The sequence below is a fragment of the Zootoca vivipara genome, chromosome Z2, assembly GCF_965207765.1.
Source record: "Zootoca vivipara chromosome Z2, rZooViv2.hap1.1, whole genome shotgun sequence".
Lineage (NCBI taxonomy): Eukaryota > Metazoa > Chordata > Lepidosauria > Squamata > Lacertidae > Zootoca > Zootoca vivipara.
The window spans coordinates 7,331,923-7,404,011 of NC_142585.1; the positions used below are offsets into that span (position 1 = coordinate 7,331,923).

The following is a 72,089-nucleotide window of genomic DNA, read 5'->3' on the forward strand; positions in this document are numbered from 1 at the left end:
CCAGCACTTAAAGAGAGAAGGGGTTGAAATATGACCCTCTGGACTTCTTTGTCTTGCCTCTGGAACTCCTTCCATGTCCTAACCCCTCCCAAGCTACACTATTCAGCATCCCTGCTTTAAGTGGCAGAGGAAGGGTTGGCGGAGGGATGCGGGCTGCCCCGGGTGACATCACTGAGGGTGTGTGTGTGACAAAATGGAAAAAAATGAGTTAATAATAATAATATACAAAATTGGGCTCATGAAACTTTTTAGTTTAGTCAACGTAAAGTAACGTGACTGGCACTCTGTGCCACACTTCGGGGGCTGGCACTTACCACAGGGTCTGAGCCACGCGTCTCTCCTGGGAGTGACGTGGTGACTTGGGCGCCTGCAGGCTCCATGCTGCCTGAAACAGCAGCATGGGGTTTGTGTATGCCCACCGCCTCTCCCTCAACCGCCCTACAGCTGAGGGAGAGGTGGCAGAGAGGCTCCACGCAGCACGCCCCACCCCCATGGGTGGCTCGCCCCACCCCCGGCTGCAGGATGCGCATGTCGCACTGGGCACCCAAGCAGCTAGATATGCCGCTGCCTGCTTTGCATGGTGTGTTGGGATGATTGCTTTGCTGTAACACTTTTATCACTTGTCCAAGACCCTGGAGACCCACTGCTGGTCAATGTATATCAGGAGTGGGATACCTGTGAGCTTCTAGCTGCAAAACGTAGTAAAAAGACCAATGTACTCCATTGTCCATCTGCTTCAGTTCCTGGAACTGGGCCTCAGGCAATATGGTTTAAAGAAGTGACAGCCAATATGGGGCCTTCCATATGTTGCTGACTTACAACCCCCATCTTCCCTTTCCATTGCCCATGCTGACTAAGGCTTATGGGAGCTGAAGTTGGACAACATCTGGAGGTCCAGAGACTCCCTATCCCTGCTACAAAGCATCATGCCTATTGATGATGGCACTATACTTAATTAAGAAGTAAGCACAGAAGCAAATGGTTTCATTTGCTCCATCAAATCATGACACAGTACTCATACTCTCTCCTATTTGTATGGGGATGAGCGTACGATAATTGTTTTTAATTTATTTGGAGGTATAACTGAGTTTGCTCAGATCATCATGTACTTTCTGCACTGCCATGGATTTATGCCTTTGTTTATTCCATTCCCATTGCTAAGCAAAATTATAGCAATTCGGAGCAAAGGTCTCTTCTAATCCATTATCTCAGAAGCCTAAAGAGGGGTGGGAATATGGGGCACACATTTACTGAAGTGCAATCAGAAATTCTAGTGCATAGTCTCTTCAGTAGCTCAGCTACTGTCATCTTCCCACCATTTCCCATGATTTTCTGTTGGCTTCTGATTGCCTCTCAAGTAAGCTCTCCACCATGCTGGAATTCCTTATGCACCATCACTCAGTGTTGCTCCAGCACTATTTGGTCTTCAGCTTTCTGCAGAATGCAGACAGGAATCTGTTATCATAGTTATTAGAAGAAAGGTGACATGATGGGAATGACACTCCTTTTCATGAACTCAGGGCCCATCCAATGAAACTGAACATTAGACGATTCAGGACAGATAGATGAAAGTACTTATTCACACAATGCTTAGTTAAATTGTGGAATTATACTCCCACAAGAATCTTGCATAGTTAGCATTGCTTCTTCATATCAAGGGTATAAAAAGAAGCATTTAATTCTATCATATCCATTTGTCCAATTATATTTTTTTCCAACAATTTGTATATCACATAAACACCATCCTCTCTAAACAGTGTACAAAGGACCCAGTAGAGTGAGCCTTAAAATGACTTAAAACAATAGAATCAGAATTCAGTGGAAAAGCTTGCTGGAATCGTCATCACCAACACATCAAGCACCAGAGGTTCAGCAAGGAGGGGGCCTATCTGAACACAGCTGAAAGGGAGCTCCAAAAAACTGTATTTTTGAACACATGGCCCCTTGTGAATCTGACTCATGCATCTGAAATATGGGGGGTTACTAACAGTGACTCCCCCAACTTCATCAGTGATCATGTAGGAATATAAGGGATCTTGTGGTCCCTGAGGTATCCTGAACCCAAATTGTGAAGGACCTTGTGGAATTAATACAAGAGCCTTGAACCTGGCCTGGTTCAAGTGTAATGTGCATCCAGTGCAAGCTCTTGAGCACTGAAGTTCCATCAACTGCCTACCGGTAGCTCCAGCATGTTGCACCAGCTGGAGCTTCTAGGTGAGGCCCAAGGTTAGCCCTGCAGAGACCATATTGCAATAATTGAGTCTTGAGGTTACCAGTGCATGAATCTTCATAGCCAGACTTTACCTGTCCAAGAACAGCCATAGTTGGTGTACGGTGTAACAGACATAGCTGAGCCTCCAGCAACAAGGAAGGACTCCAAACTCCATAACTCCAAAACCTGCTATTTCAGATGGTGTGCAACCTAATCCAGAACAGGCAACTTGCCATGTTCTAATCTAGTGCTACCTCATGAGAAGGCTTTGTAAGGGTGCCCAGATTTTAGAGTCCGCCACACGTGTGTAGCCATTACTCATTCTAGGAGAGATATTGACTTCAGCAGCTATTTCCATGAATAATATTTGAAGAAGTATGCCCTTCAAGAATTGATGGCCATCAGTTTTTAAGCATTCATCTGGTTGTGTTGTGCTGCCTAGTTATTTATTTTGATAAGAGAGCTGTTTTGCCACCATTAGTTATCTGCATGACCAGGTGAAAATCAATGCTTCCTCTGATTGGAAATGGGATAGCGGCAGAGGTGGGAAGAATGCGACAGAGGTTTAAATACAAATGAAAACTTTCTCACGTATTTCCAGGATTCGAATCTTTCTGACTTGCGTGTCTTCCCCCTCCCCACCTGAGCCTAATTCAAAGAGAGAAGAGGCAAAGGAAACATTCAATGGATTTCTATTCTCCTGTTTAAGTGTGCACAAAAAATACATATTCATATTTAAATGAAAGCCACATATCCATGTTAACAATGGGAAATTTATTAGAAAGTGGTGGTGGGTCCACACTAAGGTGCAGCTTTGTTCAGGTGATGACAACTAAAGGAAGCACTTTAGAAGGTCTAGAATGGCTCAGTGCATCAACAGAAAGCTAAAGAACACCGGACATGTTTTTCACAGTAAAGGATGGAGAAGGTCTCAGAGTCTAGGTGCCAAATTATCCTTCAGGTGATGGAGTAAAACCTGAAGGGTGAAGGGGATGCACAGACAGCCCCAAAGATGCTACTAGCTGACATGTCAGTGGGGCAGTATATTTTGAAATGATACAATGGATAAATGCTGAGATGGAATTATAAAATTTATTTTATTACACACACACAAGAGAGGGAGAGACGGTAAGGGAGAATGTGTCTTCATGAGTACAGTTTGACAAGGTATGATATCTATTTAACAAATGGCTTTGGCAAACAGACTGGTGTTCCAAATATGTTTATCACCCCACTTCAGACCTGAGCACAATGCATTTGTTCCAAAACCTAGTCAACTTAACTTTGGAATATTTCTTTATTTTTTTTCTGCTTTGCAAGGTCTCATCCCTAGTCATGTTTCCTTGTGGGCATGAGATTTTGTTAGCTGCAATTGAAATGAAATTTTCCAGGCTACAGGAACATTGAACTGTCTCATGCAATAACTGTTTCCAGTTTATTCTTGGAGAATAAAATTGTCTTTGGAGATTCATTACAACTTCGCTCTCCTCTGTCTACGAATTCAAAACATTAGATGGAAATTATACCCAGCTATGGCATGTTACTGTTTAGCTTCAAGGGCTGGGGAGAATTGAAAAGAGGCATCAGAACCTGCTGAAGAGTCCTTAGTAATGCCTAAGGGGCATAACATTTTAATAGAATGTGATGCCTGTAGATGAAAGATGCAATAAACACCAATTGTTATTGCTTCCCCTTTGCCTTAGAAGTAGGCTTAGGAGTGCAAACAAGCAGAATCAGAGGCAATATTTCTATTTTAAAAAATATTTCTATTTTTAACAGCTTCTCCTTTTGAGAGCAAGTTAATCATGATACATTTGTGGGCTGGTCTCATGTCCTTTCTAAAATGAAGATACACAATATCACAGTCAAAACACCTTATTTTCATAGACTATGTAAAGAAGTGTGCATACATCTGAACCCAACTTGTGGGTGTATTTCTCACATTCATTCTTAGACCCCTTCACATTCTGCAGATAAAAACAGAGATAAGCTTTGCCTAATTACACATTGTTGAAAGCTCTAGTTCACTGGTTGTGGACTGACCAGATCTGAACCACCAGAAAAAAAGGTGCAGATTGGAACCAAAGTTATCCATTGGCTTTCATATTTCCCAAATGCTGTAACACAGTCCTTGACTCAATGAATCTACTGGGGGAGAAAAATATGTTTAGAAAGGTTGTAGAAATATGTTTTTGAAAGGAGAGACATTTTAAAAATACATATTGAAATGAAAAATTTCTCTCTCTCTCTCTCTCTTCTGATCACTCTGCTTGCCAACTCCCACAACTCTTTAACCTCCTAGACCTGTCCCTTCACACCTCCTGCAACTACTAACACCCTTTTCACCTTTCCCAACCCTATTTTTCAAACAATTTATCCCTTCTATTCTGAAGTCCTACTTTGCAGACACACACTGTGATGATATATGTTACTGGATATTTAATAAAAATAAAATCTTAAAAGAAAGTCTGTCACCTAGATTGCTCAGTTACAAAAGATGAAGTTCAGCTAGTGGGTTTTGTAGATATACAATTGTCTGCCTGTTCTAAATTACGGATTTAAATCTGGAACTTCATGTTGAAGAAAACACAAGGCGCCAGGAGTGAAATACATGATCCTGGGAAAGTACTATGGAATATTTGAGGGCTCCACAACCCTTATCTCATAGATATAAGGCAGCTGAGGAATGAAATAGGGAGATGTTTGAGAAAACTGAGAAAAGGAGGACACCAACACATTCCCCATAGCTCCACTTGCACCACCACAGCAGCACAAATTACCCCTTTAACCTCATTCACTCCCATCTGCCCCCTCCCTAATACATTGTCCTCTCCAACTTTCTTCCTCCATCACCAGAGCCTCAAAATTGTCCTTCTTTCCTCCAAATGGCTCATTTGCCTTTACTCAGTTCAACTCCACTCACAGAGAATTTTTTCTCCCTGCCCCCCAAAGCCTTCCATTAAGACCTTCCCCTTATCATTTACTACAAACATGCAGTGGCAGAGAGCAGGTGGGGGCAGGGCTGGTGCGTGTTCTGGGGCGTGGTGTGCCCGTAGGGGCGTGGCGTGCATTCTGGGGGCATGGTGCACCGTCCATAGGGGCATGGCACACGTTCTGGGGGCAGGGACTGCTGCCTGCAGGGGTGGGGCACCCAGCACGGGCAGGGGGGCAGCCACGATGGCGCCCTCAGGATCATGCTGCCCGGGGCGGAGCACCCCTATCACCCCCGCCTTCCTACGCCCCTGCAAACATGTGTACCCTCCTTGTTCTTCCTGCCCTCTCCTCCTTTCCCCACCTTTAGAACCTTCAGAAACAGACAATGAAAACAGTTTGATGATAGCATACTCTTCAACATTTTTCCAATGAAAATAGGGATTTCTTATTCAACAACAACAACATTCATACCCTGCCCATCTGTTGCCCCAGCTGCTCTGGGCAGATTTCAACATATATTAAAAACAAAACAACACATTCCCTATACAGGGCTGCCTTCAGAGGTCTTCTAAAGGTTGTATGATTACATAACTCCATACCCTGCAACATTTCTCCATTGAAAATCGGGGCGTCCTAAGGAAAAGTGGGACATTCCAGGATCAAATCAGAAACCAGGACAGCTTCTCTAAATCAGGGATGTCCCCAGAAAATAGGGACACTTGGAGGGTTTGTGACGGCCTAGGGAAAATACTAAATATATATAGTTAGAATTGGTCACCCCCACTTTTACCACACCCACATTGACATTTCACCTTTTTTGGGGGGGCAAACCTTTCTGAATCAAAGCTGCCCTTTGTCCCCCCCCCCAAGGTGAGCCAAACTTGAATTACACCAATCTCCATTATCAACCTGCACAACGTGGACAAAGAGAAGGGGCCAATACTGCCAAGAATGAACAATGGTACTGAGGTGGAAAAAGAGCACATCCATATGTGTCCCAGGCATTAGGGAGACATTTTGCTAGAATAATATTTACTTGATTCCCCCTAACCCCTTATTAGTGTATCAATCATACAGTGCTATACAGTACAGTCTTGGGGAAAGAGGGGGGTAGAAATGCATTAAATTTCAGATGCTTCGGTACATTCCAGCACATTCTTTCTAACCATTTGCTATGATAATGCTCATTCATATTTCTCCCCCAAACTTCCACTGATCTTCATGGCAATTTCCGCTGACAGGTGTATGCAAGGAATAGAGGACAGAAGAGTCAAACAATGTTATCACGGATCCCCTCTGTTACACCTCACAAGAATCCACCTCGGGCATTTGCTGGATGTCAGAAAGAAACATTACATGCTGAAACTTAATCTTCTTAGAGTCAATCCACCATCCTGAGTCCTATCTTGAAGACTGGAGCTATTTCAGAAATGAATAAGCTCCCCCTTCTGTGTGCTAAGCAAAAATAAAATAAAATGTAAAAGCACAATGCCATCAACTCCAAAAGAGAGAGATGTGTTTACACAAATACAGAATTCCAGGAAGTTTAATCCACATCCACTTGCTGAATCTCTTTTGGGTCATTCACAGGTCACTGTATTTCTCGGTGGAATTGTGAACTCTTACCCATTAGTGGCTTGTGGTTACTGATCATTTATCCCAGGATAAAAGAGAAGCAAAGTGAGAAACCTTCATCTTTCCAGGGGTCACTGCCTCTCTTTCAAGCTCTGGTTCACCCATGAACAAAATGGCAGCTAAAATGAGTGTGGGGATCATTATCCTAAGATATGGATATGTTAACAGAGCCAAATCAGATCGTTATCTCCCTTGATTACTCCCTCTTAGCTTTGACAACAACAACAAAATCCCTATTTCACCTTCAGGGGTGGGGGATAAATTCACTTCATACTTAATGGTGAATTTACTTAATTCCCATGTTTTGAAACATAATGTGAACTGAAACAGCCATTTTTAAAGAGTCACACTTGGTTAAAATGCTGTGCTTTGGTTCACATACTGTTTCAAAATTTTGCAGTACACTTCTCCAGTGCACTAATATGTACAAAAATGCATATAATATAGCGTGCATATAAATGCATATATTTGTGATTTTTTTGTACAAAAATGCATTACATTGAGAAAATTATCTAGCAAAAAGTGCATATTGGGGGAAATTGCATACAAAAATGTGAATACTGGGAGAAATCCGTCCTAAAATTCTGCAGAATTTTCATTACCTTTTTTTAAAAAAAGAAGATGCAAAGTGATGTGGAGATGTGGAGAATGACTAGGGGAAAAGAGGAAAAACTAAAACCGAATATTCATCCCTTCTTAATCACTTTAGAAGACTAACAAATTTAGGACAGTATTAGGTTTTCTTCAACTAAAAGCCACTTCATTGGATGTGTGTGCACATTAATGGCTTAAAAGAAGTATTTTATTCCATTAGATATAGAATCTACATTTACAACTGGAATAATATTCATACGGATTGATCCTGTGCAACTTTACTTAGAAACTTCTGCTACTTAATTCAATGGGGCTTGTTTCCCAGTAAGTGCATGAAGGGTAAGAGTTGATCAGAACATTCCTACAAGACAGGGGACAGACATGTAGTGACTCTCTCATGAGGATTGTTGATTGTGTAACATTGGAAATATGTCTATCCAGCATTCATTTATTAAGACAATCACAAATTACCTTCACCCCACAAGCTCTGCCGCCCCTACTTGCTTGGTGAGTAAATTTCTGTTTAATTCTAGCACGTAAATGATGTCAGAAAATAATACATTTGATACTGGGAGTGCCGCTCACCATTCTGTACAAGGATGCCAAGTTAGAGCATAATCTCTGGGAATTTCCATGCTGTGAATTAGAGTGGCACAGCTTCTGAATGAGTGTGTGTGTGTCTGTTTGCCTCTGTGTATCTGTGTGTCAGTGCATGCACACACATTTGTGAATGAAGTATATGATAATTGCTGCTAGGGATGGGAATGAGCAGAATCGATTTGACATAACCCCATGTGACGGATGTACCAAAACATTAAGCAAGTTATGTAAATGTCAGGCTAGGAAAGATTAAAATGTCTCTTAAAAGTTGAGCTCCTTTTAATTAGGATCCTCACTCGTCTACTGGACCATGTAGTTAATAAAACTTCTTCCTTCCCCAAAGCCATTTTCAAAGAAGGAGAAGGAGAAAGGTAAACCATTTGTGAAACAAATGATGGGAGGTTTTGGGTGTCCACCTCCTGGTCTGCTCCCAAAAGAGCTCAGAGATGTACCAGGGTAGTTTTAAAGTATGTAAGGGGCATCAATGAGGAATCAGAAAGAGCCTGCACCTCAGTGCTAGAGCTTTATTTCTTCCCTTAATTTTATTTCTTTTGTGTGCCCCAATTTTTCTAGCTGATTTTTGTTTGTTCTGGGGACTTTTTGAGCCAAATATTATTATTCTTTTGCCTTTTCTTCTAGGGAGTCAGGAATTTATTCCTTTATGTATGCTCCTCCTTCAGCTTTTGGAGCTGCTACTGGCCAGCTCCAGGCTGCTACTGATCTGCCTTTGGGGGCCTAGATACTTGCCTCATGAACAGATCCAAATAAATGCAGGGTGTTTTTGTTTTGTTTTGTTTTGTTTTGTTTGTTTTTTAAAAAAAGGTTCACCCCCCCTCCAAAAAAATTCTTTTGGCTTTTATTTTATTTTCTGTTCAATCCCTTAAGAGGGCACAGGCTATACTGTTTCAATTTCCCCTCTGTTTTCTACCAGAACTGATTTCCCATTTGGACTATCATGTATTCTATGTACTGGAATTGTTTTTCTCACCCCCATCCTCCCAAGACAACAGGAACCAGCTCCTTCAAACCATGCTTCTCCTTAATATTTAGGATAAACTGCTCTTTAGCTGGAACTTTTAACTAGTTTAAGCTTTCGACTTGTTTGGACTGGTGGACATTTTAGGAGAATTCAAGTTAAGTCAAAGTCAAGTTATAGGAAGCTTTTACTTGAAAATCCATTATTTTACATTTTTGTTTTCATTTAGATATTCTTTTTATGCTTAAATGTCAGATATTGCTGCATCTCTATATATTTTCATAATGCCTCTCCTTTGATTCATATAAATACTTTCAACTTTAATCTACTATAGATCTGACGCATGTACAACTAGCTAGTTTAAGCTTTTGACTAGTTTGAACTGGTGGAATATATTTCCACCTCCCAAGTCTGTGACTCTTTGTGACTATAGTCTTGTTCAGACAGGTGTAACAAGAGCAAGCTGTCTCTATATACACCGTACACAGGTGCAAAGTGTCTCTACACACATGCAAGCATTTGTATGAAAGACAGCACACTTACAGATTTGTACAGCTCAAGTACATTATGCACAGATATGCAGACGGCACACATTGAAACTTACCTGTGAATAACTAGATGTACATTGTACAGCTCAACTATTTGCTGTTCTTTGGGAGGGAGGGAGGGAGGGAGGGAGGGAGGGAGGGAAATTCAATAAATAAACAATAGTAAATGGGTGAACTTGCAAAAGATTAGCTTTTCTACTTAACAACAGTTAAAGGCAAATGGTTTTAAAAGAAAACCTTACGAGTGATAGCAAAGCAGAGATGTGAAAGCATCCAGACCTCACTATCTCTGTTGGATTGTACATTAAAATTGAAAATAACTTTGTATGCATGTTTATTGCTAGAAGGAACATAGAAAATTCCATTGAAGCTAAGTGCCTAACAGGTTGATAATTACGGTAAAGTATCTCTGCTGCTCTCTCCAATGGTGTTTAACTTAGATCACATGGGAGGGGTATTCAGTTGCAAACAGGGCAGTCTCAAGCAGGTCAGGCGCCCTGGCACTGAGGGGCGGAGAACGCTCCAGCGCCCCCGCCCTTGCAGGGTGCAGCATGGCTTCTGCGCGGCTTTGCCGCGCAGCACCCCACCTACCAGCCCAGCACCCTGGTGCCCCGTGCCACCGGGACTCTACCTAGAGCCAGCCATGGTTGCAAATCTCCATTTTGTGTGCGCTAGTCTTTGTTCTTGGGCTACTGAAGACAAAGGGTGTGCTAATGATATCTCTCCTGTCTCTAGGGCTGTAATGGAGACTGTGGAGAACTTTTTTTATTTTTGTTCTGTTGAAGTAATTTCGTATTTTTGAGATACTGAACTTGTGTTTAGAGAAGCACATGTTTTTTATGCAACTATTGGGATGTATCATTATTGTAAATCTGTTTCGGAACAAGTTCTGTTAGTCAAGCTTTGAAACCATATTTTTGGTCTGGACAATTTTTATTCCAAGAGGGATCAGATTTTATTAATCCTATTGCTTCCATATGACTGGTAGACTTTTATCTGCTTCAGTCTTCAGCGTCCCTCACAGCCATTGTAACATACAACTTGTTATCTTCTGCTCTGCCAGGCTCATTGGATCATTCTTTGTCTAGCTCCTCCCCCTTGACCTTACTACCTTGGGTGACCCTACTGGGAGTCCAAGACTCCCAATGGATCATAGGAATATTCAAGCCCACTTACCACAACAAGATGATGATCCAGCGAGTGAGATAACCACAATAATCTCATCAGCCCAAGCTCCTTTCCCATGTCACACTTCTCACTGGCCCTGCCATGCACTCTCCTTGAGAGTGTATTTGCCTAGATGAAATATGTCCTTCAACTCTGAAAATGCCCTTTGCTTGCCTGGGTGGAGGACAGAGATGGGTGTGTGAGCACGTGTAGAAATTAGCTCACTGTAGAAAGGTAAAATTCACATCTATTGCCCCACCTACTTTTGTGTCTAGCGCTGCCTATTTGACCCCTGTAAAGTTGCCCAGAAGGAAGTGTGACCCTTGATCTGAAAAGCTTCCCTATGCCTTCTGGGAGAGGAATTCCCCTCTGCCTCTCTTGTGTCTATGATTCTGGATTGCTGCCAGTGGCCTTGATTCACCTCTTGCCGGTCACAGCACTAGTCAATGTGTTTGGATTAAAACGTGCTTCCTTCTGTAACAAAAGTTTGGTAAATATTGATCTCCTGGAATATGCAATGCACGTCTTTGAGAATAAAGGGAAGTGACATTTGGAATTGCCAGGGCTGCTGCTTGTATAAGTATAGGAGATTCTAAGCTGGGTGCTGTAAAATAAAGCAAATTGATTTTTTTCAAAAAAAAAACCACACATCAGGTTTCTCACTGAGATTGTAGAAATGAGCACATTCCAACCAGTTTATGAGCTACTTTGTGAGTATCAGAACTTCTGTAGATTCTTTTTTCTCTGAGTTTGGGAATGGGCCATAGCTCAGTAGTAGACCATCTACTCTGCATGCAGAAGGCCCCAAGTTCAAACCTCAGGATCTCCAGGGATGGCAGGGAGAGATTATAGGCAGCAGTTTTCATTCAGGGTAGACAGCTATATGGATCAATGGTCTGATTTGGTATAAGGCAGTTTCCAATGTACCTAAGAGCAGGACTACCAATTTGCTAGCTGTACTGGTGAAGATGCAGTTCACACAACTGCATGTGTCATGACCCAATGGAGACATCCCTGAGAGGCTGTTCTGATGAAGAAGAAAGGTTGGGGGAACTTGAGCTGGAATCAGGTGATCCTGGGACCTAATTGACAGGGATGGGCCTAATTGGGTCCATGGGAAGTCTCAGAATTGTATGGGGAGGAAGCTGTGAATACTGAGTCAGACCCTATAGAGGTACCCAGCTGGGGTCACAAATGAAGTCTCCTCAGCCACTGCCAGGCATGCCCAATTGGCCACCTTCCCACAACACTATCCTCAGCCACTGTCTCCTGTTAGTGAACCTCTGTCCACAGGAGAGCTGCCAGGGGACAGGTTTGACCCCAGGACAAAGAGTAATTAGCACCAGCATGCACAGATGACTCAGACCCAGGCCATTCAAAGCAGTGCTCATTTGGCTGCCCAGTCCAAAGAGGCTTCTCACTTGGTGCACTAAAGCTGTGCCTTCCCTGCTTATTTGAATCAGAAGCCCAGGAGACATGTCCACCACTAGATCAACTTCTTAGCTTGTTTAGACATGCTTATCACCTGTTGTGTCTTCAACCCTTGCCTTGCCTGTGTACTGATTAGAGCATTAAACATCTGGGCAGAGATTGTAATTTGAGTTTGCACTCTTTATTCATTGAGAGCCAGGACAGCATGAATGATCTATCAGAAGTAAGTTATAGGTATTGGGGTGGTCTGGATTGGGACCTTAGTATGGATGGCAAAATGAAGTAACCTTACACACACACACACACACACACACACACACACACACACACACACACACATGCCACCCAGATCATTCAGCTCAGACACTGAGGTACAGCTCCAAGGGCCTTCTGGCAGTTCCCTCATGGCGAGAATCGAGGTTATAGGGAACCAGACACCACCCTGTGGAACACCCTCCCAGCAGGTGTCAAGGAGATAAGGAGCTAGACAACTTTTAGAAGACAGCTGAAGGCAGCTCTGTATCGGGAAGTTTTTAATATTTGATGTTTTATTATGTATTTATATGTGCTAGACGCTGCCCAGTGAAAGATTAAAATTTGAGCAAACTCATAAATTCATGCATTTCACAAGGGCTGGAAAGAATACCAGCTAGCTTCCTCTTGAAACCAGCCTGGCAAAGGCTCACTGGCAGTGGGCCATTGGAGAAACAAAACCCTGGTAGTGGCCTGTTTTGTTTGATAATGGTAAGCCTGCAGCAGAACATAAGGCCCTCTGCCCAGCAGCTTTTGGGATAGGATCACCTTTGACCAGAATGTAAACAACAGGGGGAATCCCTTTTGCAATGAGTCTGAGAAACAGAGGTTGCCAGGGTGGCTGGAGGGGGAGGGGAGATGCTGGAAGTGGAAGGGGAGGAGATGTTTTCTGCAAATGGCACTGGGAAGGAGAAGGAAGACCTGGAGGGCACCAGGTTGGGGGAGATTGGAAGAGACAAGGCTGACCTAGTTGTTACAATTGTCTGGTGCAACAAAAGCCAACTTTATATGAAAAGCGGAGAGTTTTTTGGCCTTTTACCCTAAAATACTGCTTATGGTATTTATATTCATTGCACCCTTCTCTCACTTCAAGGGTACCAGAGACAAGCAATGTTCCACTTATTATGTTGCCTCTTTGAGTCAGTGAAGGCACTAGATGAAAACTGAATGAAATATGTCAATAAACATTTTTTTTCTCTTGTGCCAGCCTTACACTGTGAGGATGGAAAAGTAAGTCACTCACATCTCCCTGAGCCTAATAGCTTATGTGTAACAAACTTGAACTTATGTGCAACAAATATAATTTTCCAGAAGCTGAATGTTTTTAAAAAGGATGAAGTGCCACACAGAGTGCAAATCCTGACTCCATGGAGGTTTCATGGAGAGGATGGTTTGACCCAAAGGAGGAGAGCTGCAGCTGGACGATCCCAGACAGAATCCTTGTGGGATGGAGAAGCGTCAGGAGAACCCCAAGAGATGTTTGAATCCTGGGAAGGGATTGAAACCATGAAGAATGCTAAGCAGAATCCTGGGAAGAGACTAGGTGGGCTAGTAGAGGAATGTTCTGCTCCGGTTACACCAAACACCCCTAGTCAGATTCTTCTTGCCTTAGAACCACCTCTGGCACCTCTCCTATCAGATCTTGAACTGACATAAATGCCACATCCATCTCCTAGGAAACAGAGACACTGGCACTGGCCTACACAGACCTCACAACAGCTCCAGCTGTTTTCCACACTAAGTGCTGTGCCCATCCTGTACTTCAAAAGGCATTTTTTGGATCAATGTCTTAGCTTGTACCCATTGGTGTATCTAATCCTCTTGTATACCTGTTGTATTTTGTAACCGTGCCTTGCTTATGTACAATTTAAGCATTAAAGCCTTGGGCAGAAACCAAGAATTGGAGTTCTCCATCTGGCACTGAAGACAAGGACACACACACACACACACACACACACACACACACACACACAATAAATAAATCTGTCAGGATTAGACAGTTTTGATTTGGTGGAGCTTGGGCTTTTCCAGTTGAGCCATGGCTGAGCCAGTTTATATCCACCACCCTAATTTACTAGCAGAACTTAAGCCAGCAAAACTTATTCTGGCATAAAATCCCCCTAAAGAGATGTCCAAGGGGCATTGCAGGGCAGGACAGAGGACCGAGAGACATACCTATTTCAAAGCCCTTTCAGTTTGATCACATGACATACTAATACAGTGGAAGGTAAAATTGCTCCTGGACAGAGTTTGGAACAGAGTTAATCCATTGTAACTGGCAGCGTCCCTTTATCACAAGTATTTACCCTGCTAATTGGTTTTTGAAATGGTCTTTCAAATCCCTGAAGCCATAGGGGAGGGGGTAAACAAAATGGGGCCCTCCAAATGTTGTGGGACTCCAACTTCTACCTCCTGACTGCATACCCAATGGTCAGAAACGAGAGTTGAAAATCCAGTGAAGGGCACCACGCTGGTGACCCCTGTTGAAGGGATGGTATTTTAAAGTCAAATGTTCCACTTACATTTTGATGTGAGGTCTACGGTAAGAAAAAACCCAGCTACAGTTTATGTGGCTCATCGATATAGGTTAATTTCTTTTAAATGACTCTTTTCGCTCAAGGCATCCCCAAGTCAAGGGAGCAGCCACAGCCAATGTAACCAAATAAATATTCAATCTAGCTAATTAACTCACTACTCTGCAACAGCACAGTGTTGGTATCAAATGTTTTATGTCATCGGATTTCAAAAGAACTTTTATCTCATTTCTGTACAGGAATAAGGGAGTGTGAGGGAATAAATATTTCAAACTGCTCATAATTAAAACTTCATGTGTTTGGCATGGAAAGGGTTTTGGCGAGCTGAGGCAATTGTCTCCTGTCCCCACAAATGGCCCACAACCTCTCATATCAACAGCTGGGCAGTAAATGTGGCGTAACATTGTTCACCCCTAAAATGTTCTCAATATACCGGGAGTGGTAACGAAATCTTCCTTTTATTTGGGATTGCTCCATTAATATTAAAGGCATGGAGTCAAGTGTTCAGCAAGGTGTTTTCAGTTCAGTTTGTCATTACAGAATGCAGAGTATCACAAAAGGAATAAGACCATCCCACCCCATCTGACTGTTGTTATCTGAGATATGCAACACAGAACAGCAGAAAGAGAGAGGGGAGAGATAGAAAAGGAGGGGTGAAATCACAGAAAGTATTCAATGATAGGGTCATGAAGATGTAGCCTTATATCAAAGAATCCCTTTGATGAACAGGGTGCTTCGGATGCCAACACCTTATCCATATACTACAGTTCTCAGTTACATTGATGCCATACTAATTAAATTAATGGGACAAAAATATTTTGCTAATGCTCCTACTGCATTTTTAAAGTAATTACTAGAGGGCACATATGAGCTTAATCTTATAGGAGCCCTCATGGGATGTGCTTATTATAGTGTATTCTCTAATCACAAATGTTATGGCAGTATTTCATTTTATAAATAAATAAATAAATAAATAAATAAATAAATAAATAAATAAATAAAACGATGTGCCACTGTATGGAGATCTCAGATACTGTCTTCTGCAGTAAAACTGACAAAGAAATTTTCCAAGGTTCACATTTTGACCCAGGTCTTCTTGCAGGTTTGCAGTGCATTAAATCTGTGCAAAATGTTTAATCAGCTGGTCCAAATTCAGCTCAGACCTGTGATTCAGAAAGAAATACACTAGGAAACAAGTTTTTTTCATTTTGTCACAGATGTCAGGAAATTGTTTTAGTTCTGATTTGCAGGCTGCTGAAATGCAATCTGCTCTGCACAGCTTCTTGAGGTGAGCAAAATAACTACCACACATTGTTTCAACCAGTGGCAGAAATGGACAATGAAGTTTGGGTTGGCATCTAATAATTCATGGCAGGGATATTAAGGCATAGAGAGGTAAGAGGAAGAGATACATTGGATCTTATGTTTTAATGTCATTAATCCCATTATTCCCCCACAGGAAAAGACCACTCTGAGCATGCTTAGAAGCATCGTTTCATTTTCTGGAGCCAGCCAATCTAGGCTCAGCAAAGAGTGCTCCCCGTGAATTATATGCCTTTCTGAAAGCTGGTGTACTCTCCCACTTGTGGTTATACCTCTCCTTTTGAAAATGTAAAGTTGTTGTTGTTGTTGCTGCTGCTGCTGTGCAAAAGGTGGGTATCCTTCTTCTGGTCTTTGCAATAATTCCTTACAAGTATTCATGTAGCCTCCCAAGTAATGATCACAACACCCTGGTGATTTTCAAGGTGAGCAGGAAAATCATAGAATTGTAGAGTTGGAAAGAACCTTAAGGGTCTACAATGCAGGGATCTCAACTAAAGCATCCATGATAGATGACCATCCAACCTCTGCTTAAAAACCTCCAAGGAAGGAGATTCCACAACTTCCCGAGGGAGACGGTTCCACTGTCTAGAATAGAATGAAACATTATTTGTGTCAGCCATTGGCCATAGCAACAAAACACCAATGCAATATACAAAGAACAGAAATAAAAAGTCAATTATATAACACACACTTTAGGGTCTTGAATCAGCGGTCAAATAGTGGACCTTATTCTGATTGCCCCAGCTAAAAAGTTTGCAACCTTTGGTGTCATCTGCTCCTCCTGATCTGCCAGGTGAAAGGACACTGTGGCAGTGGTTCAACCCAGAACGGACAACATGAGAGGGCGGATAATCTCATTCCTCAAGTCCTTGTAAAGAGTGCAAGCCAGAAGGGCACACACCACTGATTTGGTACTGCCATCTCCACAGGGACATAAGCGTTTTTCATGTGGAATTTGTAGGAATTGTCCCTCAAGTACAGCTGAGGGCAATACATTCAATCCACTGTTCCACTATCTAAAAGCACTTACTGTCAGAAAGTTCTTCCTGAATTGTTTAGTCATAACTTCCTGACTTATAACTTGAAGCCATTAATATGAGTCCTACCCTCCAGAGCAGGGACCCAGGTGGCGCTGTGGGTTAAACCACTGAGCCTAGGGCTTGCCGATCAGAAGGTCGGCGGTTCGAATCCCTGTGACAGGGTGAGCTCCCGTTGCTTGGTCCCAGCTCCTGCCAACCTAGCAGTTTGAAAGCATGTCAAAATGCAAGTAGATAAATAGGAACCGCTACAGCAGGAAGGTAAACGGCGTTTCCATGTGCTGCTCTGGTTTGCCAGAAGTGGCTTTGTCATGCTTGCCACATGACCTGGAAGCTATACGCCGGCTCCCTTGGCCAATAATGTGAGATGAGCGTGCAACCCAAGAGTTGGTCACGACTGGACCTAATTGTCAGGGGTCCCTTTACCTTTACCTTTTACCCTCCAGAGCAGGAGAAAACAAGCTCGTTCCTTCTTCCATGTGACAGCCCTTGAGATATTCAAAGATGGCTCTCATATCTCCTCTCAGTCTCCTCTTTTCCAGGCTAAACATACCTAGCTCCTTCATCCAATCCTCATAAGGCTTGGTTTCCATCTTGATTGCCCTCTTCTGCACATGTTCCCGCTTGTCAATGTTCTTCTTAAACGTGGTGTCCAGTTGTGGTGCCCAACTCTGGGGTCTGAGTCCACTGTGGACCTGAGATTGATTTCCAGCTTTCCTAGGTGTGCATATGCACGCACACAAACACTGAAACACAACACCACCCTGAGAAAACATTAGTTTTACATTTAGTTCAGTGACACAGCTTAAAAAAATGCTGGTAAAAGTTTTCCTGTGGAATGATAATAATCAGTTTTAGAATCACAGTTATCTTCTCAAGGTCCCACTGTGTTTTAGTAATTTGTACAATGGAAAAAGCTAAAACAAATACAATTGAAGGGGGGGTCATTAAAAATTGAGTATTAAAATTTCACCCAATCTTACACATTTCCAGTTGGAACATATCATTATTTTCAAGTCTGACTCCTACAGTTCATTGTTCCATCATCAAATGAGTTGTCATGGTGAAAGTAATGAATGCATATTAACAACAATTAGCTACCCAAGGCCATTCAAGTGAAATGACCTATAATGGAGGTCCGTTGATACTAAGGTCATCAAATCACTGTGTAACCTTAGCTATACTATTTACCAAACACACTTGATTTATGTGTGCATGCTGAATGCCTTTTGATGTAGCTGTCACTTCTATGAAAAACATCTCTCTAAGCATTCATATGAGGATAGGTGTTATTCAGACAGCACTTTGTTCCTTCTTGTGTGTCGAGGCTTACCTGAAATTACCTTAAATAACTCACAACCGACAACAGAATTATGATTTGGTTTTTGGCAAATAATTTAGGGCCACAACTTTATTAAATACACCAATTTTAATCCGAGTGTTGGCTTAGGCTTTTGGTTATTACTCATCCTTCCTTACGAAGGACTATCCCCATCTGTCCATTTTAGGACAGGACTCAATCAGCTGTCCCCTATGGACAGGACTCACCTCATCTGCCCAATTGGGGCAGGACTCACATCAGCTGTCACCAAGGGACAGGACTCACCACTGTCCGCTAGGACAGTTCCTGCTCCGACTTCCTGAAGGGAAGTCATGTAAACATACCTGGGAGAGAGGAGGTGGCTGAGCCCAGTCATTCCCTCCTCTCTTTCACCAAGAATGTTCCCCAAGGCTCTTACTCTTATAATTGGGCCCACCATCCCCGCCAATGGCGGGATGGTAAGGACAAGAGTGTAAGCCCCGAGATTCCTTTAACGGAATACTTCTATATGGAGCAAACTGAGGTGGGGGTAGGCATCTGTGTGCCACACCCCTCTACCAACCGATTAACCAACCAAAAGCCTAACCGCCAACCTAACAAGTTGTGACAATTTGCTAGCGCAGTAGGCGAAAACCAAGAGGTAAAGCCAATCAGCCAATTGGAAAAATTCCTACTGGCCCCTGAATACAGGGGGCCCCGAAGGCAATAGCAATGTCGCGCTAACCTGCAAGAAAAAAGGGGCGGGTGGGAGGGGATTCAAACGCTAAAGGCAAAAGTGATTCTAAAATGGAGGACAAGCTCTTAAAATGGGGCCCCACCAACCAATTAAATCCCAGGGATTTGCATACGCATGCCCCCATTACTCAGCAAGACCTGTGGCCTGTACACCACCAAACCCTGAACTAAATTTCCTATCAGCCCTACCACAATCTGCTTTATATTATATGATATAAAGCGCTTTACCAATATTTCCTTAGCTGAATCTAACACAAGTTCAGCAATCATTTCCATATTAACTTTCCCCACCAAAATAAAAATAAAAATAAAAATAAAAATAAAAATTGCAACCCTGGAAACCAAGAGTAGCATGAGAGTTGTGCATAGTAAAGATTCTGTTGTTTGCATGGAACACCACCACCCCACACACATGTAACAAAAGTTTTGGTAGTATTTTTGCATACCATTTTTGCATACCATGTGGTATGTTTCATGGGGAAACAGAGGTAAACATTCATGGAAATGATGTATGTGTGTCAACATGTCCAGTGATGTTTGTTGTTGTGCCACACTATACCCACAAATGTGAATGGAATTTAGCACAATGTTATGGCTTTTCAATCAACAAGCCACAGTTCTGTAATGCAACAGGTACAGTAAAAGGAAATTAGAAACTGGGAGTGCTAGCATTATAACCAGGAAAACAATGCAGTCTGAATGCAGCACAATATATTTTATACAATCAGTGCATGGCAAGTAGAAATTTGAAATTGGCACAGTAATGTGTGGTACATATGGGCAGAATGAGGTTAACAGTTTTAATCTATTTAAATAAATAAAAAAACCTTCATAATATATATTTTTAGAGACCCATCAGCGAGCCCATTTAACCAGTGAGTGCCATGGAAAGTGGTGACACATGCAAACTGAGGGGGTGTTTCAGAGCTCTCTGTGCAGATGACTCATGCAAGATACATTATTGTGCTGAAAGGGTATGCACAATTTTAGCCTATGTTTCTTTTAACTGAAGCAATGATGAGTTAAGGAAAGATGTGTGAGGATGCAAAGACAGTCAGAGTCTTTGTTTATGCAACTTCCTTGGATCCTAACAGCACCTCACATTGGCTTTCAGGCACAATCAATTGCTATACTTTGCCACCACCATAATGCTCCATAATTCATTTATACAGGACCTTGATCCCACAAATGTTCTCTACTGAGGGAGACACTATCTATCCAAATATGGGAGAAGTCTGGGACTGGATCCGTGGGGATTTGGTAAAGCCGCTAAAGATCAGTGGGTCACCTAGTGGCCCACTTCTCTATTAAATAAAATGAATTACTAGATTAAAGATGGATGAGAAAGTATTTAGCAGACTGGCCTGATCCAACAACCCAAACTTGCTTGCAGATGGGAATGCAACTCCCAGTTGGGTTATACACTACTCTGGCAACAATTCCCCAGGTCGGAGGAGGGGATGGCCTGTCCCACCTCCCACATCATATCTCCCCCTCCCTTGAACCACTGTGATTGGGGATGTATAATATAATATAGTTTACTATATTATTGGAATTTGCACTGAGACCTTGTTTTGAATGTTAGGTGAGAAATCTGACAAATAAAAAAAAGTTTATGCATTAAAAGTTGTCATTTGGAGCACTCTTCCAAAAAATAAAAATCCAACAAATAAGAGAACAGAATGGGATGACTGAGCTCCAGTGGAACTGCAATGGTATGGAACCAACTCTTCAGCCCGTCCTTTTACCAAATGATGTGCTGTTTTATCATGCAGTGCAAGATGACTGGTCCAACTGTAGCAAAGCAAACTACCCTAAAGAAAACCTTGAAAAACTTCTCACAAGTGAACAAGCAAACCTAATTCAGGATGAATCAGACAGCTCTTCAAATGGAAATGGATAAGCCGACATGCCCATAATAGATTAAAAAGGAGGTGGAAAAATAACAATGTGACAGGAGCAAAGCCTAATTTTCTCAAGACATCACATTGCTTCACATCAGATTTCTCCTCCTCTCCCAGAAGAAGCTTAAACAATTTGTAAATTATTTCCTTCCTTGGCAGCATATGGTAATACAACTTGCTGATCTTGCTTCAGTCATATTTGGGAGGAATTAATGTGCTAATCACAAAGGCATTTTCTGATGGGGATGCAATCTGCAGTGCTAATTGTCACATGTCCACTTTGGCTTCTCCCATGGAAGAAGAAGAAGTAAGCAAAGTACCCAATTGGGGTTCAGGGGTTCAGTTGAAGTGTGCCAGGAATTGCTCCTCAGTTCACAAGAGGGACAGATGTATCCACCAATTCCAGTTTATTTCATTTTTACATCTTTAGTTCTCCATATTCACACAGCAGTGTGCTGTGTTGTTTTTTAAATGCCGACATGAAAATACAGCAGCATCTAAGTGAAAAATTCTCCTAATATACACATTTGTGTGTGCAATTTTGCCTAATATACTCATTTCTGCAAAACATATATAATGCATTTTTGTATTTTATTTTCATGAATATATGCATTTTTATCACTCTACCCAGGTATATGCATCATAGGGTTACCCTCCTGAAGCGGACAAGAGGATTCAGCCTCCAGGCTGTGTCCATGAAGAGCCAAGCAAAGTGCAAGCATTTGTTTTGCTTTCTATGCCCACCTGGGGGCTGGTGGTACTTGCATTGGCTGGCCCAGCAGACCAGAGGGATGGTGAGCTCTCCACCTCATGGCCACCTGTCAAATAAGGGATCCAATAAAGACCTGTGGCAGCTGTCTGAGTCCTTCTCCCCCCCAAAAAAAAAACACCTTAGGACAAGTTTTTAAATAAATGAAACCTACAAATGCTCAATGGCAATATCTCCAGATAAAACACTTGCTAACCACCACCTATGGACCAGCAGAGTTTACAGCCTCAGAGACCCCAGAGATATTGAAGCAGTTGATTAATTTTTACACAACAAAAAAACCCAGCCATCAACATATATAAATCTTTGTTACTACCAAACCAATATGATATACAGGTATTGAGAGGAATGGAATAAAGAATTAGAGATCTCAATTTTGACCACACAGTGGGAAACTGTTTTAAGTGCTAATAACAAGAGTGACATCTCTGGACCTTAAATTGAGGCTCATACAACCAAAAATAATATTTAGAATATACTGAACCCCATTACGTTTGTTTAAAAAAGGGCTATCTAAGGTATCTAACTGTTGGAGATGATTGGGATAATGCTTCTCTAAAACGTATGTTTTTTCATGGTCCTATATCCTATATTTTTGGCAGAAGGTAACTCAGACTATCAACAGAACTGAACAGAACAGCCTTACATTTACAGAGCAAAATATCCTTTTTAATTATATGCCCAGCACATGGGATCTTACAAAAGGACAATTTGAGTGGACTCTCCATGCCCTTACCACAGCAAAAAGACTGATACTGGTGAATTGGAAAAGTAAAAATGTGGCTTCCTTCTACGATTGGATTGAAGACTTATACAAACTTGCAACATATGAACAACTTGCATATAAATGCAGACTTGCCATGGACAAATTCAATGATATTTGGAATCCATTCTTACAAATACTGTAATAGGTTAAGTTCTAGTGAAGTACAATAACAACATTGTAAAGCATACAGTTTTGGGTGTTTCACCCCCTCCCCCTTTACTTTCCCTTCAAAAAAGATGTCTGAAAAAACAACAAGAAGTAGGTGCATATAAAAATGCAAACCTACTATTGATTTATCTCAAGGCATTCTATGGATTTTTCCCCTGAAGGATGCAGAGTGAGAATGAGGGCTTTTTGGTGGTGGCCCCATATTTGCAGAGCACTATCACAGGGACGTGGGTGGCGCTGTGGGTTAAACCACAGAGCCTAGGGCTTGCAGATCAGAAGGTTGGTGTTTCGAATCCCGACAACAGGATGAGCTCCTGTTGCTCGGTTCCTGCTCCTGCCAACCTAGCAGTTTGAAAGCACATCAAAGTGCAAGTAGATAAATAGGTACCACTCCAAGCGGGAAGGTAAACAGTGTTTCCGTGTGCTGCTCTGGTTCGCCAGAAGCAGCTTTGTCATGCTGGCCACATAACCTGGAAGCTGTACGCCGGCTCCCTCAGCCAGTAAAGCGAGATGAGTGCCGCAACTGCAGAGTCGTCCACGACTGGACCTAATGGTCAGGGATCCCTTTACCTTTACCACTATATAGGTTGGCCTGGCATTTATATCCATGGCTCTTTGGCACCAAATAAAGCCCTTATCCCACCCAGGTTTTTAACTTGGCATTCATTTCTTCCTGCATTCCTGTTCTCACCATGCTTTTCAAATCCTGGGTGCTATTTTCTAGGACTCTTAATTGTCAATAGAATATGGCTCATGCTATGGCTGTTCTATCAGTCCCATCTGCTGCTTTGCCACATGGACCTGGTAACCTGGTTTTGATTTGTAAGCCACAAGAAAAAAAACTGTTTTAACTACCACACTATATGATCCATGTGTGCCAGAAATGGGAATCTTTTTTTATTTTACCTGAGGGCCACAGAGGTGGGTTGGACAAAAGGCAAAATTGTGCAGAATAACAGATGATTCCCCTACCCCTTCAACAGGCTGGTTTCTGCACACTTCCTCACACCCTGTTTTCTCTCCAGGCAGGCAAGAAACATTATCAGAATTCAAGGACACATTCCAGCCATAAAGACAATTAAGGATGAGGGAAAGTGGGGTTGCACACCACCGAAGCTCGGGAAAGGAACAGGGCTAAGGAGCTTCCCCTGACTTGGAGTGGTATCAAAAAAACATTTCTCTCCAAATCACCAGCTTGCTACTGTTTTTTTAAAACTGGAGTTGCCAGAGATTACGGCTTCAACTCCATCCCCAATTAATTATCCGGGACAAAGCCTCATTGAATTCAGTAGAACTTACTACTGAATAGGCATGTCCACTTGACCTGCAAGGACAGATCCTGACTGACTCCAGTTACAAAATCTGCTGCTTCTCCTGAAGTGACCCAAGGCCATCTTACCGGTAAGTCCTGCAAGACCGGCTGCTCAGGATGCCTAGAGGTTATTGGGGTGGGGTATTGTTTAGGAGTTTTTGTTGGGGTAAAGATTTAATTCTGGAGGTGCTTACGTTTACTTATTTATTTATTTGCTGCTAATGATATAATGTTTTGTGTCTTTTTGCAAAACTTCATTATGCATTGTGTGGGGTTCTTTAATTTTATTGTGTACTTGCTGATACGGTCTCATTTCTGGCCACTTAAATTTTGTTATATTGCTGTGATTATGCACATATTTTGATGTTGTAAGCTGCCTTGCACATAGTTCAATTATGGAAATAAGGCATATAAATAGATGCTGCTGGTGCTGTGCTCAGGTCCTGCTTGCAGGCTTCACTGGAGCATCTGGATGGCCTCTGTGAGAACAGGTCAATGGACTAGATGTGCCCCCCTCCTGCTTGGCTTTATTCAGCAGGTTCTTCTTACTGTGTGTTTAGACCTTTAACCCTCACCCTATAAATAAATTCAGACAAGACTCAAATTTTGGTTTGGTTTTTGGCAGAATTTAGGCCACAACTTTATTGATTACATCAGGTGAGTGGTTGCATAGGCTCTGGTTTGACTAGCTCCCTGCACCGTTGCAGGTAGCGCTGACCCAGGGCACCAGCATAGATCAGCCTGGGGTGAACACCTGGAATGGCAGAAAGCCGGGGACATGCTATGTCCACCACCCAGATGTCCCCCTGGACTCAGGCACGGGCACAACCCCTCACAGGATTGACCAAACCATTGAGTCCCTGGATTCCTTTAACGGAATACCCTTCACATAGGGATGGCAAGAGCGTTCCCCCATCCCCATCTCTATCACCTGAACCAGAGCCTATCCGCAACCTTACAAGTTGTGATGATTTGCTCCACAGCAGGCGAAACCCAAATGGCACCAGCCAATCAGCCAAGTGGGTAAAATTCCTGCCATGCCCCTGTCCCAATGACAGACGACACACGACGGCATAGCAAGATCAGGCACACAAGCCCTAAAAGTAGGGAGAGGTGGGTGGGTGTTCCGATGCACTAACCAAAAGAGGAAGCTCTGAGTCACGTGCATGGGCATATATAGGTCCCTTGATCCGTTTACCTAGCGTCCCATTGGTCTGATTCAACCCAGCATCAAGGGATCTACCAATAAGTTGTTGTGGCTATCCAATCGTACCCACCTACAACACAGGGTTCAGTTGCCAGGTTGCACCGCAACACGTGCCCTCTTTGAGGGAGAACACGATTTTAAGGTGGTTTCAGCAGCCTCTCTGCATAACTCAGTTTTCTGTATCATCATTGCTGCTAGATGGGCATGATATAAAAAATAAATTTATTAGTAATAGTAGTACACCCAACCAAGTAATGGCCACTTTGGAGAAGACTTTGCTCCTACTTCTACTTCAGTGCTGAAGTTCAGAACTAGGACATATATTCTCTAGATCTGTGCTCTAATGACATGACTAGAGAGGTGACATTTGATGGGTTTTGGACTCCAAACAGTGTGTGTGTGTGTGTGTGTGTGTGTGTGTGTGTGTGTGTGTGTAGATATATATTTCTTCTTAGAGTTTTGGCAACTTTTTATTGTCCCCTCCTTTTTGGAAGCTAATTCTTCCCAAGCCTAGTGATGCAGAACTTGTCATTTGGCAACCTAGAAATCTCTTTATCGGGAGACAATGCAAAGAAGATTCCTTCTTGTTAGTTGTAGCAGCACACACTTCAGAGAGTTTCAAATGCTCACTGAAGCATGGCCATGTTGGTCTGAAAGCTTGCAGGTCAGCTTTAATTAGAGCTTTCCCTAAAAAAAAGCTGTTGTGTTTTTCTTCATGAGCCCACGACCCCGCCCCAACCATGCACACATCACTTCCAGCATTGTAAGTGCAAGTGTTCGCAATAAGGGACAACACACTGGAACATAGCTAATCCTCATTTCAGAATTAGCAATATAATTTCCATGGCGGTGTAATATTTCCCAGACTGATGGTGGCCATGGCAGAGGGGAGGGGCGTAGCTTCACATTGTAAGTGCTCAGAGTGAGGAGAAGAGAGTGAGGTGAAGAGACAGCAACAGTTAGGCAATCACAGTATATAACAAGGTGTAATTGGAGTGGAATCTAAGGAATCAGTCATGATCCAGTTCCTAACTCCTTCAAAAGGTCCAAGTGGACACCATGGTTAATGACAGCATTGGGAAACCTTTTGGTTTGATGGCCATATCTTTGGGCCATCTTTGACAGCTTTGATAGAACCTCCTACCTATCAGTTATGGAATATTAAAGTTGACTAGTGTGGATAGTGACTAAAGGGGACTGAACTTCCTGAGAATCTGTGGATGCATGGGGAGTTCAGTCCTACTTTCTAGGGAACTAGGCAGAGGGCCTTCTCAGTGGTGGTGCCTGCCCTGTGGAACGCCCTCCCAACAGATGTCAAAAAGGAAAACAACTACCAGACTTTTAGAAGACATCTGAAGGCAGCCCTGTTCAGGGAGGCTTTTAATGTTTAATAGATTATTGTGTTTTATTTTTCTGTTGGAAGCCGCCCAGAGTGGCTGGGGAGACCCGGCCAGATGGGCGGGGTATAAATAAATTTATTATTATTATTATTATTATTATTATTATTATTATTATTATTATTATTATTAACATGTGTATATTAACAAGTTCCCAAGAGGAACCTGCTCAAGTACTCGAACAAAGCAAGACTGGACAGAATTGGTGCATGGGGAGTTCAATTCTGCTTTCCAGCCTCAGAGTCCAGGCATGTGTGTCCACATGCCCCACACCTGACACAATCTGATGTGTAGCAGGTGTGCATCATCTGGGGGAACTGGCTTAACAGGCCAAATTGTGTAGGTCTGTTGGGTCAGTTTCAGTCTATGGGCCAAAGTTCCTCTCACAATAAAGTAACCAACATTCATGTGCATAGTTCTTTCAGTCAGCATCAGACATGATGCTGGATTTAAATGGTCATTTCATCCAAGCACAGCTGAAGCTGCCCCCCCGCCCCCCGGCCCCTTCTCAAGCACCTTGCCTCAGAAGGGGATATTTGTGACTGTGTAGAAGTAGAAACAATTCTGGAACCTGGGAGATACCCTTGAGGAAAGGACCCACCACTGCCTCCTCCAAGGCTAGTGGAATCCCACTCCTCACTATGATACATTGGACTCACTTTGGTAATCTGACCTCCCCTACCCCCACAAATTAATAAATAAATGAGGATGATAAAGTGAGGAGGAGCTGTAATAAACCTCTGGGTCCAGCGAGGGATTCCCCTCCCCCCCAGAACTGGTCATATCACAGCCTTGTTCAAGTTAATAGGCACCACCACAGCATGCAGAAATCCATTTACCACTTCCAGAACCCACCAGGTGAGCCCTGCATAGCTTGCTTTTGTGCATGTTTTCCAGATCTAGAACATACTTTTTAAATGTTTTCTGTTGCAGTAACACAGCATAGCAAAATAGTGTCAAATTATAACTTTGTGCTCCACTGTAGAAAATTTGTCCTTGGCAATTCAAATTGCACAACTCCTGACAAATCAACTAAAGATGACTAATCAGCCCATTAACTTGATTAAAGATTAGGTGAAATTACTGCCCCCCCCCCCCGCATGCTTCTTGTAGTATGTTGATGAAGTCTGGTCCATTTGCTCCTCTTGAGATAACGCTATCAGCATCTGGATTTGCTCGCCACCCATTCATTTGTATATTTCAAGAGTTCACTAATCAACATGGAGTGTTTATTGCTACACAGTGTCCAAGGCATCTTCTCATCCAATCAATCTTCTTTCATTGGTAGAGGAAATCCACTTTCTTCATTACACAAGGCATTCAAAATATTCTTCAGGGCTGTGCTAACTACTCTAATCCTCAACAGGAAATTAGAGATCTAATTTGGCAAAAACAACCAATTAGTATTTGTGGAATGGTTTGTATTGCTGTTGAACTGTACCCAGTAATCATGCTGGTGAAAATGCTTGCTTGCTTGCAACAACTATCCTTATTAAAGCTTCCCAAAGTCTCCCCCACCCAGATGTGGAATTGCAACTGAATTATACTTTCCTTGGGTGCACATGCTTATATAACCCCATGCACACAAAGACACAGACACAATTGACTGTCCCCCAGTCAACAAACACAAAGCCTTGTTTTTTATTTGACTTCTTGGAACCACATAGTCCATTGTTGTTGTTTAGTCGTTTAGTCATGTCCGACTCTTCATGACCCCATGGACCAGAGCACTCCAGGCATTCCTGTCTTTCACTGCCTCCCGCAGTTTAGTCAGACTCATGTTCATAGCTTTGAGAACACTGTCCAACCATCTCATCCTCTGTCGTCCCCTTCTCCTTGTTCCCTCCATCTTTCCCAACACCAGGGTCTTTTCTAGGGAGTCTTCTCTTCTCATGAGGTGGCCAAAGTATTGGAGCCTCAGCTTCACGATCTGTCCTTCCAGTGAGCTGATTTCCTTCAGAATGGATAGGTTTGATCTTCTTGCAGTCCATGGGACTCTCAAGAGTCTCCTCCAGCACCATAATTGAAAAGCATCAATCCTTCGGTGATCAGACTTCTTTATTGTCCAGCTCTCACTTCCATACATCCATATAGTATCCCTACTGTATAGCTTTAACTATACAGACCTTTGTTGGCAAGGTGATGTCTCTGCTTTTTAAGATGCTGTCTAGGTTTGTCATTGCTTTTCTCCCAAGAAGCAGGGGTCTTTTAATTTCGTGGCTGCTGTCACCATCTGCAGTGATCATGGAACCCAAGAAAATAAAATCTCTCACTGCCTCCATTTCTTCCCCTTCTCTTTGCCAGGAGGCGATGGGACCAGTGGCCATGATCTTGGTTTTTGTTTTTATTTTATGTTGAGCTTCAGACCATATTTTGCGCTCTCCTCTTTCACCCTCATTAAAAGTTTCTTTAATTCCTCCTCACTTTCTGCCATCAAGGTTGTGTCATCTGCATATCTGAGGTTGTTGATATTTCTTCCGGCAATCTTAATTCCGGCTTGAGATTCATCCAGTCCAGCCTTTTGCATGATGAATTCTGCATATAAGTTAAATAAGCAGGGAGACAATATACAGTCTTGTCGTACTCCTTTCCCAATTTTGAACCAATCAGTTGTTCCATATCTAGTTCTAATTGTAGCTTCTTGTCCCACATAGAGATTTCTCAGGAGACAGATGAGGTGATCAGGCACTCCCATTTCTTTAAGAACTTGCCATAGTTTGCTGTGGTCAACACAGTCAAATGCTTTTGTGTAGTCAATGAAACAGAAGTAGACGTTTTTTCTGGAACTCTCTAGCTTTCTCCATAATCCAGCACATGTTTGCAATTTGGTTTCTGGTTCCTCTGCCCCTTCAAAATCCGGCTTTCACTTCTGGGAGTTCTCAGTCCACATACTGCTTAAGCCTGCCTTGTAGAATTTTAAGCATAACCTTGCTAGCCTGTGAAATGAGCGCAATGGTGTGGGAGTTGGAGCATTCTTTGGCACTGCCCTTCTTTGGGATTGGAATGTAGACTGATCTTCTCCAGTCCTCTGGCCACTGCTGAGTTTTCCAAACTTTCTGGCATATTGAGTGCAGCACCTTAACAGCACCATCTTTTAAAATTTTAACTAGTTGAGCTGGAATACCATCACTTCCACTGGCCTTGTTATTAGCAGTGCTTTCTAAGGCCCATTTGACTTCACTCTCCAGGATATCAGGCTCAAGGTCAGCAACCACACTACCTGGGGTGTACGAGACCACCATATCTTTCTGGTATAATTCCTCTGTGTATTCTTGCCACCTCTTATTGATGTCTTCTGCTTCTGTTAGGTCCTTTCCACTTTTGTCCTTTATTATGGTAATCTTTGTACGAAATGTTCCTTTCATATCTCCAATTTTCTTGAACAAATCTCTGGCTTTTCCCATTCTGTTCTTTTCCTCTATTTCTTTGCATTGCTCATTTAAGAAGGCCCTCTTGTCTCTCCTTGCTATTTTTTGGAAGTCTGCATTCAATTTCCTGTCTCTTTCACTATCTCCCTCACATTTTGCTTGTCTTCTCCCCCCCCCCGCTATTTGTAAGGCCTCATTGGACAGCCATTTTGCCTTCTTGCATTTCCTTTTCCTTGGGATGGTTTTCGTTGCTGCCTCCTGTATAATGTTACGAGCCTCCATCCATAGTTCTTCAGGCACTCTGTCCACCAAATCTAAATCCTTAAACCTGTTCCTCACTTCCACTGTGTATTCCTAAGGGATCTGATTTAGATTGCATCTTGCTGGCCCAGTGGTTTTTCCTACTTTCTTCAGTTTAAGCTGGAATTTTGCTATAAGAAGCTGATGATCTGAGCCACAATCTGCTCCAGGTCTTTTTTTTGCTGACTGTATAGAGCTTCTCCATCTTTGGCTGCAGAGAATATAATCAACCTGATTTCGATGTTGCCCATCTCGTGATGTCCATCTGTAGAGTCATCTCTTGCACTGTTGGAAAAGAATGTTTGTGATGACCTGCTTGTTCTCTTGACAGAACTCTATTAGCCTTTGCCCTGCTTCATTTTGAACTCCAAGGCCAAATTTGCCAGTTGTTCCTTCTATCTCTTGACTCCCTACTTTAGCATTCCAATCCCCTATAATGAGAAGAACCTCCTTCTTTGGTGTCATTTCTAGAAGGTGTTGTATGTCTTCATAAAACTGGTCAATTTCACTTTCTTCAGCACCGGTAGTTGGTGCATAAATTTGGATTACTGTGATGTTAAAAGGTCTGCCTTGGATTTGTATCGAGATCATTCTATCATTTTCTTGGCAGGGATACTCGAGTGGCTTGCCAGTTCCTGCTCCAGGTGGATCACGTTTTGTCAAAAATTTCCACTATGACCTGTCCATCTTGGGTGTCCCTGTACAGCATTGCTCATAGCTTCTCTGAGTTGTTCAAGCCCCTTCACCATGACAAGGCAGTGATCCATGAAAGGGACATAGTCCATTACTAAGTGATTTTGCTTGTTTTTAACATTACAGGAAAAACCCCCAAAACTATTCTGCTCATTATTGCTGGTTAAACCACTCTGGAAATTGCAGTTCCATGAGGGAAAAAGGAATCTTCTAACAATACTCAACGCCCATAACACATTACATTTCACAGGATTCCTTAGTGGTATGATAGTGCTTTATATGTATATGCCAATGAGTCCTAAGTAGTATATCTCGCTATATACATAGAAATGTAAGTCTGTCATCAAACTGCACTCCAACATGATAAGAGGGTGGCAGGCAGCCCAAGCAAGCTGTTTAATGGAGGGGGAGAGGTGCTTCACAAACCACTCTGTGAAGCAATTTACACCTGCCCCCGATAAACAAGGTTGCAGTGGGGTTTAACAGAGGGAGAGAGATTGGTCAGCTGGGAGGGGGCAAGCAAGGGAATGGGGAGGGACAAACAAGGGAATGGTTGAGGATTAAAGGGAGATAATTGGTCAGGAGTAAAGGGAGGAGGAGCTGGCCAGGTGTGGAGAAAGGGGGCATTGATAAAGTAGTTGGTGGGTAGGTGGGGTTGGCAAGTGGGGTGAGCAGGGGTGGCAGCCTCATATCACTTAAATAATGATAACAATAATGGGTCATTGCAAGAAAGGCAGCTAGTCACAAGACATTTGAGATGATTCAGCTCACCCTGTAAAATTATACAGTATTCTAGATATGGTAGTGAGCTAAAATGTTCCTTGGCTCTTCGTACCACAAAATCAATAGTGCAGTTTTCAAACAAACATATATCTAAATAATATATTTGGTGCTCTGTATTTGTGGCTTTGAGGCATTTCTGCAAGGAGGTAATAAAATAAATGAGAAACTATTGAAAGGAAGGCAGAATAAACCCTTGTGCATTCATCAAGCTGATTTCATTTTAATTTTGTAATTATAAGAAATGATATCTGGTCTCAAACATATCATTTGTTGATTTATTGGGACACAATCATGACTTGTTCCTTGAACTCTTCATATTAATATTATACAGGTAGAATTCTAAATTATCTCAGTACTAGGAAGAAGAACAAGAGAAGCTGGTAACAAAGGTGTGATGGAATATCTCTTTCCAGCAACTAGCAGAAATATTCATACATATTGGAATTAATGACCACAGGGTATGCATAATTGCACTTGCATAATGAGCATTGCATCGTATTAAACTAGACGTATTCTGTCCCTGGAAAAAAATACCTCCCAATAACACAGCAGAAGATGTTCAGAAGGATTTGCTACTGTTTGGGAAACATTTGAATACTAGATCCTGGTAACTGAGAAGAATGCAAAACAGTGAACAGCTGCCACAGATACCCTCCAAATCTCCTCCCCACCTCCCCTTCCTCTCATTGTCATTATGAGAAACAAGAGCCACTTTGGGCTTATGCACAATTCCTCTTGTCCTGCTGCTTCCTCCCAGGGAAAACGTTTCCTTATTACTCAATCAGAGCTAAGGGGCAGTTCGGGTTTTCTGTGGGTTGCTGCTTGTTCTGATTTAGGCAGAGGGTGATTGGATGCCATTTCAATGCTCCTGCACTGATGTGGCAACTATTATTGAGACCCCAAATCTTAAGGGAGCTAACTCAAAATCTCCTGGTGCTGCCCAGGGCTCAGGGTCTAGGTCTCACCAGTTCTGAATGCCAGTGGACTAGTGAGATCTGAGGCCAAACTGTTTGAAGATATTCAAGGCATTTTAGGGCCATCTGTGAAACTAGACAATGACCTCTGTTGCAACTGGGGGGTCATGCACAACCATAGGGGGCACTATTGAACTGTTCCCCCCCCCCAACACACAAACTTTAACAAGATTATTTGACCCATGTATCTATTTTTGCTAACACCAGCTGCTAGCAAAGAAAATGCAGCTTCAGCTTTTGGAGTTGCACAATTAGCGAAGTGACTCCTTTGACTTCAGTGCATGAGTAACCACAGCTTATCAGTTTGGTACAGCAAGGGAGTGTCGCTGACAATGAATTTGCTTGGAAACACTCCTAAGCTGTATTGCAGCTCAATACACACTTCATAACCCATGTCAGAGAATAATCAAATAATATTATCAATATGGAGCTGGTATGTCTCGCTGGGCTGAGCAGCCACCTGCTCAGTTTTCCATACTCTGTTTAACAATGGGGCTCAGTTTTCTTAGAAACTCACTGGGGTGGGGTGGGGGAAATGGGGAGATACTTTCCTAAACTTTAACACCATTACACACTAGCACATGGAGAAGAGAAGGAGATCAGGCCAGTGGTTGCCAACTCTTGCGGGGAGGGCAGTGGACACATTTGAAATTTTGAGAAAGCATAGTGGGTGCCAATTCCAAAATGGCTTGTAGTGGGGGTGTGGCATGTGACACTACTGCTATCATGGGAGTGGCAGAGCCTCTGCAAACAGGAACTGAGAAAGAAGAGGGAACAGTTTCTTTAAAATTGAGAGGGTGTTTCTTGAAAACTTTTGCTGGTGCCATAGTCCCATAGGTAGGTTGATCAATGACTATTTGCTGATGGGGGCACCTCCAACTTCAGGAGCAGAATACCTTTGAACACCACATGCTGATGGCAAACAAAATAGGATGATCATAAGCCCTGTGAGTGCTCTTTGAATAGCTCATCTTCTTTTGTAGTTGGTGGGAAAGCACACACATGCCTAATTGTTTTGTAACATCACACGCTTTCCCATCTAGAATCACCAGCCTTTTGTTCCGCTGGTTTCCAAAGTTTAGCAAGGAAAAACCACAATAGAATATGTGGGCACATACTGCATTGAAATTTTGCATTTTCTTTTTTTCTTCATACGTGCTTTTCACTCAGGTTTGTCCTTGGATTTCTTTAAAGGAAGCCGACATCAGAAAACATGTAAAAAGAATGGGTTGCATGGAAGGGTGAATCGCATGGACCTATGGAATAATCAGCTTGTTGTTGACTCTTTAGAGAAATGCTTTTATCACAGCTAATGCCTCTGCAAGGCACTGTTTACAAAGGACAACATCAACAGAGCTCTTGTGGGTCACCATTCTGAGAATTCACTCAAAAAAGCCTTTAGATAGTCTTCATTTGCCACTGAAGCCAAAATATCTGGTACAAATTGTTCTCATTGAAGAGAGCTTAGTAAGCACTCGGAATCTTTATGCAACCTGCAATAAGCAAGACAATACACCCACCCACCCCAATTCTCATTGTCATTATAACAAGCAATGCAACTTGGTCACCTCTTTAAATCCTTAACTTGTATAGGTTTTTAATAGCAGAAATTAGCCCAGCCTTTGGAGCATGACCAATACTACCTTCAGCAGCTAAGGGCTGCTGTGGCTCTTCCCATGCTTTTCTTTTTATTCTTCTTTAATTGGGTTACATTTATCTATCTACATGACTCAGAAGCATTATTTTTCACATGTGTAGATTCAAAGGAATGCTGACAATCATCATCGCCACTTAAATACCGTAAATGCTAATAGTGTATTCAGTTGCTGTAAAATGTGATTAGTACGGTACTTTCTTAAGGATCTGTTAAAGAAAACTAAATGAAGTAAATATTATCTAATACGTCCCCCCCAAAAAATACCCTAAAAAAAATATGGATATGCAGCATCACATGAGTGGAAAGGGATTGCATGGTACCATATTACAGTGTTTCTCAACCTTTTTTGGGCCACGGCACACTTGTTCCGTGAAAAAAATCACGAGGCACACCACCATTAAAAAAGTTAAAAAATTTTTTAACTCTGTGCCGCCCTATATTATAATTATGACTGTAAGAAACACTTGCCAAATATTGCTTTCCGGCAGGTCAGCGCTGTATATTGGCGGCCGCCAGGCACGTGACAATGCAAATCGCCCTTCTCGTCGCCGCACGTCGCGGCACACCAGCCAGCGTCTCGCGGCACACTAGTGTGCCGCGGAACAGCGGTTGAGAAACGCTGCCATATTATATGGTAATTAAGAAATATTTTCAAAAGGCTACTTCCCATAAGCTTTAGCAAAGGGGAAGAATCTTTTTTCTAGTACAGAGACCTCATCCTTTTCCAGGCAACTTTCTGAGCACCATGTGAGTACAGCCAGAGGCAAAAGTTGCCAGAGCAATGGATATAAATGTTATACTAGTATACTAGTTTATACACAGACTCACACACCCCTCTGTCCTCTCTTTAAGTAAGCAAAGGGCATTATCAGAGTTGTTGTTGTTGTTGTTGTTGTTGTTGTTGTTGTTGTTGTTGTTGTTACAATTAATTGATCAATTGCCTTCCAAACAAGCATGTCAAAACATTTTACACACAAGTTAAGTAGCAAGTTTTTAAACACAAAAACAATGAATACACTCAAAACATAGCTGAAATTTTAGCTGGGAAACCCTGTTGGAACGAGAAGGCCTTCAACTCAGAGCCTTTGAGAATTTCTGGACAACAGGTGAGGTCCCACTTTTAAGTGGGGGGGGGGCATCTTCAAATATCTAATTATCATCCATGGAGGATGGAGCAAACTTGTTTTCTCCTGCTCTGGAGGGTAGGACCCAAACCAATGGATTCAAGTTACAAGAAAGGAGATTCCAACTAGAAATCAGGAAGAATTTTCTGATAGTAAAGGTTGTCAAGACAGTGGGATGGACTCCCTTGGGAGGTGGTGGACTCTCCTTCCTTGGAGGTTCTTAAGCAGAGGTTGAATTGCGATAATGCAGGGGGTTGGATTAGATGTCCCTTGGGGTCCCTTTCAACTCTACAGTTCTATAATTCCATAACTGTTTATGGAAAATGCAGATAGTGGGCACCTGTTGTGCCTTGATAGGAATGCTATTCCATAGCTCAAGGACACATTCCAGCCAGGCAAAAACACAAGTCGGAGCATGAGAAGGTGTGGCCAGAAAAGAGTTCTGAGAACCAGATAGGATGTCCTGGAAGGAAACATTTGATCTCTATGCCTAAGGTACCCCACTCTTGCCTTTCAGGAATAATTGGAATCTGGGGCCACACAGGAAAAGCTAGTGTTACGTGCATTTCAAACATGTGCTAATACAGTAAAGTAACTGGTTAGGTAACCTGACTGCCATTGAGTGTGCAACATGTCCATTGGGTGCTGCATGTTTGTTATTTAGCCATGGCAGGGCCTTCACAGCGGTGGCACCACATTTGTTGGGCAGGGCCAGAGCCAGAAATGAGTGAGGAACAACCACTTTATTCTTTCTTTCCCTATCTTTCCCACGGTACTGAAGCAGCTCCAGGTGACTGACAAAAGATTTATTTCGGGGTCTACATGTCTTAAAATAATCCGTGGCACATTCTAAATAACAGCCCCCATTAACTGAATGTACTGCTGCCATACCCTCCAAGTGTCCGTATATGCCAGGGACAGTCCTGGAATTACAAAAGCCATCCCTGCTTCTGATTTGATCTCAGAATGTCTGTATTTCCCCTGCCAGTGCCACTGGTGCTGAGCTTGGGGAGGAGGATTAATTCTGGCACTTGTCTTGAGTGATGGCGGCACTCTCTTTTGTCTCTCCATGGCCTCTCCATGACTGCCACTGGCAGCCACCTCTCTAGGGCAACTTGCAGTGGCTGCTGGAAAGCAGGTGAGGAGAAGGAGAGCCTGCTGCCACCAAGGCCCATCCTTGCATGACGCACCAGCTCTGAGATGCAGGCAGAGGGCTGGGCCACCTTGGGTGGGAAGAAAGGGGAAGTGGAGCAAAGTGCAAGGAGTTTTCATTTTAAAAAATGCTTTGTGTATCTGCAGCTAATTTTGCCCCTTTCTAAAATTTATTTATTGGTACGTGTTTTTCTTTTTGTAAATCTATCAAAGTATGAAATAAAATAAAATCTGTATTCAGGGTTTTTCTCAGGTGGAAGTTGCGTTTATGTTCTGTCCCTTCGGTGTACTGGTGGTGGAAATGATCTGTGGGTGGGAGGACAAAAAATGGAGGGTCAGTTGTGGGGGGGGGCGGATTGAGAAATGTCCCTATTTTCATCTGAGAAGTGCTGGAGAGTATGCTGCTACAGTAACTCTACAGTTTATAGAGCTAATGAAAATCACTATTCAAAGCATGCCCCTGAAGGAGGCTTATGCTGGAAATAAATTTGTGTTTTGGGAGAAATTTGCACTAAAATGCTGACTCACACAGCCACCAACCTCTCCTTCACCTGCCTTCCTGCCAGACTCCCTCCTGGTGCTTGCTGCCAACCTCTTTCCCCTTCCTTCCTTCCTTCCATTCTCATGAGCCAGCTTTACAAAAAGCAGCAGCAGCAAGGAGGCATGGGGGCTTTGGAAGTCACACTAACAGAAGCTATACGCTATGTGGGTCCATGAGCAGGCTACCCATCTCTGCTCTCCTCCTACTACACAGGTTGCTAATGTCACTTTTCAAAATGCAATATGATGTTCTGAAGCACACATCACCATCTGTGTCTAACTAATGCAATGAGCTGTGAAACATCGTGAGCACTTTCAAAATATCTTTGGGTTGCTCCAGACTGCCACTGTTTCGTTGGAGGGATTCCAGTGCATATTGTTAATTTAGGGATGCATAATGAGAGTGGATTAAAACTCTCTGCTGCCTTAGCACAACACATCCACTTTTAAAAGTATCGTTTCCCTGTGCCATCACATTGGTCTTGGGAGGAGTCTCTGTTAAAGATGCCTCCTCCTAGAAGCTGTGCATTCAGTGCTGTTGGCTTCATTCTTCCCCTGGAGGAGGAGGAGGGAGAAGAAGAAGAAGAAGAAGAAGAAGAAGAAGAAGAAGAAGAAGAAGAAGAAGAAGAAGAAGAAGAAGAAGAAGAAGAAGAAGAAGAAGAGGTGAAGGAGCTTGGACTTGATATCCCACCTTTCACTCCCCTTAAGGAGTCTCAAAGCGGCTAACAATCTCCTTTCCCTTCCTCTCCCACAACAAACACTCTGTGAGGTGAGTGAGGCTGAGAGACTACAGAGAAGTGTGACTAGCCCAAGGTCACCCAGCAGCTGCATATAGAGGAGCGGGGGAGTGAACCCAGTTCACCAGATTACAAGTCCACCGCTCTTAACCTCTACACCATGCTGGCTCTCGAATTTAGACATGCTTCTTTCTTGGTTGACTATGTCAAGTGCTTGACTATGACCTTTCTATTTCAGCAGGCATTTTCAGGAAGTTTGCTGTTTTTATTTTTTAAAAATTGATCTTATTTTTTAAAATAATAATATTTATTATTTTTTCCAATTTAACAATCCAACAAAAGCCACATTAAAAACATTCCAAATTATAAAATAATCAAAACAGTCTGAATATTATGCCAAATTATAAATCTTTAGTTGACTTCCCATGCTCCAAAGTCAGGGGATGGCAATCATATCACATTTGTGCTGCTTCTCTTAATTAGTCCAGGTAATTCCCATAAGCGATGCGGGTGGCGCTGTGGTCTAAACCACAGAGCCTAGGGCTTGCTGATCAGAAGGTTGGCGGTTTGAATCCCTGCGACGGGGTGAGCTCCCGCTGCTCAGTCCCTGCTCCTGCCCACCTAGCAGTTCGAAAGCACGTCAAAGTGCAAGTAGATAAATAGGTACTGCTCTGGCGGGAAGGTAAACGGTGTTTCCGTGCGCTGCTCTGGTTCGCCAGAAGCGGCTTAGTCATACTGGCCACATGACCCAGAAGCTGTACGCTGGCTCCCTCAGCCAATAAAGGAAGATGAGTGCTGCAACCCCAGAATCGTCCACGACTGGACTTAATGGTCAGGGGTCTCTTTACCTTTACCTTTAATTCCCATAAATCAATCCGATGTTAATCCTTCGTTCATTTTTAACAGCCTCTGAGTTCATCTAGCAAGCAAGTTAAATTAAACAATATGTTTCTGTATGGGTGTTTATTTTCTTCTATGTATTTCACTTTCCCTTCTTTGCGCCTGTTATTATCTACTGTTATACATCCCAAAATGGAGGAAATCTGGCTTTCGGCCAGTTGTTCCAGACATATGTCCAAACCTCTTCGTTTTATCTCAGTCCAAAACAGATAAGCCTCTACTTTGTCTAGAAGCCTCAATTCACATCTTCCATTCTTAACAATCCATTAAAATTAATTGCAGATTCATAAATCTTTTCCACACAGTAAATAATTAGGTCAAAATGACTCTTAAATATTACAATACTCTACAATCCTGCTTGCATACATAGTCAATTGGTAGTCAGACCTTCCAGGGAGATTTGCCAAGTAAGAAAGGAAATACAAAGTATATCAAAAAGAAGCAAAGGAGGCTCACTCCCCTTCCGTTCTGACATACTAGTTACATCGTGATGATAATCCCTCTTCCACTTAAATCCTTTGGCTCCTCAGTGGCTGAATCAGTTAGCAGAATAGTTTATCTTCCCTCCCGCAGAGCATGCCTGTTAATTAAGTCCAAATTTTCATCTTAAAAAACAGGAATTTGTTCGCTCATGGCGGTGACTTTGGATGGTTGCCAAAGAGACGCATGGTGCTTTCCACCCAGCGCCTCCTGCCCCATCATTCCTTCCGGGTTGGGAGCAGGTGTTGGGCGATCTGTGGGTGAAGCTGCCCCCCTGGCCCTGGGGGGTGGGTGGGTGGGAGGATGATTACTCCCATCTCATCCTCAAATATTCCGTGCATAATGGATCCGATGTAATGAGCAGCCTCCACCATTGCAAGCCAAATCAGAAGTCCTTTTTAAATTGATCTTATATATTGTATGCAATGTGCACCTTTTCAAAACTTTGGCAATTGAGCCGTATTTAAACAGATAAATGGTTTTTAAAAATGGGGGTGGGGAATCAGCAGTTAGGAAAGTGATGGAGAAATGTATACTGGTACCTCGGGTTAAGAACTTAATTTGTTCTGGAGGTCCGTTCTTAACATGAAACTCTTCTTAACCTGAGGTACCACTTTAGCTAATGGGGCCTCCCACTGCTGCTGTGCCGCCACCATGCGATTTCTGTTCTCATCCTGAAGCAAAGTTATTTATTTATTTCTTTTTCCAAAAAAAATATTCATTTTATAATAAAACAAAATACATCAAAAACAAAAACATATCAAGTACATAACAATAAACACAGACATAAAACAAATAACAAAGACAAAATATAACTTTCTCGATTTATAAACTTTCCTTCACATTTTATGCTGACTTCCTCAAATCCTCCCTATCTGCGGTTCATTTTCATTCATCTTTAGCAATTTCTAAATCATATCTTTAACTCACACTATCTAACTTCTATAACATAATTTCTCTTAATCCTTCCTTTATCTCAAATTACATTAACTTTCTTTAAATCTAAACATTAAATTCTAAACCTACAGCTTATAACCACTTCCAAATCAATTCATATTAATCAATTTTACAATATTTCTTTAAATAAACTTTAAATTTCTTCCAATCATCTTCCACTGACTCTTCTCTCTCATCACGGAGTCAGTTCAGCCAATTCCATAAAGTCTATCATTTTCTTTTGCCATTCTTCCATGGTTGGTATCTCTTGTGTTTTACAGTTTTTAGCTATCAATATTCTTGCTGCTGTTTTGACATACAGAAAGAAAGTAACATCTTTTTGGGGAATGTCTTTTCCGACTATGCCCAATAAAAAGGCCTCTAGTTTTTTTAATAAATGTGTTTTTCTTTTCTTTTTTTCAAATAATCTTTATTCAATTTATAAGAATGAAAAAATTCAAAAGACAAACAAAAAGACGAAAACCAAAAAGAGGGGAAAAATAACAATAACAACGATATTTCTTATTACTTAACATTGTTATATAGACTTCCTTGATTCCCCCCTCACTGGGTCCATTTTTAATCCATCCTTAGCAATTTTCTTATTATATCTTAAGCCATTTTCTAACACTCACACATTTTCATCTTCCTCTATTTCATAAACAATTTCCTCTTCATTATCCCTCAAATATTCCTAGCCTATAATCATCAATTATTCTTGACCTATAATCATCAAATATTCATAACCTTTAATTATTTTCTCAATATCTATCTTCAATTTCACCCCTTAGCCAAGAACCAATTCCCAAAAATGTCCATAATTTTAAACATTGCTTCTTCTATCTGAATAACATTTAAACACTTACATCTAATTCTGCCCCCCCCCCGGTCTCAGAATCTCCCAGACGGTTCAGCAAGTTCCATAAAGCAATCCAGTTTCGGTCCATCTTAGCCAGTCAGAAAATAATATTCATTATTACTTCTCACCCCACTCCCACTCTGTCACAACCTAACAGCCACACTTCCTTCTTCTCCCCTGCTGCCCCCCCAATTCTCTAACTGCTACACAATGCCAACCACCAGAGTTACCAATCTTCAGTCCTTTGACAATTTTTATTCCCCTTAGATTCTAACCCCAGTATGGGTCCTGTTCTCCCTTTCTCACTGGGGAGCAATGTTCCATACTGGTTCTTCTTCAAACACCTTTTGTCCCAGGCATGGGTCTTGCTCCCCCCCCTCTCACTGAGAGAACAATGTTCCATGCTGGATCTTGGTTCCGCTAAATTGCGAACCACCTGAGTCTCCTGCTGCTGTCAGCTTCAGAATGAGTTATCCGCCACCGGCGCTCTAGCTGTCTCAGTGATTGTTTCATTGCCCTCAGATCCATGGAAAACCATGGGGCTGTCCGGGCTTCATGCAATCAGAGAGGGTACTTCGTAGCCAAACAGTCAATAACCCTGGTTAACTCCTCATTCCAGCGGGCCACCAGGGAATCAGCTGAAAGGCCATCAACATGGGATAAAGCATCCCCTACCACTCTCTGGAAACCATTTGGATCCATTAAGTGGTGGGGGCGGACCATCCAAATCAGTCCCACCTCCCTGCAGAGGGGAAGGGTCATGGAGAAGTCCAGTTGCACCAGGTAGTGATCTGACCATGGCACTTCTTTAGTTTCGCTTTTACTTAGTGTCAGATCACCAGCATCCATAGAGGTGAACACCAGGTCCAATGCTTGTCCTCGACTAGGAGTTGAAATAATCAGAATAGTTGGATGCATGCATCGTGGAATATGATTTCCCCCCTTATTCCCTGACACCCTTGTTTAACTGCTAAAACATTTTCACTGGTTGCCCATATGCTGCTTGGTCAGATTCAAGTTCCAGGACCCCTCAATGGTTACCTAAGCCCCCATATCCCAGCTTGATCACTGAGATCATCCAGAGCAGTATTGTTAGTTGTCCTAAGTGTTTCAGAAGTTCAACTGGCTTCAGCTAGAAGCTAGGCATTTTGGTGCCACTGGTCCAATGCTGTAGAGTACTTTTCCAGAAGAGATTTGCAAGTCATCCAACCACATCTGAAAGTTCTGCATCCTTGCTTCATTGCCTTAAAAACACCATGTTTCAGTTTTAAGAAAGATAAAGAAATTTGGTTGGGGAATATCCAGGTACGTGCTTTGACCTTCCGATTTCCGCCTTACTGTTTTTATTGCTATGTTTTCCCCAACCCTCTAGCCAATATTACAATATTCTATTTTGAAATATGAATTATCTCTTATACAGTATTGCGTTTTGCTCATACCTGGGTCACCAAGGGGTTACACTCACAAATTGAACATGCTTTCGTATTTGTTAAAAGATTTTCCTATAGACCATATGAGTGGTCTATAAATTTCTTAACATAAGTGAATAAGTGTGAATAGGATTGCACTCTTTTTCTTGTTTGAGGGAAGACTGGTCATAAAAGCAAGTTATTTATGGATATGATTAACTCTCCAGAGGTCATGGCTCATGATTTTGGAATGGGGAACACATCAGCATGGAAGTCCAACTCTGACAGCAAACCTCCCAATTAAATTCCTAATTGTTTGTGAAAAGATCTAAATGATGCATGCAAGACCACCATCTGCTCAGGAGCCTGGAACACTCCTTTGCGGTGAAAGTAAAGGTCAGGGGACCTGGACAAAGTCAGATGAAGAAGAGAAGTGTGCTTAAGGATGCAAAATCCATTTGGAGATAGAAAAGTAAAGGCTTAGAGTTCTTTTACTGTCCCTGCTGTGGAGTCCCAAATCCCACACTAGGGCTCAGCTCAAATGCCTTCCCCTAATGTTGCAACAATGCTCACAGGCATACTCACAGGGAGGAAGATTTTGATGAATTTCTCAGAACCCCCCTTTTTTGCTACATAATACTGTTAACTTATGTTAAGCTTGTGATCTATTAAGATCCTGATATCCTTTCACACATACCACTGGCAAGCCAGGTGACCCCCATTTTATATTAGTGCAGCTGGTTCTTCCTCTCTAAGTATAGAACCTACCAATTGTCCCTGTTGAAATTAATTTTGTTTGTTTAGGCCCAGTTCTCCAATCTGTTACAGTCATATTGAATCCCAATTCTGTCTTCTACAGTGTTATCTACCCCTTCCAGTTTGGTGTTATCTGCAAATTTTATGAGCATCCCCTCAGTTCCATCATCCAAGCAATTAATAATAATAATAATAATAATAATAATAATAATAATAATTTATTATTTATACCCTGCCCATCTGGCCGGGTTCCCCCAGCCACTCTGGGCGGCTTCCAACAAAACACTAAAATACAGAAATCCATCAGACATTAAAAGCTTCCCTAAACAGGGCTGCCTTTAGATGCCTTCTAAAGGTCTGGTAATTGTTGTTCTCTTTGACCTCTAGTGGGAGGGCATTCCACAGGGTGGGTGCCACTACCGAGAAGGCCCTCTGCCTGGTTCCCTGTAACTTGGCTTCTCATAGCGAGGGAACCGCCAGAAGGCCCTCGGAGCTGGACCTCAGTGTCCGGGCAGAACGATGGGGGTGGAGACGCTCCTTCAGGAGGCCGTTTAGGGCTTTAAAGGTCAACACCAACACTTTGAATTGTGCTCGGAAATGTACTGGGAGCCAATGTAGGTCTTTCAGGACCGGTGTTATGTGGTCTCGGCGGCCGCTCCCAGTCACTAGTCTAGCTGCCTCATTCTGGATTAGTTGTAGTTTCTGGGTCACCTTCAAAGCTAGCCCCACATAGAGCGCATTGCAGTAGTCCAAGCGAGAGATAACTAGAGCATGCACCACTCTGGAGAGACAGTCAGTGGGCAGGTAGGGACTCAGCCTGCTGATAAACAGCTGCCCTGGACACAGAGTTGACCTGTGCCTCCATGGACAGCTGTGAGTCTAAAATGACTCCCAGGCTGCGCACCTGGTCTTTCAGGGACACAGTTACCCCATTCAGGACCAGGGAGTACTGTCCCCCACAAACAGTACTTCTGTCTTGCCAGGATTCAATATCAATCTGTTAGCTGCCATCCATCCTCCAACTGCCTCCAGACACTCACACAGGACCTTCACTGCCTTCACTGGTTCTGATTTAAAAGAGAGGTAGAGCTGGGTATCATCAGCATACTGATGGACACCCAGCCCAAACCCCCTGATGATCTCTCTCAGCGGCTGCATATAGATGTTAAAAAGCATGGGGGAGAGGACAGAACCCTGAGGAACCCCACAAGTGAGAGCCCAGGGGTCTGAAGACTCATCCCCCACCACCACTTTCTGAACACGGCCCAGGAGGAAGGAGCGGAACCACTGCATGACAGTGCCCTCAGCTCCCAAGCCCTCTAGACAGTCCAGAAGGATGTTATGGTCGATGGTGTCAAAAGCCGCTGAGAGAATTAATAAACACGTTGGATAACAACTGGCCCTACAGCACCCCACGTGCCACTTTTTCCCCAGAATGATGAAGAACCATTAGTGAGCATTCTTTGGGTTTGGTCAGTCAACCAGCAAAAAGTCGACCTAACAGTTTCCTCGTCAAGCCCACGTTTTACCAGCTTCTCTGCAAGAGGATAATGAGGGTCTTTGTCAAAAGCTTTACTGAAATCAAGATACACTACTTCCACAGCATTCCCCTGATCCACCAAGCTTGTCATACTATATATATATATATATATATATATATATATATATATATATATATATATATATATATATAAATGAGGTTAATCTGGTATGACTTGTTTTCTGAGAAACCCATTCTGGGTCTTAGTAATCACAGAATCCTTTTATAATTGATCACAGTACAGTTTGACTATTTAATTATGTGTTCTGGCTTGCCCTTAGATTTGACATTCCATTAAAGGTGAAAAACACTTATCACCACCCACATGATGCAGGCAGAAGGTGAGTAACATAATAATTACCTTTAAAATATTACTTTGGATTCCCTCTCTTTTGTCTTTTTACTCCAGATATACATTGATCTCAAAGGAGAATGTCTTATTGCAAGAGATTTTGTTTCTGTTTCATTCCATCTTTCCAGGGTTTGTTTCATTCCATCTTTCCAGGGTTATGGATCTTTCATTCCATAATCCAGGGTTCATTTTAATAAAATTGTATGATAGTGCTCACCCATATTAGGGTTTTTCTTTTTCTTTGTTATACTGTCTGTTTGTTCTCGGGTTGTAATTTCAATAGTTTCTTTGTTACTTGATCCAATTAGCTTCAGTTCTTCTCAGTGAAGGCTTTGATAAGGAGCAAGGGTGGGGGGAGGAAGAGGGGATCTCTCATCTTTTCATCTCCATCTGGTAACAATGGAAATATCTTTGAAGTCCAAATTGCTGGGTAAGAATGGCAAAACACAGGAACAAATGTCACAACCAATTTCTTTCTTAGCTGAAGACTTGGATGCAAGTTGCCTTATAATGAAATAATTACACTGCACAAGTAATTATCTTAACCCAGTTTGTCATAATTCAAAATTAATGTTAATTAATCTAAGAGTGTAATTCTACACTAACACCCACTAACATCCCCCCCCAGAGTTTTTAAGTACCTTTAAGTACATTTGACAATTCTATCTTATAATTTAAATACAGAGCATGAAAGAAAAATCTCTATGGTACATTTTACATGTATTTAGGTAAATATTACAATTTCTCTTCATCTGGAGCATTTTAAAGATTCCCTGCCCAATGGCTTCCCAGTTCTGAACCTGATTAATTTTACTTCTCTCCATTAATATTTCCTTCCTATAATATTCCAGCATTAGTTACCTGCAATGCTGAAAAGGCAAGTAATTTTCCACTTTAACTTTTTTTGGGGGGGGGCTTGCCTTTTTGGCCTATAAACCTTCAAGAAACCCTTGGCTCTTTAACACACACACCCATTGTGATTTCAGAAATGACATGAAAGTATGCAAAGGGAGCCATTAATTTCACTCCAGTGGCGTGCAGTGAATTTTTTTTGTAGGAGAACAGTTAGGGCCAGAGGTGTCAGCTTGCAAGGCTGTGTGTGTGTGTGTGTGTGTGTGTGTGTGTGTGATATCGCAAGCATGAGCACCATATCTCCCTAAGTTGGGCAGAAGCTTCCTGGGTTTTGGGAAGGAGGAGGTAAGCCTCTGAAAGGATGTTGGAGCCCTACTGTCTCCTTCCCAAAGCTGGGCAGGTCCCAGTTGTAGCATCGTGCCTCCCATCCTAAATTGGACAGAAGCTTCCTGGGCTTTAGAAAAGAGGCACCAGGCTTTAATACTTTAACATTCTAATTTACTAGGAACATTTAGGGGAACTATCCTGCCCCCCCTAGTCCACTGACCACACGTCACTGCTCCACTTTAAGAACCATTGCAATAGTTCATTCAAATTATTTATATAGTTCTCTTTGGCCTTATATAGACTGCTTTTTTGCACTGTTTACATTTCTCTAATTTAAGCAGGGAACTATGTAACAATTCTTTAATCCAATCGTCTGCAACACCTGTAATCTCATGTGTCGACAGTTTTGTGCTGGTTCTGCTATCTCATTCAAATGAGATTTAAGATATGTAATCCAATATCTGATCACTATTTTTCATGACTGTTAATAATAATAATAATAATAATAATAATAATAATAATAATAATAATAATTTATTTATACCCCGCCCATCTGGCTGGGTTTCCCCAGCCACTCTGGGCGGTTTCCAACAGAAGTATTAAAATACAATAATATATTAAACATTAAAAGCTTCCCTAAACAGGGCTGCCTTCAGATGTTAAGCTCCTTTACAAAACAAACAAACAACAACCCTTCTTAACCCAAACATGGTTGAGCTTTCAACTGCTTGAACAAAAACGCAATGTGAAGGGCTGTGTTCTAACACTTTGCATCCTCAATAGGGTTTCAGAATTCATTGCCTGGTTTTTGTTTTTTTTTGTCGTTTTTAAGAAAAGAAATAATAAGAAATACTTAGACATGTATACTAATGGCTCTGGCCCTATATACCTGATGGAGTGTCTCCACCCCCATTGTCCAGCTCCAAGGGCCTTCCGATGGTTCCCTCATTGCAAGTGATGAAGTTACAAGGAACCAGGCAAAGGGCCTTCATGGTAGTTGTGCCTGCCCTATGGAACATCTTCGTGTCCTGTCGGATGCCAAGTAACTAAGACATCTGTATAGGGGAGGTTTTAATGTTTGGTGTTTCATTGTGTTTTTATATTGTGCGGAACTCCACATCGCCATCTAGTGTCACAGGGTCAGAATGCATAAACAACACATATAAAACACTATTTCTTTGCCAATGTAGTGGAGTCTCAAGTTATTTATAAAGACGTTGAACAACAACGAACCCAGGACAGAACCCTGCACACCTTACTTGTTACTTTCTTCCATGATGACTCAGAACCGTTAATGAGCACTGTCTGGATTTGGTCAGTCAACCAGGTACAAATCCAACAAACAGTTACCTCGTTCAAAACACATTTCACCAGCTTCCTCACAACAATATCATCATGAAATATAATCCATATAGAAGGAAGCTGTGCTGCATCTTGCATAACTTTTGTGGGGGGGGGGAGGCACACATACATGCATGTGCATTTGTTGAAGTGTTGGTATGTATGTGAATTGAGGTTTATATATCTTGGTGCAACCCCCTCAATCCTATCAATAGTAACAGTCCTATAGATTTGTTCTATTTGAAAGTAGCTTCCCAAAGTCCCCCCCACACACCCTTCAATGTACCGTTTCCCAAGCTTTCTATTTAAGCAGGTTGGAAGGCTGCTGAAATGCTGTACTATAATTAGCAGCACACAAATAAGAAAATAAAGAACGCCTATATTTAATCTTCCGGGAAAGAAAGTGGGGGAGGAACAAAGCATTTTCTCATGTTGGATAAGGAACTCTTTTCAACCAAAGCACCAGATTCCCTTCTGCGGACTATATTCCTTTGTTGATGTCACAGATGGTGCGCTGCGACTACTCTAAAGTAACGACTCTCCAGACCGTTGCCTTTTCATGCTTTTATTGTGTGCAGGCTATTTACAGTGCTAGAGCTGTACAGGGTACATGTTCTCAGTCTGACCCAGAACCCTGGAATGGCGCTTCCCGCGTTTTCTTCCAACATAAGAGTCTGGGCACCCCAAATCTCCTTCCGCGTTTCCTCCTGCGTAATTCCGGAACTGGAGGGAAAAAGGGTCTCCTTTCCATGTTTTCCTTCTCCCCCTTTCCCCCCGCTCTCTCTTCCTCTCCCACGTGCAGCAGCGACTCTGCTATCCTGACAGAGCCCTGTTCCCTACTTCCTCCTTCCCCACTGGACTCTTCCCCCTCCCCGCTGGCTCCACTGCTGGTGGAGGAACTACTCCTCAGGATGGGGGGGGTTCTGTACTCTTTCCCCCTCACAGTTGGGAATAAAGCTAAAAGGCAGAACGATGAATATGATTCTCACAAAGTTCAAAGACATATTCAAGTCAGGCAAAAACAATGAAGATGCAAAGCAGTGTTGATGAGGGGTGTGGCTTGAGAGGGTATGTGGCCTGCCAGGGACTGGCTGAACACTGAGGAATGGTGGTTGGATTCTGATGAATGGGCACTGTGAAAAACGGGGGTTATAGACTGACTTGGAAGAAAGAATCAGTGATCTGGAGGAGCCTGCAACAGCTGGGAGATGAGAGGCAGAGGCAGGAGAAGCTGCGGAATTGGAGAGGGGAAAACAGAAGGAAAGAGAGATGGGTCAGGGTGGTGTAGAGTCAAGGGCTTCTACACCTCCTCCTCCTCCTGCCTCAACCTCTCCTGTCCACTGTCTGCCAGGAACAGAAGAGGATTGAAAAGAGAGGAGCAGAAGTAGATTACACAAGGCAGAGTCTTTTCCAGCTTGTGCGCAGCTTGGGTGGGGGAGTACATAAACTGAGAATGGCAGCTGCTTCATTGGGTGCACACCAGGGTTAGGAGCTGCCTCCCTATTGTGCAAGAATGTCACTCCAGACTTAAAATAATGACGTAATATTGGGGAAACATCACAGGACAACTAATAGATTGGAAGGGTGTTTGGATGGCCCAGTATAAACTATTAATGCAGGGTTATTGCATAAATAACATGTTGTGGGGCGGGAGGTGGGGGGTGGGAATGCACACGTCTAGTGCTGACCTGAAACACCAAAGATCAGTGTTAGGAAGAGGTTATCCCAACCATCAGAATTTCAGGAAATGCAGGTGTAGCAGCTGAGTGGGCATATATGCCACTTTGCCCCAAGGTAAGGTAAGGTAAGGTATAAGGTAGATTCCGTCTCCTGCCCCCAAGCATACCAGCACCAACAATAGTTATTTCAGAAAGCACATGACAGAACTTAAATAATTGTAGAGGATAATTAAAAGCAAGGGAAAATAATTTCATCCATCTGCTGGTCAAGGTACAAATTCCATCTTTTCAGGGTGGCATTTTCCTTGGTCATCTTCAGAGCTCTACATATTAGTGAATGTATCACTGTGGGTAGCAACTCAAAGCAATTTAAGAGCCATCTCCTGGAGGACATTTCCCTGAGTTTGGCCTCAGGCATCATTACGATTTGCTGCTCAAAGACTAATCTGCTGGGCAGAGGTTCCATGCTAAAATTGGCAGTAGGGCCCCTCCCCCCTCCATGACACCTCCAGGTTCCTCCGGGGATGACCATCACTCATCCATGAGGATAGGGCTTACCTGGCCAAATATCAGTTTTCCAGGATTTCCAGGGTTTTGAAAAAAGTCACCGCCATTTGCAGCCAGGACCCTTCCCCAGAATTGGGCCTTCCAGTGCCTAGAATTAAATTCCTCAGAGGATGGTGCTCTGAGTCATACAAGAGTTTTCTGTGTCACAGTACACCTGATCTCACATTATCTTGTTGATTCTTTGGTTTGCAGGATTATCACCTAAGAAGGTCTGGATTTGCGGGCACAGTATTGTGCATTGGGCCCAAGTTCGTGCAGCATCCTCCAGCTGGGGAGACAACCTGGGTCTTCCTTCCAACATACAAATATCCTGGCTCAGTCAGAGGGGAATGAGATGGCATCAGGTTCTGCCATTTCTGACAGATCGTATCTCCATGATGGGTCCACCTGATTTCATTGTCTTCCAGGTGGGCGAGAATGACCTGGGTGAATGGAGAGGCATTGACCTCACCAGGGCTATTGCTGAGAACTTGGAGACTTTACATGCTCTGTACCCACAGACCATCCTTTGCTGGTCTGATCTATTGGGGAGGCAGTTTTGGCGTGGCCAGGGGGGTTGCACCCTCCACCCAGCTGTCATGAATCGAGCCAGGAAGAATTTAAATCGTGCAATAAGGCACAAGGTGCAGTTGCTGGGTGGTATGATGATTCAGCACCCTAATATTACTTTGAAAAGTGAGGCCATATTCAGACATGATGGAGTGCATCTGTCTGACATGGGTAATGATGTTTGGCTGTCTGATCTGGTGGGATGCTTAAGGTTTTGGCTTCAGATGTGAGTGGTTTGGTGGCGAGCAATGCTTGAGTGGTGGTTTAGGCATTGGATAGGCATAATCTTGGTCAGAGGGGAGGTTGTAGTCTCTGCCTGACACCTCCAAAATGGAGCATTCCATTAAAGGGATCCAGGGGAGATGCTTTCGGCTGGCCTGCCTGCCAGAAGAACTTACATTTTGGGTTCAACCAGAAATGAGGGAGTTCCTGACCTACATCAAGGAGTAACTCTCCAACTTGATTGCGCTTGGAGAGTGCTAAGTTCTTGATTTGGGTCTACACAAACCTCTTACATCTACAGTCACTAAAGTTGTGGCCTGATTTCACGCAAATAATGGCTGTCGTGCCTCTTATTCTTGGGAGGGAACAAGCGGCAGGAGGTAATGTCTTGCCACACAATTTTGGGAAATGCTTGCCTAGCAGCTAAATGGGCAAATTTGCCACTTAGCAATGTGTAAGATATAAGGTAGATTCCCTCCCCTGCCCCCAAGCATACCAGCACCAACAACATTTATTTTAGAGAACATATGAGAAAACTTAAATAATTGTGGAGGATATTTAAAATCTAGAACCAGCAGAGCAAAATGGATTATGCTGCTGCTACTCTGCTAGTCCCAAATTTATTTCCATGCTCCATTCTGTTATTGATTCAATTTAAACAAAGAATACCTTCAGTGTTATTCATCTGGTACTGGTTTTCATGAGGAGTTTGAGATAGTGCCACAATTATACCAAATACTTAATCACTTTTGAGCTCTGGGAACTCCTTATATGGCCTGAATGGGAGTTTAGTGGGTGAGGAAATGTCAGAGTTTGCGTTCAAGCACTATTAACATCTTCCTGTACCCTTTGTGTGATAGCTTGCCAGGGAAATGTGATTGTAATGTTTTTACTAAGCCTATATTAACCTGACTGAAGATATGAGATGGTTCCTTTTGTAATACCTGGCTGCCTTATGAAATAAGTGGCATTTCCCCCAAAACTATTTATCCAGCTTGGTATTTAAATAACACACCCTCTCCCTTCCCGATGGCTTAAAAGTTGCATCACGGGTGTCCCAGGCACTGAAAGCAGCAATCAGGGCATGGAGGCTCCTACGTAAGCACTTACTTGGGAAATATGATTGGGTCCAGATATTGGATTTGGCAGTGGAGGATGACTGCATATTCATCCATCCATCCATCCATCCATCCAGTGAGCATTGGACATTATCACTTTTCAGCTCATAAATATCACTCTTAGCCATTACACCTGGGGTCAGGGGTCTTCTGCCTCTTTAGCTGACCACCAGGACTCTCCCTGGCCCACCTAGTCCAGCCACACCCCTAACTGGCCCTGCTTCCAAGCCACCTTGAATGCTTTTGTTTCCCCAGAAATCTGATACATTTTCTTAGATAGAAGATAAGAGAGGGTTGAGTGTGAGTGTATAGCAACTAGCCTACTGTATGATGTTAAAACTTGAATTTGTTGCTTTACCTGTTTTTGCCTCTTACCCTGCCTAAAACTGGCATTGGTCTCTGGAAGGTTTCCCAAGAGGCAATGTTGATCTCTAAAAGGGTTCCCTACCTCTTCTCTTGCTACATTTCAAGGCTAACATTATGGAACATGTAAGAGCTGGAATCCAATAAAACCTTCACTCCCAACCTTTTGGGCTCAATAATCCATAGCTGCCAAGTCTCTCGTTTTCCCCGGGAAAACCCCCTTTTTACTTACCTTTTCCCGGTGGTTCCCCGTATCACTTCATCTCCCGTTTTTCTCCATTATTTTCTCCTGCTGATGGCCATTCCCCCCCCCCCCGATTTGCCCTTCTATGGGCACCAAAAATGGCCGCAGCCAGCTTCAAAAGTCGCATCTACGCATGTCCGGAAGTGCATAGACGTGACTTCCGGTGTTGGCGGTGGCCATTTTGGTGCCCATAGATGGGTGGAGCAATACCGGAAGTTGTGTCGGCACACTTCCTGACATGCGTACAAGCGTCTTTTGAAGTCGGCGGTGGCCATGTTGGGTGCCCATAGAAGGGCAAAGCAACACCGGAAGTTACATTGACGCAACTTCCGGTGTCAAATGGCTGCCGGTCCCGGATTCTGCAGTCCGGAACTTGGAAGGTAAGTCAATAATCTAATGTGTGACTCATTAGGATTTCAGTTAATGAGAATAGGTAGAGGATCATGATCAAAGCACCACAGGGTTCCAATATCATGCAAGTTGACATGTGTAGAGACATAAATGCAGCAATAAGAATGTAGGTTTGTGATCCAGAAGAACCAGGGAATTTGTTAGCAAGTTTATAGAAGGAACTGAGGTACAAAATCCGGTGACATTCTCATTGAATTGAGATGAGGCTCCAAGTATTCAACATTCTGCATTTAACAGTTGTGTCAATCAAGGAAGGGCATCACCCTCCTTCCTAAGTTTCAGGCCATAAGCATATATATTTTCAAGAATTGTTTACACATCTGGCAAGTCACTTTTTCTTTATGCATGATTTAAAATGTGCAAATCTATATTAATCAATACATTTGAAAACAGGCCTTTAATTTTTGCTGAAAACCTCCACCTTCCCCACAATACTCTGATACTCTTGTGCAGTGCTTCCCCCCCTAGAAAAGTAGGTGCCACAATGCACCATGAAGTTGTTACAGTAAGTGCAAAAAAGAGAGGGATATGCCAGTACTGTGTACCCTTGAGTACCCCCTGAAGAAGAAAAGGCACTGTTCTTGCATGGCAAGGTATGCCCCCAACTCTTTGGTCATCCTGAATACCAATAATAAGAGATGTGACAAACAATATTTGGGTGAAATCAGACCACAACTTTATTGACTGTAGGCTTGGCATAGGCATTGGGTAGACCCCACTGCCCTTCTGGCCTGCCAGCTGGAAGAACTTTAGTTTTGAGGTTAACTGGAAATTAGGGAGTCCCAGACCTATATCAAAGGGTAACTCCCCTACTGGATTGCATCTGGGGAGTGCTGTGGCCTCTCATTCCCCCTTGGGCTTCTCAACAGAAGTATCTCCCCTAGATCCCTTTAATGGAATACCCTGTTTTGGTGGAACCAGGCAGAGACTTCAACCTCCCCATGTGACCAAGACTATACATACTTATCCAATGGATAAACCACCAAAGTTGTGACAATTGCCATGAGGATGGCGAAAAGCAGAAGACTAGTGTCAATTTGCCAACTGGGAAAATTTCAACCTGGCTCCCAATATGGTGACCAGCTATGCCATACCAAGGTCAAGCAGAGCACCATGCAACAGCATCATATAAAAGTAATAGTACCACTCTATTCTGCCTTGGTCAGACCATACCTAGAATACTGTGTCCTATTCTGGGCACCACAATTTAAGAAGGAGGTTGCCATATTTTGAAGAGCAAAAAAGAGGACACACTTTTGCTGACTTCTACTTTTAACTATGGACCTCTAGGATTAGTCTACACATGAAAAAGATGACATATGGCTGGGCAACCAAGATGATCAAGGATCTGGAGACAAAGGCTTAAAAGGGGTGCTTGAAGGAGCTAGGTTCAAGAAAGGAGATTTCAACTAAACATGAGGGGACGACGACGACAGACTTTCAAAGAGCTGTTCAACAGTTCCCTAGAAGGTTGTGGACTCTCCTTCCTTGGAGGTTTTGAAGCAGAGGTTGGATGGCCACCTGTCATGGATGCTTTAGCTGAGATTCCTGCATTGCAGGTATTGAATGAGATGACTCTTGGGGTCCCTTAAAACTCTACCATTATATGATTCTATAAAAGGGGGAGGGTGGGAGATACAATGAAAAGTGGCTGCAGAGCAAACTACATGCCTATGCAATATATTGGAGGGGTGGACTAAGCCCAACCCATGGTGGCCCATGCCTGCTCACAATTCACTGATTAGGCGAGCGGGCAGGACCAATCAGCCAGGCAGTAAGCTTGGCTCAGAGACTTCATATGGTGCCTGGGAAAAAGTCCCTGGAACTTCGCACGTCAGATCTGGGCACACAGGGGAATGCCAGCCCGCAGCCAGAGAAGGTGAGTGAACTTCCCAAGCAAGACCTGTAATGGTGATCTGCTAGTCCACGGACTACTAAGACAAGAAGTGAAAAGTATGTGAAGGTGATGGCCCTAGACACTTATAATACCTTTGTGTTTGCAAAAGGTGAGAACATATAGGAAACATTAAGGGTGGCACTGACCAAGTTTCAGGAATAATGCTCACTTTCCAAATTTGGTATGAATTCTGGTCCATATATTTCAGAAGAAATTTGGTAAGTGGAACAAAATTACTTTGCGCCATCCAAGAATTGTGTCTCACCCATTGAAATTCATCAGCATTTGTTCCTAATTTACGCTACTGTCCATAAGTTCAGAGCAGGGCACTGTCTGCTCTGCAATTAGCTCATCACATCTATGTTGCTCCAATCAAGATCTAAATAGTCAAAGCCGAAACATATAATTGGAGCTGGCATGGGTTATGTACACTGAATAACCTTTTCTCTTTTGTGAAATTATTTTTAGATATTTTTCTCATGCAAATATACAGATGTGCACACTTGGTGCCCTCTCCTGAATGAGTTATGCTATCATTGTCAAGTGTTACATCTTCTTTAATTACAATAATTAAGAAGAAAATTGTTAAGTAAGTTTCCCACATAATAAACAAAAGCGAAAAGAGCTCATATTAGCTTATAAAGAACTTGATTATATCAACCAGCCCATTATTGGGAACATTAAGTTGAAGGCCTGGAAAGGTCAACAACATTATACTCTACTTTGGTGGTGGATTTACACGATGAGTTAAATTGATTTGTTGTTTCACCAAGGACCATAATTGAAAAGAGATAAACAAGTCACGGGGCGGGAGGAGGGGAGAGAAAAGAAATGGGAACTATAGTGATTCTGTCGCAGTACTATTAGGGAGAGAGACGTTCTGATGACAATCAGGCAATGCCTTTTCCACCTGCCTTGCCACACCCTCCAGCCCTTTCCCAGACTATGACATGACTTTAAGAACAGCAGGAGCAGCTGGAAGAGAGAAGAGGAGTTCAGGGATATTTCTTTAAAATTAATTTTATAAGTTGTGTGTCTTTGTTATTCAGTATGATCCTTTTACATGGTTTTGTATGTTTTGTGGTATTTTATGCATTGTGTCTTGCCATAATTTTTATTGATTATAGTTTAGTAATTCTTTATTGTAATTTATAAGTGTAAACTTTATTATTTGCTGATACTTAGTTTTACTACAGTGGTACCTCTACTTACGAATTTAATGCGTTCCGAAAGCACATTCGTAAGTAGAAAAAAATTGTAAGTCGAATCCCATAGGAATGCATTGGGAGAAAAAAATTGTAAGTAGAAGCAACCCTATCTAAAAATTCGTAAGTAGAAAAAATCCTATCTATACCGCATCCAAGATGGCGGACTGAGCTTTATTCGTAAGTAGAAACATTCGTAAGTAGAGTTATTCGTCAGTAGAGGTACTACTGTATTTACTATTATATTCTAATGGATTATTGAATATTGCTTTATTTGTTTATATGTTTATTTTAAAGTTATTGTGACTTCTTTTTTTGCTAACCAAATCTCACAATTTGGGAAAGACCTGCTAGAGAATAACCAAAAAATAATGTCTAAAATGTCAAAGATGCTGTTAGAATGGCAAACAAAAATGTTTAAGTTGAAATCAGATACCTGTTGGAAATGCAAAGAGAAAGGAGGTAACATTTTTCATATGTATTGGTCATGTAGGTGGATAATATTTCTGGGAAATGATATATAATGAATTGGGGGGGATGCTAAAGATAACATCTGTTTGTTTTGTTTTGTTTTGTTTTTTTAAAAAAAACCAGCCAGAAGCTTTTCTCTTAGGAATAATTGGAGGAGAGATATGTAAAGAATAGAAAATTTATAGATTATTTGAAGACACACTGTAAATAACTTAGCAGGGTTTATATAAACTGATTTAGTAAGAGATAATTAAAAGGGAACTAAAAGGGAATATAATGGGAAGTTAATAACTAGGTATAACTTCAATATGCAGTAACAAAAAGATGTAAAATAAGTAATCACAGAAAGGAGGGAAGTCGAGTAAAATTTGGATTAATTAGGTTAAGATTGGTATTTCTTTGTCAAAATACACGTAAAATGAGAAAATTAAAAATTAAAATTAAAAAAATAAAGCTATTGTGACTGTTTAGTATTGGATCAGGTTGTTATTATTAATGTTTGGTGTTTTATTATGTTTTTTATAAGTGTTGGAAGCCACCCAGAGTGGCCGGGGCAACCCAGCCAGATGGGCGGGGTATAAATAACCATCATCACTACTGTTGCCAGCTCCAGGGGGCCCTAGGGGCCCAGGCACCCACAAAATATTTGCTCTGGGTGCCCATCCTTTGTCCCCCGCTGCCACCGCTGCAGCCTACCACCACCACCTTACCACTGGAACTATGGTGCCATGGCAGCGACTGGGCTGTGGTCTGTGCCTCTGCTGTGGGGTCTGTGCCTCTGCTGTGGGGCCCCTGTTGGGGCCTGCTGTTGCCACAGATATGCTTCTGGGGTGGATCTGCCAGCCACAGTGGGCCTCAACAGAGGCCCCATGGAGGAGGCTCGGGCACACACACGCTCACCAGCCACAGCCTGGGACCCAAGTCGGCGCCACAGCTTAAGTTTGTATAAAACCTTCCTCACCTTACTGCAAAACAATTTTCCCAGGTCTTCAAAAATCTCCTGAATTTCTTTCATCCTTTTCTACCAAAACCTGAAATGGAAAAATGCAAGAGCAGCCCTTTCTTTCCTCTAACACTTACAACTTGACTTGCTGTTAAAACCAAATGAGCTCCGTTCAAGAGTGGGAATCTCTTTGTGCATGTGTATGTGTTTATGTTTATGTGAGAGAGAATTTCTGCTTCAGGTGTGAAAAGTCTGAGACCAGTACCTCAACATCTGAAACTTCATCCTTATAACTTTCCACCTCATTGATTCCCCATCCCATTTCCAAACACATCCTTTCTCCTGTGCCTTCAGCTTTTAATTTCTCTTTCCTTCCTCTAATATTCATTACTTAGCACTGTCTATTATTTACCATCACTCTCCATCATATTTTGAGCAAAAGGTCTAACAGAATAATATGGGGAGGGGCCAGTTCTTCTGAGGTTAGGCTCTCATTGAAAAATGCTGGATGAGAGCCCTGTCTTAGCAAGGGCTTCACAAGTCAATCGGATTTATTTTATCTCCTAGGGACATGTTTTTCTTGCATTGTATTTGAATTCCTTTTTTGGTGGAGTGCAACCGCCGATGCATGCACCAAGGGTATTAGCTAATTTTAGAAAACGTCCTCTCCATATTGACCATGACATCATGCAAAGGTTTCTTTAACACAGATTTATTTTTAAGTGACCACAAAGCTTTCTTTCAATCAGAAATTAGGAATTTGGGCATTGGGTTGCTTTCTGGAAATTTGGTTTCCTATCAAAGTTGAACAAACTTAGGCTAAAGTCAGGCAGAGCTCTCACGATCAGTTTGTCAAGGATAAAATTGTGGGGAAATAAATCCCATTTAATTGCTTAAATAAATCCAAGAATTCATTACCATTCTTCTTAAGCCAAGGACAGAAGCAAACATCAACATAGAATAATAGAATCATAGAGTTGGAAGAGACCACAAAGGCCATCCATTCCAACCCCCTGCCAAGCAGGAAACACCACCAAAGCATTCCTGACATATGGCTGTCAAGCCTCCGCTTAATTCCACTGTCAAACAGCTCTTACTGTCAGAAAGTTCTTCCTAATGTTTAGGTGGAATCTTCTTTCTTGTAGTTTGAATCCATTGCTCCGTGTCCGCTTCTCTGGAGCAGCAGAAAACAACCTTTCTCCCTCCTCTATATGACATCCTTTTATATATTTGAACATGGCTATCATATCACCCCTTAACATAATTGGTGTGTGTGTGGAATAGTTTATTTTATCCATGGTTAACAGGACTAAGGTAAGTTGGGTGGCTAGTTATACGTACCCACACCCTCCCAAAAAGTAAATTACTAAAATACATGCCAAAAAGGATGAAGATATGTATGCAATTTTATTTTCTAATTTATATAAATAGTTGCTACAGACACGCACACCACATCTCACCATTGTTGGGAAGTCTGTGACCAGGTGGCCTCTGTGCCTCAGTATTTTGTCCAGCTGCTAAACTGCTTTGATAGGCAACTTCAAGACTACTTCAGCTCTCCCTACTTTGAACAGAGGATCATCTTCTGTAAAGTAAAGGTAAAAGGTAAAGGACTCCTGGACAGTTAAGACCAGTCTAATTTGACTATGGCGTGTGACATTCATTTCCACTTTCAGGCCAAGGGAACTAGTGTTTATCTGCAGACAGTTTTCTGGGCCACGTGGCCAGCATGGCTATACTGCTTCTGGTGCAACGGGACACCATGATGGAAACCAGAGCACATGGAAATGCTGTTTACCTTTTTTCTGTAAAGTAGACCACACTGACACTCTAAAGACTTAAAGAATTTGGGCAAATTCAGTCTGAGGGCCACATTCACACTTTGAGACCCTTCTCCCTGTCTTCCATGAGAAATCCAGAAGGCTGCAACATGAGAATGAGCCATTTCAGTGGTGGCTCCATACTTATGCTATCCCCAGGGAGGCTTGCCTGCAGCCATCTTTATTTATTTTTAGGAGGTAGGTAAAAAGTTCATTTTTACCTGGGTTTTTTGACCTTCATTTGAATGGTTACAACTACAGTGGAACCTCGGTTTATGAATTTTCGGTTTATGAATGCCGCGGACCCATCTGGAACGGATTAATTCACTTTCCATTACTTTCAATGGGAAAGTTCACTTCAGTTTATGAACACTTCAGTTTATGAACAGACTTCTGGAACCAATTGTGTTCATAAACCGAGGTACCACTGTACCGGTAATTGTGACCTCTTTTAGTGGGGCACTTTCTGTAAGGCATGTCTTTTATTTGTATGGAAGAGGATTTATTTATTTATTTTAAAGTTTTTATTGGGTTTGATGGTTTTTTTACTGTATTGAAAGTTGCTTTCTGTCACATTTGTGAGTAAAGCAACTCACAAATCACCCCACCCCTAGAATCTGGATCAAGCCAAATCAAGCCAAATATAGATCAAATCAAAGCTAGATCTGCCAGAAACATTCTGCCAGAAATATTCTGAGCATTTCTCTCTCTCATAAAGCAGAAAAGAAAAGTACTAAATAATACTACAAAATTGGTGGGTTTTCTACAAAGGTAGGATGATAACTAATGAGGTAAATAGATACTGCACACGCACACACACACTTTTTGGATTTTATAATGGGCAGCTGATGGAAATTGCTTTGATTGGATGGACAAGTGGTTCATTTTTTAATGAGGATAGTGAACCATAGAACCTGACAAAATAGGATATTTCAAAATTAAAAGAATATCATTTTTTAAAATCCTATTTTGTCAGGTTCTATGGATTTCCCATTAGTCAGGAAACCTCATAATACAACATAGGCCAATGAAGTGTTCCTACAGAAAGCAGTGAAGGCCACCAACTTGGATGACTTTAAAAGAAGTTTAGAAAAATTCATGCAAGATAGGGCTATCAGCAGCTACTTGCCGCAATGGGGATATTCTGCATCCATGGTCCAAGGTACTACAATGGAACCTTGGTTTACAACTACCTCTGTTTATGAACACCGTGGACCCGGAAGTGTTTACATCTGGGTTCCGCGGAGTCGTATGCGCAGAAGCGCTCTATCGGCGCTTCGCGCGCACGCAAAAACATGCCCTCGGGGAGCGAATGCCTCTGTTTACGAATGCCTCCGTGGAACGGATTGCGCTCGTAAACCGAGGTTCCACTGTATACTGAATACCAATTGCTGGCAACTGCAGGATGGGAGAATGTTCTTGTGCTTGGGTCCTGCTTTTGGTCTTCCCATCAGGATTTGGCTGGCCATTGTGAGAGTAGGACTAGATGGGCGACTCCCACAGGCTCTTCTTATGTATGGTCAAGCAATCGTTGGCTTGAATGCACTATGCTATTGCCTTGGAGAACTCTTTTTAATTTTCCCCAGGATGCCATCAAAACCAAATTTCTGATTATTTTGTCAATTATTTTGCTTCTTATTACTTTGTTGATTTCATACTAGCTGAAATCTCACCACTAGGAGGGCAGAAGTTGGGGTAGAAAATACCCCATAAATTGCAAGTTGGGACAATTAAATGCTGGTAGTTATACTCAAACCATGCACCTCCCCCTTCTTGTCCCCATCTGTAAATACTCACAATTTGTCAATGTTTGGTTGGAGGGTGATGAATAGATCTGAGTTACCTACATTCACCCCAATTCTAAGAAGGGCTCAGTATAATAAATCAGTAATGTAACAAAGTAAGATAGCATATATCAGTAATAAAGCATAGTGTTTTTTCTTACCATTGTTGGTAAGAATGGTAAGGTAAGAATCGGAAGAATCTTACCACAACCAAATCTCACGCATCTTAATAATGAAACAGGGATTGACCCTTTCTTTCTTTCTTTCTTTCTTTCTTTCTTTCTTTCTTTCTTTCTTTCTTTCTTTCTTACAAAACATTTTTTAAAGTAGGAATAACAGTATTAAGAAAATAACATAACAAAATTCTTGCTGGCCAAAGACCTATCTAGTCCAGCAATCTTTTCTCACAGTGGCCAACCAAACACCTATAGGAAGCCGAAAACCAGAACCTCAGTGCAATAGTACTTTCCCCATTTGTTATGCTATTCCCAACAATTAGAACTCATTTGAGGTAGAAGATGAACACTATGGCTTATAGATATTCATATCTTTATCTCTGTGGATTTGCCTAATACTACTTTAAAGCTTTTCAAGTTGGTAGTCATTGCTACTTCTTGTAGGAGAAAGTCAAACTCCAAATAATATATTTGATGTTCAGTGGGTTTAAACTGGGTTTGGAATCAGGCCAGAATTAGCCTATTTTATAGCAGCCATACATTTTTTCTAGTTGTCTGAAGTAGCAACCAATTACAGCAAACTGAGCATGATATGTGGTAAGAGCATCAAACTTCCTCTTCCCATTGAATTCAAAGTATTCTAGTGATTTTGAATCTGCCATTGTCTGAACTAACTATTTCTCCTTCTTTAAAGAATGGGCTCATGTAAAATAACAGAGGGGGAAAGAAGCCTTCATCAAAAGCACAAAGGCTTTGAAGGATGTGATGGTGCTTCAATAGAATCATTACGATGCCTTATAGTATGTTATTACCTTCTCGGCAATTTAGCATGAAATGCACATCATCACCACTATAAGTTAACACAATGCCTCTTTCAAAGCCGAAATGTTGTATCATCTCAAGGGCTGTTTTTAACAAGCCTTTAATCTGCACATCTGTATATGTCAAGAAGTGATGTGCCCACCAACCATTTTTTATTTTTTTTATTTTAAAAGAGTTGCTAAAGAGATGAAGGGTGTGCTCATCATCCAGCCAACAAACCAACATTTTAAGGGCAAAAAAGAAAGATGGATGAGTGAATGAATGAGTGTTATGGATTAGTTTCCACTGCAGTGATACAAACAGGATTGTGTTAAGGGCCTCTTTAGATGCCTCAAGAAGCCCCCAAAATACATATGCTGCAAGCAACAGGTATTCACTGAAACATATTTGGTAGCATAAAAGCAGGAGTGCTTCATAGAGTCTTTTCATCCACATTTTTTCCTGTTTTTGAAGTACCGAATTTCTTGAACTAGTTTTAAAAGTGGCTCTAATTTGGGGTGGGGGGGAGGATTTGATCCAAAAATTGTACCTGACGCTCATGAGTTTGCCTTGGAATCAGAATCCAGCTCCTTCTCAGATTACAGACTTCTCCAGATTTTGCAGTGAATTTTTGGTGAACAAAAACATGTATTTTGCATAAAAGATGCCTACAAAACTGAAAAGTGTGCATTTTTATGTTAAAAATATTCTTATTTTACATATTTTAAAAATATTTTATATAAAAACTGTGCATAAATAATGTACAATGTGATGAAGCAGACAGAACAGCACTGGGATGCCAGCAGGTGGAATGGGAAGCAGGGGACCTACCGGTACGATTGAGTAACAGCATGTCTAAATGTGTTTTGTTAAAGCCCACCTTTTTCCGAAACCGCTTTCCCGATTGCGATCAAATTTGGCCATAGCATCAAATGCAGATGGCATTGTGTTCCTATCAGCTTAGATTGGACAGATGGCACACCTATAGCAGGTATATACCTGATTTTGTGTCAAAACAAATAGCAACCTCCAGTGGACATCAAAGGAATAGGCGGAATAGGAACATACTCCCGCGAGATCCAGGCAGTCCGCCAAAATCCAGACCGACCAATGAAATTTAGGCCCAACAGACAGCCCCGGCCCCAAGATCCACACACCTCACCAAGATCCACCCTGCCCCGCCATCCACCACACCGAAATCAAACCCAGCCCGCGATCCAAGCAAACCCACCGACCAACGAAATTTAGGCCCAATGGACAGCCCCGGCCCCAAGATCCACACACCTCACTGAGATCCAACCCACCCACCCCCGCCATCCAAGCAAACAAACCCCAATCAAACCCACCCCGCGATCCAGCCAGCCCCGGAGATCCAACCCCCCTCCATCCACCTCACCGAAATCAAACCCACCCCATGATCCATGCAAAGGTACCCTGATCAAACCCACCCCGCGATCCAGCCAGCCCCGGAGATCCAAACCCTCCTGCCATCAACCGCACCAAAATCAAACCCACCCCACGATCCAACCAGAACCACCCCATCAATCCCACTCCACGATCCACCCCCCGGAGACGTCAGATCCACACCTTTCCAGGTCCATACCTTTCCAGGTCCATACCTTTCCAGATCCATACCACTCAACAGCAATCCAGGCTGCCTCGAGCCAGCCAGCCCGCTTGCCCAGCAACAGCCACTGCCCACTGAGATCTAACCGCCCCTGGCGCGAAATCCAGGCCGCCTTGGCCCAGGCCGCTCGCCCAGGAGCCGCCTCCGCCCACCGAGATCCACCCGCCCCTGGAGCCCTCCCCCCCTGGGAGACTGCGCCATCACAAAAACAAGGCCTCCCCAGAGATCCAACCCCCCGCCACCCACCACAAACTCCATACACCATAACCCCCCCCAAACATAACTCCCACCTCGGGACCCCTAACCACCTACATATTACCCTCAGTCTACAACACCACCCACCAAAGCCCCACCCCACCCCTCCATATTACCCTCACTCTTCAACACCATCCTCCTAACCCACCACCCCCACACACCCCACACACATAACTCCAACCTCGGGACCCCTGACCACCTCCATATTACCCTCACTCTACAACACAACCCAGCTTCACTGCTCTTGGTCTTCATTAGGAAAGTGTTCCTTACCTAACTTTAGGGCTGGGATGCGACCTGCTGGGGATCCTGAGGATGTCGGGGCCTGGCTCCAGGCAGTTGTGAAGGCCTCAGAGAGCCTTCATGGCTGGAGGCCAATCGTGGAGCCTCCGCAGGCCCCACAGGTGTCCAGGCTTGGCTCCAGGCAGCGGCGAGGCCTCCGAGAGCTCGGAACACTCACTTCCGGATTAAATACGATCGTAATCCGAAAAAAACGTAACCCGAGGCGTTCAGAACCAGAGGTACCACTGTACATACTTATTTCAGAGTAAGGCTCACTGGACTGGACTGATTTTACTTCTGAGTAGACACTGGAAATATGTATAGGATAAGAAGGAGGTCATTTACCAGCACTTGCCAACCTGGTCCTCTCCAGATGTTTTGGACAACCTATGAGTTTCACCCACTGTTGATGGGAATTTTAGTCCAAAACATATGGAGGGTACCAGGTTGGCAAAGTCTGTGGTATTATTTTATGGTGTTCTGTTGACAAAATTTATCTAAGGCATCGGGCAAATAAATAGACATACGTTATGTATGTATCTTGAGATAGCCATGAAAGCTTATCTCCCATAAAGGAACCATATTCAGGCCTATTCTCTCACAGCACTATTAGAGCTAAAAGGAATATTCTCCTCACACCAGGAAGGGTGGGGGAGGAATCCATTCTTAGCATTCATTTCATTTATGAACTCTTGAACCTTTTAATAATTGCACAAGAATTCTGTTTAATTCACAGTTAGTTATATTAGCTGCAATCACATCTTGCTTCTGCCTTATTCATTAAAGACAGAGTTAATTCTAAGTCAAACACTAGCTCCAATTTTTGGTATTGGAAAATTTGTTAGAAATAATCAAATTAATTAAAGGCCAACTAAGCCTCTGCGCAGTTGAATGGAGTCAGATTTTTCACCTGAATGCTGTGATTCCACATGCTTCCTAGTTTATGCCTCCTTGTGGAGAATGACATTAAGACAATTGCATCAAGTACCACAACGTGCTCTCTCATTTGTAGAATGTTCTTACAAAGCATCTGTAAAGTCCAACATGAGCTATAAATCTGAGATATCTACTCAAAAACTGAGCAGACATGAAGCAGGGATACAGAAAAGGACTCGAAATGGGAAGTTGAAAGTTTGGTGCTGAGGACCCGTGACTAAGGGCAAAAGGATGTTTTGTTCAATATGCATTCTAAAGCAAACTTGTAGTAATTAGTAGTTCTGGACTTTTACAAGAATCAGAACATAGCTCTCAACAGGATTGCACATGTTGCAGTGCCGTTTCAGTTCAAATATAAGTATACATAATGTGTGTTTTTACAAGGAAAATTGTCGAAAAAATGTTCATTTTAGAGACAAATTGCAACCAAAATATGTATTTTTTTTAGAGGAAAGTAGGTACAAAAATGCAAACATGAAGATAATATCTTATTAAGTCATTGCCATAGTAGACTTATCAAAATTAGTGGACTAAAGTTGGATATCAATGTAAAACTGAATTTTCCATGCAGTCCCCCCCCCTACAAAAGCTGGGGGTGGGGGTGGGGGGATGTGACTGAATGCATGGAAAACTGACACAAAATGGAAACAGGCTGATCCATCCATCCCTATCTATAGTACCTTTCTAAGGAGATGGTAAATGGAAAAACACACACATAAGAAGTTCCCTACTGGGTGAAACCAAAGACTACCGTAATCACCAGAGGCATTCTGTTTGAAGTCCCCAGCTGCAAGTATTTATTGGCATACTACCACTAAACACAGAGCTTCCATATCACCACTGACAAATGCATATTGATAGATGTGCCATCTATGTTTTTGCCTAATCCTCTTTTAATGTCATTGAAGCCAGTGACCATCACCCTCTCTTGAGGCAGTGAATTGAAAAAAAATGCTCCAATTCTACAGCCCCATTGAGCAAAACGGGATTGCTTCTAAGTAGACATGCCTAGGTGTGTACTGTTTGTTATGTACAACTTGATACACTTTGAAAAGTGAAGAATGAAAGAAAAATGATCCCAGTTGATCCCAGCAAGGAGAGACATCTGTATAGATTATAGTAAACTCTTGGTTGGGTAGTGTACATGATTAGAGTTTAAGGCCACATTCCAGCCCAGCAAACATACTCAAAGAGGAAGTGTGAAGAGGAAGTGTGAAGAGGAAGTGTGACCTAGTGAGAGTTCCAAGGGCCCAACAGAGAGGGTCACATTGAACCCTTAGGTGGGCCTGAGGTTCCCCTCCCCTGGCCTCCTTGGATGACCACCTGAGTTCCAGCATGGAGTAAAGATGGGATATAAATGTAAGACAACAAACAAACAAAATTAACACAAATATTACAAGTATCCTTCTACTCCTACATTAGCTCATTTCTTCATTCAACCCATACTTTTCATCACAGCCTTCCTTGAGCAAAAGATTTGGGGGGAAATATCCTAACTACTTTACTCCCTCATGTGGCAATTTGTGGGTGCAAGGCAAAATTATCCATATTTCCTGCCTCAAATAAAAACAATAACATGTAGAGGTACTTAGAAAGTTATTTAATATATTTCTTGGTTACCTAGAAACTGAAATCACAGGTCTTAGTTACATTCAAGGAAACAAAGCAAAACCTCCAGAGAATTCATCCCAAGGGACCCTGACAAAGGCAGCTTCTGATATAGCTAAGATAAACAACCTGGAGAGTCTCACAAGTACCATTTCAGCATACTGTTTACAACCTTGCACAGGTTCTTGAAATAAACCAATTCACCAATTCTTTAGCAGAGAACATTCACACATCCAAGGAAGAGAAAGGTATGATTGATTTGGCTTTTATCAAGGTCAAATGAAATAAAAGTCTGGAGCCAACAAATAGGAGCTCTCTGCAACGAAGCCACTGTGTTGCCTATTCCTTCATGTGGGCTTCATCACTTCTTCTGATTAAAAAAAGAAGATGCTGCACTGTAATAAATACATGGTTTTTGTAATTAACTGCATCCTGCCAGGATCCAGAGCAAACTTGGATGAAGTGTTGTTTGTAGCTTTCATTACACCCACACAACACCAACATTTTGCTGTGCCAAAGTTACATTTTTTAGAGTTTAAAAAGGAGGGTGAAAGGGTCAGAAAATTCAAGGCACATGAGCAAAATATTGGAAGTTGCATCTTCCTGCCCTTCAGTCACAACCTAACAATGCCCACACAGTCCCCAACACCCCAATAATGGATTCAGAGATTTGGGGTGGCATGAGGGCTGCTAAGGAAAAGGCAAACCTGCACATTCCCCCCCCCTCTTCCATTAGTGGAGATGTCCACTGCATCAAAAAATTTTTTTCATGAGCACAAGGGTTATCTAACCGAATCCCATTTTTCATGTGGATTATAAATGAGAGATAAAGAAAGCCAAAATTTAAACCCAAGTAGAAGAGACTGCTGGTTCTCCACGCACCTACAGCTTCTCTCTGCATTCTGCCTCTGTAATACTAAAGAAAAACCAAGGAAACCAGAAGGTCAAGGGGATGCCAAGTGTGGTCTCTAGATTTGAAAGTTCAGATGTAATTGCAGGAGGTAGAGTTCACTTACAAAAGCTTTGCTCGCTTGAGGAATATTTCCCTCTGCATTTTGAAGATAAGCTCTTTTATCCACAGGGCAGTCAGGTTGGTTCGGCAGTCTTGGGGAACTGAACATGAATATTTGTGCAGAAGCTGCAGGAATCTCTGATGAAAAAGTACAAACTAAACTCCGCTTTCAATTATTTTGTTTAACGTAGAAACAAAATAGCATATTAAAACACCAGCAGAGTATCCCAAAAAGGGTGTTAGCAGGAGGGGAAACTGAAGGCAGATATACTGCCTTTTCCAGTGCCTTGCTGAGTTCTTGACAGAAGGGCAGAAGATGTTAGGCCTATGTCCCCACTCTCCTTTTCCTGTTCCATCTGCACTCTTAAAAGCAAGTCCCCCCCATTGGAATCAGTGGGATGGAAAGGAACTATGCCAGCCCCAGGGCATGGGTGCCAGTTTAAAGCTCTGATCCACTTTCTCCACATTTCCCCCTCCCCACTGCTCTTATCTTCTGTGTCTCCACAAACCCAATGGCAGTCCCTATCTCTCTCTCTCTGTTTTTATTTTGTTTTCTCATGTTTAAGCCAAAAGCGATCAGCTTTGGGAGACAGTAATTGTCTTGAAATTTCAATTTGAAATACAATTTGAATATTTGTGACTTACTATTTTCAGCAGCTTGAATTTTCAGCACCTTGAAACCTGGTTAAAATACAGCAACACCCTCTCTCTCTCTCTCTCTCTCCAGCTCTGTCCCCCACACAACCCACATTATCTACAACAAAAAGGTTCCTAATTGACTGCAATTGACTTGTATGAAGGATTCTGTGATTTAAAAACAGAGCCATTGAATGTACTTTTTTTTTAAGTTATGGGGAATCCCTCAATAAAACACACACACACACACAAAAAAAATACAGTTCATTTGTACAGGTATACCACCCTTCTTGTGAAAATAACCGGGCTTTTTAAAACCAATACAGAAATATAATAATAATAATAATAATAATAATAATAATAATAATAATAATAATTTATTTATACCCCGTCCATCTGGCTGGGTTTCCCCATCTACTCTGGGTGGCTTCCAACGGAAAAATAAAATATAGTAATCTATTAAACATTAAAAGCCTCCCTAAACAGGGCTGCCTTCAGATGTCTTCTAAAAGTCTGGTACAATGGCACCTCGACTTACGAACGACTCAACAACCGAATTTTTCGACTTACGAATATCTCATAGGGATTTTTCGACTTACGAATTTTTAGATAGGGTTGCTTTGACTTACAAATTTTTCTGTTTTCAATGCATTCCTATGGGAAATCGCATTTCCAATGGCGTTTTTCGACTTACGAATTTTTTGACTTACGAAGGTGCCTTCGGAACGGATTAAATTCGTAGTTGTTTTTCTCTTTGACATCTGATGGGAGGGCGTTCCACAGGGCACTACTGAGAAAGCCCTCTGCCTGGTTCCCTGCAACTTAGCTTCTCGCAATGAGGGAACCACCAGAAGGCCCTTGGTGCTGGACCTCAGTGTCTGGGCAGAACGATGGGGGTGGAGACGCTCTTCAGATATACTGGACCGAGGCCATTTAGGGCTTTAAAGGTCAGCGCCAACACTTTGAATTCTGCTCGGAAATGTACTGGGAGCCAATGTAGATCTTTCAAGACCAGTGTTATGTATTCTCAGCGGCCGCTCCCAGTCACCAGTCTAGCTGCGCATTCTGGATTAGTTGTAGTTTCTGGGTCACCTTCAAAGGTAGCCCCACATAGAGCGCATTGCAGTAGTCCAAGCGAGAGATAACTAGAGCATGCACCACTCTGGTGAGACAATCTGCAGGCAGGCAGGGTCTCAGCCTGTGTACCAGATGGAGCTGATAGACAGCCCTGGACACAGAATTGACCTGCGCCTCTATGGACAGCTGTGAGTCCATAATGGCTCCCAGGCTGCACACCCCATTATATATAATATATTAGCATTCCTATGTTTTAATGGTGCTGGAGGAGACTAATATATAATATATTAGCATTCCTATGTTTTATGGTGCTGGAGGAGACTCTTGAGAGTCCCATAAACTGCAAGAAGATCAAATCTATCCATTCTTAAGGAAATCAGCCCTGAGTGCTCACTGGAAGGTCAGATCCTGAAGCTGAGGCTCTAATACTTTGGCCACCTCATGAGAAGAGAAGAATCCTTGGAAAAGACCTTGATGTTGGGAAAGATGGAGGGCACTAGGAGAAGGGGACGACAGAGGACGAGATGGTTGGACAGTGTTCTCGAAGCTACGAACATGAGTTTGACCAAACTGCGGGAGGCAGTGCAAGACAGGAGTGCCTGGCGTGCTATGGTCCATGGGGTCACGAAGAGTCGGACATGACTAAACGACTAAACAACAACAACAACATGTTTTAATCAAAATTATGAGATTTGTTGCTGTGCAAAGCAAAACAGGGCCCCTAACAACTTCTTAACAAACAGCAGCTCCCAGAATTCTTTGCAGGAACCCATGATGTTTTAAAGTGATATGTCACTGTAGTGCCTTGGAAACGACACAATTATAATGGCATAAGGTTTCATTCACAGGAGGAATGAAAGAGGAAAGTGCAAGTGTAGAAAAACACAACTAGTGAGCTAACTCTCAGAGTATTGTCTGCATAGGTTTGTTTTTTTTAAGAGCACATTTAAGGGGAAAAAAATATTCATGGGTCTTCTCTACACTTGTTTCTTCACCTACAGAAGATTTCAAGGCTTACCTGCTCCTGTGTGGATCTATGTTTTCCAGCTCCATGATACATTAGCGAAAACAAGATTCTCTTAGGAAGGATAAATCCAGAGACTGGAGGCAATAGTAGAAAAGGTGCTGTTGTTGTTCTACAAATTGAAACGTTTTTCAAAAAAATCCAACATTTTATTATAGCATCTTGAGTTTTTCCTACACTGTTTTATAAAATTAATGCTGAAGCAGCCTACACTCCTAATGATCTTAAATCATTTATTTTCTCTTTGATGGATCTGTGTATCTTCGAAGAGGATCTAGACTCCTTGGCCATAACTCCATATGTTTTATTGCCAGCTCTTCTGCAGAGTTATGTGTTCGTTTGCTACAAACACTGGCACGTCCATTCTGCAAATCAGTACAATAAATAATTCCCACCACCTAGTTACTGAGGTCTCCTCCCCTTTTTTTGTACCACAATACAAAAAAGTTTTTAATCCCTTTGCTCCTTAAAACACAGTGTTGTGTAACTTGTGAAGCATTTATGGGTGCACAAAAATTCTTTTATATATATAAATAAGTGTCTACTTGTAATTCTGAAGCAGCATTATGCTTCTTCTTCGACTCTATGTAATGTCATTTATCCACTGCTACAAGCAAATAAAGTGCCAAAACCTCTCACTTTTTTCATAACATTATCCATCAAATAATAAAAAAGTGTAATTGCATTTGGAAATTGTTAAAATGCAGGTAAAATCTTGGTGGAATTCTCACAGGTGTGATGCAAAGTACTTATCACAGAATCATAGAATTGTAGAGTTGGAAGGGACCAGGAGGGTCATCTCATGAAGGAGGCATTTGTTTTTAATGGATTTATATGTGGAGTTTGGTGGTTCTGACCACTTCTTGCATTGAGAGGCCACGCGTCTATACTGCTTGTGGATTGCCAGGATTTCTTTTCTAAGGCTGAGTAATTCTGTGTAAAGTTATACATTAAAATTGCATATATTATATGTATTATATGTAATTATATGTATAATATGTATAGCAAGTATAACTATATTTCTGCAGCGCCACACCCCATAGTCACCTTTGACTGGACTTAACCTTCCAGGGGTCACTTACCTTTTACCTTTAACACAGTTGCACATTTTATTTAAATAAAAAAATCTGTTTATTTCTTTTCTTTTTTACAAAATAGAAAAGTCTCATATAGCAATCAAATTCATTGTACTGTGAAAACAGTATACCAGATCAGACCAAGCAACTGAAAGGTAAATTCATGATAAACAAAATCAGAGAACTAAAAAGAACAAATAAACTTGGAGCTGATGTCTCACATATCAGAGCTGCAAAAAAATAAAGCATAAAATGATTCCAAACACTAGTTTGAAAAAAAGAACTGTTGATCTACTCTACTGCCATCACCTCCTGGTCTTTGTTATCTGAATACATAATCATTTGCTATGGAAACACACACACACACACACACAGAGAGAGAGAGAGAGAGAGAGAGAGAGAGAGAGAGAGAGAAATCTTCATATAGAATACATTATAGTATAGCCTTGATGTTATGAAGGCTGTGAAATTTGCCCTGGAGACCCTCTGGTTTACTAGTCTCAAATCCTCTGTGTAGCAAAGAATCTTAGGGTGAAATCTCCCTTACTTGATCTGGCACCTCCCAACAATCAGATTTGGAACTAGGAATGGGGGAATCACAGATGCAATCTGATGGATCTTCA

The 72,089-nt window shown here is 42.3% G+C and overlaps 1 protein-coding gene across 1 annotated transcript; it reads left to right on the plus strand.

Annotated features, from left to right (window-relative positions):
- Positions 1 to 45,136: 45,136 nt before the first annotated feature.
- Positions 45,137 to 50,708, plus strand: LOC148686546 (uncharacterized). Its single transcript, XM_088665415.1, has 2 exons — positions 45,137 to 45,152; positions 50,122 to 50,708. Exons 1-2 carry the CDS (start codon positions 45,137 to 45,139, stop codon positions 50,706 to 50,708), a joined length of 603 nt encoding a protein of 200 aa, XP_088521541.1.
- The last annotated feature ends 21,381 nt before the right edge of the window (positions 50,709 to 72,089 follow it).